Raw genomic sequence first — 70624 nt, 5'->3', positions numbered from 1 at the left:
AGCAGTGTCTCATGCTCTGGGGGCAGTGCATCATGCTCTGGGGGCATGGTCTCATGCTCTGGGGGCATTGTCTCATGCTCTGGGGGCAGTGTCTCATGCTCTGGGGGCAGTGTCTCATGCTCTGGGGGCAGTGTCAGATGCTGGGGGGGTGTCTCATGCTCTGGGGAGCAGTGTCTCATACTCTGGGGGCAGTGTATCATGCTATGGGGGCATTGTCTCATGCTCTGGGGGCAGTGTCAGATGCTGGGGGGGTGTGTCTCATGCTCTGGGGCAGTGTCTCAGGCTCTGTGGGCAGTGTCTCATGTCCTGGGGGCAGTGTCTCATGTCCTGGGGGCAGTGTCTCATGCTCTGGGGGCAGTGTCTCTTGCTCTGGGGGCAGTGTCCCAGGCTCTGGGGGCAGTGTCTCTTGCTCTGTGGGGCAGTGTCTCATGCTCTGGGGAGCAGTGTCTCATGCTCTGGGGGCAGTGTCTTAGGCTCTGTGGGGCAGTGTCTCATGTCCTGGGGGAAGTGTCTCATGCTCTGGGGAGCAGTGTCTCATGCTCTGGGGGCAGTTTATCATGCTCTGGGGGCATTGTCTCATGCTCTGGGGGCATCGTCTCATGCTCTGGGGGCAGTGTCTCATGCTCTGGGGGCATTGTCTCATGCTCTGGGGGCATTGTCTCATGCTCTGGGGGCAGTGTCTCATGCTCTGGGGGCAGTGTCTCATGCTCTTGGGGCAGTGTCAGATGCTGGGGGGGTGTCTCATGCTCTGGGGAGCAGTGTCTCAGGCTCTGTGGGGCAGTGTCTCTTGCTATGGGGGCAGTATCTCATGCTCTGGGGCAGTGTCTCATGTCCTGGGGGCAGTGTCTCGTGCTCTGGGGGCAGTGTCTCATGTTCTGGGGAGCAGTGTCTCATGCTCTGGGGGCAGTGTCTCATGCTCTGGGGGCAGTGTCTCATGCTCTGGGGGCAGTGTCTCAGGCTCTGTGGGGCAGTGTCTCATGTCCTGGGGGAAGTGTCTCATGCTCTGGGGGGCAGTGTCTCATGCTCTGGGGCAGTGTCAGATGCTGGGGGGTGCCTCATGCTCTGGGGGCAGTGTCTCAGGCTCTGTGGGGCAGTGTCTCATGCTCTGGGGGGCAGTGTCTCATGCTCTGGGGGCAGTGTCTCATGTCCTGGGGCAGTGTCTCGTGCTCTGGGGGGCAGTGTCTCATGCTCTGGGGGCAGTGTCTCAGGCTCTGGGGACAGTGTCTCATGCTCTGGGGGCATTGTCGCATGCTCTGGGGAGCAGTGTCTCATGCTCTGGGGGGCAGTGTCTCATGTCCTGGGGGGCAATGTCTCATGCTCTGGGGAGAAGTGTCTCATGCTCTGGGGGCAGTGTCTCATGTCCTGGGGCAGTGTCTCATGCTCTGTGGGGCAGTGTCTCATGCTCTGGGGGCATTGTCTCATGCCCTGGCGGGCAGTGTCTCATGCTCTGGGGGCATTGTTGCATGCTCTGGGGAGCAGTGTCTCATGCTCTGGGGGCAGCGTCTCATGCCCTGGCAGGCAGTGTCTCAGGCTCTGGGGGGCAGTGTCTCAGGCTCTGGGGCAGTGTCTCATGCTCTGGGGGCATTGTCTCATGCTCTGGGGGCAGTGTCTCTTGCTCTGGGGGCAATGTCTCAGGCTCTGTGGGGCAGTGTCTCCGGCTCTGGGGGGCAGTGTCTCATGCTCTAGGGGCAGTGTCTCATGCTCTGGGGGCAGTGTCTCATGCTCTGGGGGCAGTGTCTCAGGCTCTGGGGGCAGTGTCTCATGCTCTGGGGGCATTGTCTCATGCTCTGGGGAGCAGTGTCTCATGCTCTGGGGGCAGTGTATCATGCTCTGGGGGCATTGTCTCATGCTCTGGGGGCAGTGTCTCAGGCTCTGGGGGCAGTGTCTCAGGCTCTGGGGACATTGTCTCATGCTCTGGGGAGCAGTGTCTCATGCTCTGGGGGCATTGTCTCATGCTCTGGGGGCAGTGTCATATGCTGGGGGGGTGCCTCATGCTCTGGGGGCAGTGTCTCATGCTCTGGGGGCAGTGTCTCATGCTCTGGGGGGCAGTGTCTCATGCTCTGGGGGCAGTCTCTCAGGCTCTGTGGGGCAGTGTCTCATGTCCTGGGGCAGTGTCTCATGCTCTGGGGGGCAGTGTCTCATGCTCTGGGGGCAGTGTCTCACGTCCTGGGGGGAGTGTCTCGTGCTCTGGGGGCAGTGCCTCATGTTCTGGGGGCAGTGTCTCATGTTCTGGGGAGCAGTGTCTCATGCTCTGGGGGCATTGTCTCATGCTCCGGGGAGCACTGTCTCATGCTCTGGGGGCAGTGTATCATGCTCTGGGGGCATTGTCTCATGCTCTGGGGCAGTGTCAGATGCTGGGGGGTGCCTCATGCTCTGGGGGCAGTGTCTCAGGCTCTGTGGGGCAGTGTCTCATGCTCTGGGGGGCAGTGTCTCATGCTCTGGGGGCAGTGTCTCATGTCCTGGGGCAGTGTCTCGTGCTCTGGGGGCAGTGTCTCATGCTCTGGGGGCAGTGTCTCAGGCTCTGGGGACAGTGTCTCATGTTCTGGGGAGCAGTGTCTCATGCTCTGGCGGCATTGTCTCATGCTCTGGGGGCATTGTCTCATGCTCTGGGGAGCAGTGTCTCATGCTCTGGGGGCAGTGTCTCATGTTCTGGGGAGCAGTGTCTCATGCTCTGGGGACATTGTCTCATGCTCTGGGGGCAGTGTCTCTTGCTCTGGAGGCAGTGTCTCAGGCTCTGTGGGGCAGTGTCTCTTGCTCTGTGGGGCAGTGTCTCTTGCTTTGGGGCAGTGTCTCAGGCTCTGTGGGGCAGTGTCTCTTGCTCTGGGGGAGTGTCTCAGGCTCTGGGGAGCAGTGACTCATGCTCTAGGGGCAGTGTCTCATGCTCTGGGGGGCAGTGTCTCATGCTCTGGGGGCAGTGTCTCAGGCTCTGGGGGCAGTGTCTCATGTTCTGGGGGGCAGTGTCTCATGCTCTGGGGGCATTGTCGCATGCTCTGGGGAGCAGTGTCTCATGCTCTGGGGGGCAGTGTCTCATGTCCTGGGGGGCAATGTCTCATGCTCTGGGGAGAAGTGTCTCATGCTCTGGGGGCAGTGTCTCATGTCCTGGGGCAGTGTCTCATGCTCTGTGGGGCAGTGTCTCATGCTCTGGGGGCATTGTCTCATGCCCTGGCGGGCAGTGTCTCATGCTCTGGGGGCATTGTTGCATGCTCTGGGGAGCAGTGTCTCATGCTCTGGGGGCAGCGTCTCATGCCCTGGCAGGCAGTGTCTCAGGCTCTGGGGGGCAGTGTCTCAGGCTCTGGGGGCAGTGTCTCATGCTCTGGGGGCATTGTCTCATGCTCTGGGGGCAGTGTCTCTTGCTCTGGGGGCAATGTCTCAGGCTCTGTGGGGCAGTGTTTCTTGCTCTGGGGGCAGTGTCTCCGGCTCTGGGGGGCAGTGTCTCATGCTCTAGGGGCAGTGTCTCATGCTCTGGGGGCAGTGTCTCATGCTCTGGGGGCAGTGTCTCAGGCTCTGGGGGCAGTGTCTCATGTTCTGGGGGGCAGTGTCTCATGCTCTGGGGGCATTGTCTCATGCTCTGGGGAGCAGTGTTTCATGCTCTGGGGGCAGTGTATCATGCTCTGGGGGCATTGTCTCATGCTCTGGGGGCAGTGTCTCAGGCTCTGGGGGCAGTGTCTCAGGCTCTGGGGACATTGTCTCATGCTCTGGGGAGCAGTGTCTCATGCTCTGGGGGCATTGTCTCATGCTCTGGGGGCAGTGTCATATGCTGGGGGGGGTGCCTCATGCTCTGGGGGCAGTGTCTCATGCTCTGGGGGCAGTGTCTCATGCTCTGGGGGGCAGTGTCTCATGCTCTGGGGGCAGTGTCTCATGCTCTGTGAAGCAGTGTCTCATGTCCTGGGGGCAGTGTCTCATGCTCTGGGGGCAGTGTCTCATATCCTGGGGGGCAATGTCTCATGCTCTGGGGAGAAGTGTCTCATGCTCTGGGGGCAGTGTCTCATATTTTGGGGGAAGTGTCTCATGCTCTGGGGGCAGTGTCTCATGCTCTGGGGGCAGTGTCTCATGTCCTGGGGGCAGTGTCTCGTGCTCTGGGGCAGTGTCTCATGTTCTGGGGGGCAGTGTCTCATGCTCTGGGGGCAGTGTCTTATGCTCTGGGGGGCAGTGTCTCAGGCTCTGGGGGCATTGTCTCATGCTCTGGGGAGCAGTGTCTCATGCTCTGGGGGCAGTGTATCATGCTCTGGGGGCATTGTCTCATGCTCTGGGGGCATTGTCTCATGCTCTGGGGGCAGTGTATCATGCTCTGGGGGCATTGTCTCATGCTCTGGGGGCAGTGTCTCAGGCTCTGGGGGCAGTGTCTCAGGCTCTGGGGACATTGTCTCATGCTCTGGGGAGCAGTGTCTCATGCTCTGGGGGCATTGTCTCATGCTCTGGGGGCAGTGTCATATGCTGGGGGGGTGCCTCATGCTCTGGGGGCAGTGTCTCATGCTCTGGGGGCAGTGTCTCATGCTCTGGGGGGCAGTGTCCCATGCTCTGGGGGCAGTGTCTCATGCTCTGTGAAGCAGTGTCTCATGTCCTGGGGGCAGTGTCTCATGCTCTGGGGGCAGTGTCTCATATCCTGGGGGGCAATGTCTCATGCTCTGGGGAGAAGTGTCTCATGCTCTGGGGGCAGTGTCTCATGTCCTGGGGGCAGTGTCTCGTGCTCTGGGGGCAGTGTCTCATGTTCTGGGGGGCAGTGTCTCATGCTCTGGGGGCAGTGTCTTATGCTCTGGGGGGCAGTGTCTCAGGCTCTGGGGGCATTGTCTCATGCTCTGGGGAGCAGTGTCTCATGCTCTGGGGGCAGTGTATCATGCTCTGGGGGCATTGTCTCATGCTCTGGGGGCATTGTCTCATGCTCTGGGGGGCAGTGTCTCATGCTCTGGGGGCATAGTCTCATGCTCTGGGGAGCAGTGTCTCATGCTCTGGGGGCAGTGTATCATGCTCTGGGGGCATTGTCTCATGATCTGGGGACAGTGTCAGATGCTGGTGGGGTGTCTCATGCTCTGGGGGCAGTGTCTCAGGCTCTGTGGGGCAGTGTCTCATGTCCTGGGGGCAGTGTCTCATGCTCTGGGGGGGCAGTGTCTCATGTTCTGGGGGCAGTGTCTCATGTCCTGGGGGCAGTGTCTCATGCTCTGGGGGCAGTGTCTCAGACTCTGGGGGCAGTGTTCCATGCTCTGGGGGACAGTGTCTCATGCTCTGGGGGCATTGTCTCATGATCTGGGGGCAGTGTCTCATGCTCTGGGGGGCAATGTCTCATGCTCTGGGGGCAGTGTCTCATGTTCTGGGGGCATTGTCTCATGCTCTGGGGGCAGTGTCTCATGCTCTGGGGGCAGTGTCTCAGGCTCTGTGGGCAGTGTCTCATGTCCTGGGGGCAGTGTCTCATGCTCTGGGGGCAGTGTCTGTTGCTCTGGGGGCAGTGTCCCAGGCTCTGGGGGCAGTGTCTCTTGCTCTGTGGGGCAGTGTCTCTTGCTCTGGGGGCAGTGTCTCATGCACTGGGGAGCAGTGTCTCATGCTCTGGGGGCAGTGTCTCAGGCTCTGTGGGGCAGTGTCTCATGTCCTGGGGGAAGTGTCTCATGCTCTGGGGGGCAGTGTGTCATGCTCAGGGGGCAGTGTCTCATGTCCTGGGGGCAGTGTCTCATGCTCTGGGGGCATTGTCTCATGCTCTGGGGGCAGTGTCTCATGCTCTGGGGGCAGTGTCTCATGCTCTTGGGGCAGTGTCTCATGTTCTGGGGAGCAGTGTCTCATGCTCTGGGGGCAGTGTCTCATGTTCTGGGGAGCAGTGTCTCATGCTCTGGGGACATTGTCTCATGCTCTGGGGGCAGTGTCTCCTGCTCTGGGGGCAGTGTCTCAGGCTCTGTGGGGCAGTGTCTCATGTCCTGGGGCAGTGTCTCATGCTCTGGGGGGCAGTGTCTCATGCTCTGGGGGCAGTGTCTCATGTCCTGGGGGCAGTGTCTCGTGCTCTGGGGGGCAGTGTCTCATGCTCTGGGGGCAGTGTCTCTTGCTCTGGGGGCAGTGTCTCATGCTCTGGGGGCAGTGTCTCATGCTCTGGGGGCAGTGTCAGATGCTGGTGGGGTGTCTCATGCTCTGGGGGCAGTGTCTCAGGCTCTGTGGGGCAGTGTCTCATGCTCTGGGGGCAGTGTCTCAGGCTCTGTGGGGCAGTGTCTCATGTCCTGGGGGCAGTGTCTCATGCTCTGGGGGGCAGTGCCTCATGCTCTGGGGGCAGTGTCTCATGCTCTGGGGGGCAGTGTCTCATGCTCTGGGGGCAGTGTCTCATGCTCTGGGGGCATTGTCTCATGCTCAGGGGGGCAGTGTCTCATGGTCTGGGGGCATTGTTTCATGCTCTGGGGGCAGTGTCTCATGCTCTGGGGGCATTGTCTCATGCTCAGGGGGGCAGTCTCTCATGGTCTGGGGCATTGTTCCATGCTCTGGGGGCATTGTCGCATGCTCTGGGGAGCAGTGTCTCATGCTCTGGGGGCAGTGTCTCATGCTCTGGGGGCAGTGTCTCATGCTCTTGGGGCAGTGTCTCATGCTCTGGGGAGCAGTGTCTCATGCTCTGGGGGCAGTGTCTCATGTTCTGGGGAGCAGTGTCTCATGCTCTGGGGACATTGTCTCATGCTCTGGGGGCAGTGTCTCCTGCTCTGGGGGCAGTGTCTCAGGCTCTGTGGGGCAGTGTCTCATGTCCTGGGGCAGTGTCTCATGCTCTGGGGGGCAGTGTCTCATGCTCGGGGGCAGTTTCTCATGTCCTGGGGGCAGTGTCTCGTGCTCTGGGGGGCAGTGTCTCATGCTCTGGGGGCAGTGTCTCTTGCTCTGGGGGCAGTGTCTCATGCTCTGGGGGCAGTGTCTCATGCTCTGGGGGCAGTGTCAGATGCTGGTGGGGTGTCTCATGCTCTGGGGGCAGTGTCTCATGCTCAGGGGGGCAGTGTCTCATGCTCTGGGGGGGCAGTGTCTCATGCTCTGAGGCAGTGTCTCATGTCCTGGGGGCAGTGTCTCATGCTCTGGGGGCATTGTCTCATGCTCAGGGGGGCAGTGTCTCATGCTCTGGGGGGGCAGTGTCTCATGCTCTGAGGCAGTGTCTCATGTCCTGGGGGCAGTGTCTCGTGCTCTGGGGGCAGTGTCTCATGTTCTGGGGAGCAGTGTCTCATGCTCTGGGGGCAGTGTCTCATGCTCTGGGGCAGTATCTCAGGCTCTGGGGAGCAGTGTCTCATGCTCTGGGGCAGTGTCTCATGCTCTGGGGGCAGTGTCAGATGCTGGGGGGTGTCTCATGCTCTGTGGGGCAGTGTCTCAGGCTCTGTGGGGCAGTGTCTCATGTCCTGGGGGCAGTGTCTCATGCTCTGGGGGCATTGTCTCATGCTCTGGGGAGCAGTGTCTCATGCTCTGGGGGCAGTGTCTCATGCTCTGGGGGCAGTGTCAGATGCTGGGGGGTGTCTCATGCTCTGGGGAGCAGTGTCTCATGCTCTGGGGCATTGTCTCATGCTCTGGGGGGCAGTGTCTCATGCTCTGGGGGCAGTGTCTCATGCCCTGGCGGGCAGTGTCTCAGGCTCTGGGGGGGGCAGTGTCTCATGCTCTGGGTGGCAGTGTCTCATGCTCTGGGAGGATTGTCTCATGTTCTGGGGGGCAGTGTCTCATGCTCTGGGGGCATTGTCTCATGCTCTGGGGGCAGTGTCAGATGCTGGGGGGTGTCTCATGCTCTGTGGGGCAGTGTCTCAGGCTCTGTGGGGCAGTGTCGCATGTCCTGGGGGCAGTGTCTCATGCTCTGGGGGCATTGTCTCATGCTCTGGTGAGCAGTGTCTCATGCTCTGGGGCAGTGTCTCATGCTCTGGGGGCAGTGTCAGATGCTGGGGGGGGCGTCTCATGCTCTGGGGAGCAGTGTTTCATGCTCTGAGAGGATTGTCTCATGTTCTGGGGGGCAGTGTCTCATGCTCTGGGGGCATTGCCTCATGCTCTGGGGGCCGTGTCAGATGCTGGGGGGTGTCTCATGCTCTGTGGGGCACTGTCTCAGGCTCTGTGGGGCAGTGTTGCATGTCCTGGGGGCAGTGTCTCATGCTCTGGGGGCATTGTCTCATGCTCTGGGGGCAGTGTCTCATGCCCTGGCGGGCAGTGTCTCAGGCTCTGGGGGGGCAGTGTCTCATGCTCTGGGTGGCAGTGTCTCATGCTCTGGGAGGATTGTCTCATGTTCTGGGGGGCAGTGTCTCATGCTCTGGGGGCATTGTCTCATGCTCTGGGGGCAGTGGCAGATGCTGGGGGGTGTCTCATGCTCTGTGGGGCACTGTCTCAGGCTCTGTGGGGCAGTGTCGCATGTCCTGGGGGCAGTGTCTCATGCTCTGGGGGCATTGTCTCATGCTCTGGGGAGCAGTGTCTCATGCTCTGGGGGCAGTGTCTCATGCTCTGGGGGCAGTGTCAGATGCTGGGGGGGCGTCTCATGCTCTGGGGAGCAGTGTTTCATGCTCTGGGGCAGTGTATCATGCTCTGGGGCAGTGTCCCATGCTCTGGGGGCAGTGTCAGATGCTGGGGGGGTGTCTCATGCTCTGGGGGCAGTGTCTCAGGCTCTGTGGACAGTGTCTCTTACTCTGGGGCAGTGTCTCATGCTCTGGGGGCAGTGTCTCAGGCTCTGTGGGGCAGTGTCTCTTGCTCTGGGGGCAGTGTCTCATGCTCTGGGGGCAGTGTCTCAGGCTCTGTGGGGCAGTGTCTCATGTCCTGGGGGAAGTGTCTCATGCTCTGGGGGGCAGTGTCTCATGCTCTGGGGGCATTGTCTCATGCTCTGGGGGCATTGTCTCATGCTCTGGGGGGCAGTGTATCATGCTCTGGGGGCAGTGTCTCAGGCTCTGGGGGCAGTGTCCCATGCTCTGGGGGGCAGTGTCAGATTCTGGGGGCGTGTGTCTCATGCTCTGGGGGCAGTGTCTCAGGCTCGGTGGGTAGTGTCTCATGTCCTGGGGGCAGTGTCTCATGTCCTGGGGGCAGTGTCTCATTCTCTGGGGGCAGTGTCTCTTGCTCTGGGGGCAGTGTCCCAGGCTCTGGGGGCAGTGTCTCTTGCTCTGTGGGGCAGTGTCTCATGCTCTGGGGAGCAGTGTCTCATGCTCTGGGGGCAGTGTCTCAGGCTCTGTGGGGCAGTGTCTCATGTCCTGGGGGAAGTGTCTCATGCTCTGGGGGTAGTGTATCATGCTCTGGGGGAATTGTCTCATGCTCTGGGGAGCAGTGTCTCATGCTCTGGGGGCAGTGCATCATGCTCTGGGGGCATGGTCTCATGCTCTGGGGGCATTGTCTCATGCTCTGGGGGCACTGTCTCATGCTCTGGGGGCAGTGTCTCATGCTCTGGGGGCAGTGTCAGATGCTGGGGGGGTGTCTCATGCTCTGGGGAGCAGTGTCTCATGCTCTGGGGGCAGTGTATCATGCTCTGGGGGCATTGTCTCATGCTCTGGGGGCAGTGTCAGATGCTGGGGGGGGTGTCTCATGCTCTGGGGCAGTGTCTCAGGCTCTGTGGGCAGTGTCTCATGTCCTGGGGGCAGTGTCTCATGTCCTGGGGGCAGTGTCTCATGCTCTGGGGGCAGAGTCTCTTGCTCTGGGGGCAGTGTCCCAAGCTCTGGGGGCAGTGTCTCTTGCTCTGTGGGGCAGTGTCTCATGCTCTGGGGAGCAGTGTCCCATGCTCTGGGGGCAGTGTCTTAGGCTCTGTGGGGCAGTGTCTCATGTCCTGGGGGAAGTGTCTCATGCTCTGGGGAGCAGTGTCTCATGCTCTGGGGGCAGTTTATCATGCTCTGGGGGCATTGTCTCATGCTCTGGGGGCATCGTCTCATGCTCTGGGGGCAGTGTCTCATGCTCTGGGGGCATTGTCTCATGCTCTGGGGGCATTGTCTCATGCTCTGGGGGCAGTGTCTCATGCTCTGGGGGCAGTGTCTCATGCTCTTGGGGCAGTGTCAGATGCTGGGGGGGTGTCTCATGCTCTGGGGAGCAGTGTCTCAGGCTCTGTGGGGCAGTGTCTCTTGCTATGGGGGCAGTATCTCATGCTCTGGGGCAGTGTCTCATGTCCTGGGGGCAGTGTCTCGTGCTCTGGGGGCAGTGTCTCATGTTCTGGGGAGCAGTGTCTCATGCTCTGGGGGCAGTGTCTCATGCTCTGGGGGCAGTGTCTCATGCTCTGGGGGCAGTGTCTCAGGCTCTGTGGGGCAGTGTCTCATGTCCTGGGGGAAGTGTCTCATGCTCTGGGGGGCAGTGTCTCATGCTCTGGGGGCATTGTCTCATGCTCTGGGGGCATTGTCTCATGCTCTGGGGGGCAGTGTCTCATGCTCTGGGGGCATTGTCTCATGCTCTGGGGAGCAGTGTCTCATGCTCTGGGGGCAGTGTATCATGCTCTGGGGGCATTGTCTCATGCTCTGGGGGCAGTGTCTCATGCTCTGGGGGCAGTGTCTCAGGCTCTGGGGACAGTGTCCCATGCTCTGGGGGGCAGTGTCTCATGCTCTGGGGGCATTGTCTCATGCTCTGGGGGCAGTGTCCCAGGCTCTGGGGGGCAGTGTCTCATGCTCTGAGGCAGTGTATCATGCTCTGGGGGCATTGTCTCATGCTCTGGGGGCAGTGTCAGATGCTGGGGGGGGTGTGTCTCATGCTCTGGGCGCAGTGTCTCAGGCTCTGTGGGCAGTGTCTCATGTCCTGGGGGCAGTGTCTCATGTCCTGGGGGCAGTGTCTCATGCTCTGGTGGCAGTGTCTCTTGCTCTGGGGGCAGTGTCCCAGGCTCTGGGGGCAGTGTCTCTTGCTCTGTGGGGCAGTGTCTCATGCTCTGGGGAGCAGTGTCTCATGCTCTGGGGGCAGTGTCTCAGGCTCTGTGGGGCAGTGTCTCATGTCCTGGGGGAAGTGTCTCATGCTCTGGGGAGCAGTGTCTCATGCTCTGGGGGCAGTGTATCATGCTCTGGGGGCATTGTCTCATGCTCTGGGGGCATTGTCTCATGCTCTGGGGGGCAGTGTCTCATGCTATGGGGGCATTGTCTCATGCTCTGGGGAGCAGTGTCTCATGCTCTGGGGGCAGTGCATCATGCTCTGGGGGTAATGTCTCATGCTCTGGGGGCAGTGTCTCATGCTCTGGGGGCAGTGTCTCATGCTCTGGGGGCAGTGTCAGATGCTGGGGGGGTGTCTCATGCTCTGGGGAGCAGTGTCTCATGCTCTGGGGGCAGTGTATCATGCTCTGGGGGCACTGTCTCATGCTCTGGGGGCAGTGTCAGATGCTGGGGGGGTGTCTCATGCTCTGGGGGCAGTGTCTCAGGCTCTGTGGGCAGTGTCTCATGTCCTGGGGGCAGTGTCTCATGTCCTGGGGGCAGTGTCTCATGCTCTGGGGGCAGTGTCTCTTGCTCTGGGGCAGTGTCCCAGGCTCTGGGGGCAGTGCCTCTTGCTCTGTGGGGCAGTGCCTCATGCTCTGGGGAGCAGTGTCTCATGCTCTGGGGGCAGTGTCTCAGGCTCTGTGGGGCAGTGTCTCATGTCCTGGGGGAAGTGTCTCATGCTCTGGGGAGCAGTGTCTCATGCTCTGGGGGCAGTGTATCATGCTCTGGGGGCATTGTCTCATGCTCTGGGGGCATTGTCTCATGCTCTGGGGGGCAGTGTCTCATGCTCTGGGGGCATTGTCTCATGCTCTGGGGAGCAGTGTCTCATGCTCTGGGGGCAGTGCATCATGCTCTGGGGGCATTGTCTCATGCTCTGGGGGCATTGTCTCATGCTCTGGGGGCAGTGTCTCAGGCTCTGTGGGGCAGTGTCAGATGCTCGGGGGGTGTCTCATGCTCTGGGGAGCAGTGTCTCATGCTCTGGGGGCAGTGTATCATGCTCTGGGGGCATTGTCTCATGCTCTGGGGGCAGTGTCAGATGCTGGGGGGGTGTCTCATGCTCTGGGGACAGTGTCCCAGGCTCTGTGGGCAGTGTCTCTTGCTCTGGGGCAGTGTCTCATGCTCTGGGAGCAGTGTATCATGCTCTGGGGGCATTGTCTCATGCTCTGGGGGCAGTGTCTCATGCTCTGGGGGCAGTGTCTCATGCTCTGGGGGCAGTGTCTCATGCTCTGGGGGCAGTGTCAGATGCTGGGGGGTGTCTCATGCTCTGTGGGGCAGTGTCTCAGGCTCTGTGGGGCAGTGTCGCATGTCCTGGGGGCAGTGTCTCATGCTCTGGGGGCATTGTCTCATGCTCTGGTGAGCAGTGTCTCATGCTCTGGGGCAGTGTCTCATGCTCTGGGGGCAGTGTCAGATGCTGGGGGGGCGTCTCATGCTCTGGGGAGCAGTGTTTCATGCTCTGAGAGGATTGTCTCATGTTCTGGGGGGCAGTGTCTCATGCTCTGGGGGCATTGCCTCATGCTCTGGGGGCAGTGTCAGATGCTGGGGGGTGTCTCATGCTCTGTGGGGCACTGTCTCAGGCTCTGTGGGGCAGTGTCGCATGTCCTGGGGGCAGTGTCTCATGCTCTGGGGGCATTGTCTCATGCTCTGGGGGCAGTGTCTCATGCCCTGGCGGGCAGTGTCTCAGGCTCTGGGGGGGCAGTGTCTCATGCTCTGGGTGGCAGTGTCTCATGCTCTGGGAGGATTGTCTCATGTTCTGGGGGGCAGTGTCTCATGCTCTGGGGGCATTGTCTCATGCTCTGGGGGCAGTGGCAGATGCTGGGGGGTGTCTCATGCTCTGTGGGGCACTGTCTCAGGCTCTGTGGGGCAGTGTCGCATGTCCTGGGGGCAGTGTCTCATGCTCTGGGGGCATTGTCTAATGCTCTGGGGAGCAGTGTCTCATGCTCTGGGGGCAGTGTCTCATGCTCTGGGGGCAGTGTCAGATGCTGGGGGGGCGTCTCATGCTCTGGGGAGCAGTGTTTCATGCTCTGGGGCAGTGTATCATGCTCTGGGGCAGTGTCCCATGCTCTGGGGGCAGTGTCAGATGCTGGGGGGGTGTCTCATGCTCTGGGGGCAGTGTCTCAGGCTCTGTGGACAGTGTCTCTTGCTCTGGGGCAGTGTCTCATGCTCTGGGGGCAGTGTCTCAGGCTCTGTGGGGCAGTGTCTCTTGCTCTGGGGGCAGTGTCTCATGCTCTGGGGGCAGTGTCTCAGGCTCTGTGGGGCAGTGTCTCATGTCCTGGGGGAAGTGTCTCATGCTCTGGGGGGCAGTGTCTCATGCTCTGGGGGCATTGTCTCATGCTCTGGGGGCATTGTCTCATGCTCTGGGGGGCAGTGTCTCATGCTCTGGGGGCAGTGTCTCAGGCTCTGGGGGCAGTGTCCCATGCTCTTGGGGGCAGTGTCAGATTCTGGGGGGGTGTGTCTCATGCTCTGGGGGCAGTGTCTCAGGCTCGGTGGGCAGTGTCTCATGTCCTGGGGGCAGTGTCTCATGTCCTGGGGGCAGTGTCTCATTCTCTGGGGGCAGTGTCTCTTGCTCTGGGGGCAGTGTCCAAGGCTCTGGGGGCAGTGTCTCTTGCTCTGTGGGGCAGTGTCTCATGCTCTGGGGAGCAGTGTCTCATGCTCTGGGGGCAGTGTCTCAGGCTCTGTGGGGCAGTGTCTCATGTCCTGGGGGAAGTGTCTCATGCTCTGGGGGTAGTGTATCATGCTCTGGGGGAATTGTCTCATGCTCTGGGGAGCAGTGTCTCATGCTCTGGGGGCAGTGCATCATGCTCTGGGGGCATGGTCTCATGCTCTGGGGGCATTGTCTCATGCTCTGGGGGCAGTGTCTCATGCTCTGGGGGCAGTGTCTCATGCTCTGGGGGCAGTGTCAGATGCTGGGGGGGTGTCTCATGCTCTGGGGAGCAGTGTCTCATGCTCTGGGGGCAGTGTATCATGCTCTGGGGGCATTGTCTCATGCTCTGGGGGCAGTGTCAGATGCTGGGGGGGTGTGTCTCATGCTCTGGGGCAGTGTCTCAGGCTCTGTGGGCAGTGTCTCATGTCCTGGGGGCAGTGTCTCATGTCCTGGGGGCAGTGTCTCATGCTCTGGGGGCAGTGTCTCTTGCTCTGGGGGCAGTGTCCCAGGCTCTGGGGGCAGTGTCTCTTGCTCTGTGGGGCAGTGTCTCATGCTCTGGGGAGCAGTGTCCCATGCTCTGGGGGCAGTGTCTTAGGCTCTGTGGGGCAGTGTCTCATGTCCTGGGGGAAGTGTCTCATGCTCTGGGGAGCAGTGTCTCATGCTCTGGGGGCAGTTTATCATGCTCTGGGGGCATTGTCTCATGCTCTGGGGGCATCGTCTCATGCTCTGGGGGCAGTGTCTCATGCTCTGGGGGCATTGTCTCATGCTCTGGGGGCATTGTCTCATGCTCTGGGGGCAGTGTCTCATGCTCTGGGGGCAGTGTCTCATGCTCTTGGGGCAGTGTCAGATGCTGGGGGGGTGTCTCATGCTCTGGGGAGCAGTGTCTCAGGCTCTGTGGGGCAGTGTCTCTTGCTATGGGGGCAGTATCTCATGCTCTGGGGGCAGTGTCAGATGCTGGGGGGGCGTCTCATGCTCTGGGGAGCAGTGTTTCATGCTCTGGGGCAGTGTATCATGCTCTGGGGCAGTGTCCCATGCTCTGGGGGCAGTGTCAGATGCTGGGGGGGTGTCTCATGCTCTGGGGGCAGTGTCTCAGGCTCTGTGGACAGTGTCTCTTGCTCTGGGGCAGTGTCTCATGCTCTGGGGGCAGTGTCTCAGGCTCTGTGGGGCAGTGTCTCTTGCTCTGGGGGCAGTGTCTCATGCTCTGGGGGCAGTGTCTCAGGCTCTGTGGGGCAGTGTCTCATGTCCTGGGGGAAGTGTCACATGCTCTGGGGGGCAGTGTCTCATGCTCTGGGGGCATTGTCTCATGCTCTGGGGGCATTGTCTCATGCTCTGGGGGGCAGTGTCTCATGCTCTGGGGGCAGTGTCTCAGGCTCTGGGGGCAGTGTCCCATGCTCTGGGGGGCAGTGTCAGATTCTGGGGGGGTGTGTCTCATGCTCTGGGGGCAGTGTCTCAGGCTCGGTGGGCAGTGTCTCATGTCCTGGGGGCAGTGTCTCATGTCCTGGGGGCAGTGTCTCATTCTCTGGGGGCAGTGTCTCTTGCTCTGGGGGCAGTGTCCCAGGCTCTGGGGGCAGTGTCTCTTGCTCTGTGGGGCAGTGTCACATGCTCTGGGGAGCAGTGTCTCATGCTCTGGGGGCAGTGTCTCAGGCTCTGTGGGGCAGTGTCTCATGTCTTGGGGGAAGTGTCTCATGCTCTGGGGGTAGTGTATCATGCTCTGGGGGAATTGTCTCATGCTCTGGGGAGCAGTGTCTCATGCTCTGGGGCAGTGCATCATGCTCTGGGGGCATGGTCTCATGCTCTGGGGGCATTGTCTCATGCTCTGGGGGCAGTGTCTCATGCTCTGGGGGCAGTGTCAGATGCTGGGGGGGTGTCTCATGCTCTGGGGAGCAGTGTCTCATGCTCTGGGGGCAGTGTATCATGCTCTGGGGGCATTGTCTCATGCTCTGGGGGCAGTGTCAGATGCTGGGGGGGTGTGTCTCATGCTCTGGGGCAGTGTCTCAGGCTCTGTGGGCAGTGTCTCATGTCCTGGGGGCAGTGTCTCATGTCCTGGGGGCAGTGTCTCATGCTCTGGGGGCAGTGTCTCTTGCTCTGGGGGCAGTGTCCCAGGCTCTGGGGGCAGTGTCTCTTGCTCTGTGGGGCAGTGTCTCATGCTCTGGGGAGCAGTGTCCCATGCTCTGGGGGCAGTGTCTTAGGCTCTGTGGGGCAGTGTCTCATGTCCTGGGGGAAGTGTCTCATGCTCTGGGGAGCAGTGTCTCATGCTCTGGGGGCAGTTTATCATGCTCTGGGGGCATTGTCTCATGCTCTGGGGGCATCGTCTCATGCTCTGGGGGCAGTGTCTCATGCTCTGGGGGCATTGTCTCATGCTCTGGGGGCATTGTCTCATGCTCTGGGGGCAGTGTCTCATGCTCTGGGGGCAGTGTCTCATGCTCTTGGGGCAGTGTCAGATAAATAATAATAATAATAATAATTAGGCTTTTATATAGCGCTACAAACCCTCAGGTATCTGAGCGCTGCTTATTATTACCCACGGTGTGTGGTGCTCATTTATCGACCTCGGAAGGATGAAAGGCTGAGATTGGCCCCGCCGGGATTCGAACCTGCGTTAGCAGGCTCTGCACGGATGTCAAAGCGAGCGCTCTACTCGCTGTGCCACTTGACCGGCTTGCAAGTGGCACTCGCTGTGCCACTTGATGCTGGGGGGGTGTCTCATGCTCTGGGGAGCAGTGTCTCAGGCTCTGTGGGGCAGTGTCTCTTGCTATGGGGGCAGTATCTCATGCTCTGGGGCAGTGTCTCATGTCCTGGGGGCAGTGTCTCGTGCTCTGGGGGCAGTGTCTCATGTTCTGGGGAGCAGTGTCTCATGCTCTGGGGGTAGTGTCTCATGCTCTGGGGGCAGTGTCTCATGCTCTATGGGCAGTGTCTCAGGCTCTGTGGGGCAGTGTCTCATGTCCTGGGGGAAGTGTCTCATGCTCTGGGGGGCAGTGTCTCATGCTCTGGGGGCATTGTCTCATGCTCTGGGGGCATTGTCTCATGCTCTGGGGGGCAGTGTCTCATGCTCTGGGGGCATTGTCTCATGCTCTGGGGAGCAGTGTCTCATGCTCTGGGGGCAGTGTATCATGCTCTGGGGGCATTGTCTCATGCTCTGGGGGCAGTGTCTCATGCTCTGGGGGCAGTGTCTCAGGCTCTGGGGACAGTGTCCCATGCTCTGGGGGGCAGTGTCTCATGCTCTGGGGGCATTGTCTCATGCTCTGGGGGCAGTGTCCCAGGCTCTGGGGGGCAGTGTCTCATGCTCTGAGGCAGTGTATCATGCTCTGGGGGCATTGTCTCATGCTCTGGGGGCAGTGTCAGATGCTGGGGGGGGTGTGTCTCATGCTCTGGGCGCAGTGTCTCAGGCTCTGTGGGCAGTGTCTCATGTCCTGGGGGCAGTGTCTCATGTCCTGGGGGCAGTGTCTCATGCTCTGGTGGCAGTGTCTCTTGCTCTGGGGGCAGTGTCCCAGGCTCTGGGGGCAGTGTCTCTTGCTCTGTGGGGCAGTGTCTCATGCTCTGGGGAGCAGTGTCTCATGCTCTGGGGGCAGTGTCTCAGGCTCTGTGGGGCAGTGTCTCATGTCCTGGGGGAAGTGTCTCATGCTCTGGGGAGCAGTGTCTCATGCTCTGGGGGCAGTGTATCATGCTCTGGGGGCATTGTCTCATGCTCTGGGGGCATTGTCTCATGCTCTGGGGGGCAGTGTCTCATGCTATGGGGGCATTGTCTCATGCTCTGGGGAGCAGTGTCTCATGCTCTGGGGGCAGTGCATCATGCTCTGGGGGTAATGTCTCATGCTCTGGGGGCAGTGTCTCATGCTCTGGGGGCAGTGTCTCATGCTCTGGGGGCAGTGTCAGATGCTGGGGGGGTGTCTCATGCTCTGGGGAGCAGTGTCTCATGCTCTGGGGGCAGTGTATCATGCTCTGGGGGCACTGTCTCATGCTCTGGGGGCAGTGTCAGATGCTGGGGGGGTGTCTCATGCTCTGGGGGCAGTGTCTCAGGCTCTGTGGGCAGTGTCTCATGTCCTGGGGGCAGTGTCTCATGTCCTGGGGGCAGTGTCTCATGCTCTGGGGGCAGTGTCTCTTGCTCTGGGGCAGTGTCCCAGGCTCTGGGTGCAGTGTCTCTTGCTCTGTGGGGCAGTGCCTCATGCTCTGGGGAGCAGTGTCTCATGCTCTGGGGGCAGTGTCTCAGGCTCTGTGGGGCAGTGTCTCATGTCCTGGGGGAAGTGTCTCATGCTCTGGGGAGCAGTGTCTCATGCTCTGGGGGCAGTGTATCATGCTCTGGGGGCATTGTCTCATGCTCTGGGGGCATTGTCTCATGCTCTGGGGGCAGTGTCTCATGCTCTGGGGGCATTGTCTCATGCTCTGGGGAGCAGTGTCTCATGCTCTGGGGGCAGTGCATCATGCTCTGGGGGCATTGTCTCATGCTCTGGGGGCATTGTCTCATGCTCTGGGGGCAGTGTCTCAGGCTCTGTGGGGCAGTGTCAGATGCTCGGGGGGTGTCTCATGCTCTGGGGAGCAGTGTCTCATGCTCTGGGGGCAGTGTATCATGCTCTGGGGGCATTGTCTCATGCTCTGGGGGCAGTGTCAGATGCTGGGGGGGTGTCTCATGCTCTGGGGACAGTGTCCCAGGCTCTGTGGGCAGTGTCTCTTGCTCTGGGGCAGTGTCTCATGCTCTGGGAGCAGTGTATCATGCTCTGGGGGCATTGTCTCATGCTCTGGGGGCAGTGTCTCATGCTCTGGGGGCAGTGTCAGATGCTCGGGGGGTGTCTCATGCTCTGGGGAGCAGTGTCTCATGCTCTGGGGGCAGTGTATCATGCTCTGGGGGCATTGTCTCATGCTCTGGGGGCAGTGTCAGATGCTGGGGGGGTGTCTCATGCTCTGGGGACAGTGTCCCAGGCTCTGTGTGCAGTGTCTCTTGCTCTGGGGCAGTGTCTCATGCTCTGGGAGCAGTGTATCATGCTCTGGGGGCATTGTCTCATGCTCTGGGGGCATTGTCTCATGCTCTGGGGGGCAGTGTCTCATGCTCTGGGGGCATTGTCTCATGCTCTGGGGAGCAGTGTCTCATGCTCTGGGGGCAGTGTATCATGCTCTGGGAGCAGTGTATCATGCTCTGGGGGCATTGTCTCATGCTCTGGGGGCATTGTCTCATGCTCTGGGGGGCAGTGTCTCATGCTCTGGGGGCATTGTCTCATGCTCTGGGGAGCAGTGTCTCATGCTCTGGGGGCAGTGTATCATGCTCTGGGGGCATTGTCCCATGCTCTGGGGGCAGTGTCTCATGCTCTGGGGGCAGTGTCTCAGGCTCTGGGGGCAGTGTCCCATGCTCTGGGGGGCAGTGTCTCATGCTCTGGGGGCATTGTCTCATGCTCTGGGGGCAGTGTCTCATGCTCTGGGGGCAGTGTATCATGCTCTGGGGGCATTGTCTCATGCTCTGGGGGCAGTGTCAGATACTTGGGGGGTGTCTCATGCTCTGGGGGCAGTGTCACAGGCTCTGTGGGCAGTGTCTCATGTCCTGGGGGCAGTGTCTCATGCTCTGGGGGCAGTGTCTCATGCTCTGGGGGCAGTGTCAGATGCTAGGGGGGTGTCTCATGCTCTGGGGAGCAGTGTCTCAGGCTCTGTGGGGCAGTGTCTCTTGCTCTGGGGGCAGTATCTCATGCTCTGGGGCAGTGTCTCATGTCCTGGGGCCAGTGTCTCGTGCTCTGGGGGCAGTGTCTCATGTTCTGGGGAGCAGTGTCTCATGCTCTGGGGCAGTGTCTCATGCTCTGGGGAGCAGTGTCTCATGCTCTGGGGGCAGTGTCTCATGCTCTGGGGGGCAGTGTATCATGCTCTGGGGGCAGTGTATCATGCTCTGGTGGCAGTGTCTCATGCTCTGGGGGCAGTGTATCATGCTCTGGGGGCAGTGTCTCATGCTCTGGGGGCAGTGTCTCATGCTCTGGGGGCAGTGTCTCAGGCTCTGTGGGGCAGTGTCTCATGTCCTGGGGGAAGTGTCTCATGCTCTGGGGGGCAGTGTCTCATGCTCTGGGGGCATTGTCTCATGCTCTGGGGGCATTGTCTCATGCTCTGGGGGGCAGTGTCTCATGCTCTGGGGGCATTGTCTCATGCTCTGGGGAGCAGTGCCTCATGCTCTGGGGGCAGTGTATCATGCTCTGGGGGCATTGTCTCATGCTCTGGGGGCAGTGTCTCATGCTCTGGGGGCAGTGTCTCAGGCTCTGGGGACAGTGTCCCATGCTCTGGGGGGCAGTGTCTCATGCTCTGGGGGCATTGTCTCATGCTCTGGGGGCAGTGTCCCAGGCTCTGGGGGGCAGTGTCTCATGCTCTGAGGCAGTGTATCATGCTCTGGGGGCATTGTCTCATGCTCTGGGGGCAGTGTCAGATGCTGGGGGGGTGTGTCTCATGCTCTGGGGGCAGTGTCTCAGGCTCTGTGGGCAGTGTCTCATGTCCTGGGGGCAGTGTCTCATGTCCTGGGGGCAGTGTCTCATGTCCTGGGGGCAGTGTCTCATGCTCTGGGGGCAGTGTCTCTTGCTCTGGGGGCAGTGTCCCAGGCTCTGGGGGCAGTGTCTCTTGCTCTGTGGGGCAGTGTCTCATGCTCTGGGGAGCAGTGTCTCATGCTCTGGGGGCAGTGTCTCAGGCTCTGTGGGGCAGTGTCTCATGTCCTGGGGGAAGTGTCTCATGCTCTGGGGAGCAGTGTCTCATGCTCTGGGGGCAGTGTATCATGCTCTGGGGGCATTGTCTCATGCTCTGGGGGCATTGTCTCATGCTCTGGGGGGCAGTGTCTCATGCTCTGGGGGCATTGTCTCATGCTCTGGGGAGCAGTGTCTCATGCTCTGGGGGCAGTGCATCATGCTCTGGGGGTATTGTCTCATGCTCTGGGGGCAGTGTCTCATGCTCTGGGGGCAGTGTCTCATGCTCTGGGGGCAGTGTCAGATGCTGGGGGGGTGTCTCATGCTCTGGGGAGCACTGTCTCATGCTCTGGGGGCAGTGTATCATGCTCTGGGGGCACTGTCTCATGCTCTGGGGGCAGTGTCAGATGCTGGGGGGTGTGTCTCATGCTCTGGGGGCAGTGTCTCAGGCTCTGTGGGCAGTGTCTCATGTCCTGGGGGCAATGTCTCATGTCCTGGGGGCAGTGTCTCATGCTCTGGGGGCAGTGTCTCTTGCTCTGGGGCAGTGTCCCAGGCTCTGGGGGCAGTGTCTCTTGCTCTGGGGGCAGTGCCTCATGCTCTGGGGAGCAGTGTCTCATGCTCTGGGGGCAGTGTCTCAGGCTCTGTGGGGCAGTGTCTCATGTCCTGGGGGAAGTGTCTCATGCTCTGGGGAGCAGTGTCTCATGCTCTGGGGGCAGTGTATCATGCTCTGGGGGCATTGTCTCATGCTCTGGGGGCATTGTCTCATGCTCTGGGGGGCAGTGTCTCATGCTCTGGGGGCATTGTCTCATGCTCTGGGGGCAGTGTCTCATGCTCTGGGGGCAGTGACTCATGCTCTGGGGGCAGTGTCAGATGCTCGGGGGGTGTCTCATGCTCTGGGGAGCAGTGTCTCATGCTCTGGGGGCAGTGTATCATGCTCTGGGGGCATTGTTTCATGCTCTGGGGGCAGTGTCAGATGCTGGGGGGGTGTCTCATGCTCTGGGGACAGTGTCCCAGGCTCTGTGGGCAGTGTCTCTTGCTCTGGGGCAGTGTCTCATGCTCTGGGAGCAGTGTATCATGCTCTGGGGGCATTGTCTCATGCTCTGGGGGCAGTGTCTCATGCTCTGGGGGCAGTGTCTCATGCTCTGGGGGCAGTGTCAGATGCTCGGGGGTGTCTCATGCTCTGGGGAGCAGTGTCTCATGCTCTGGGGGCAGTGTATCATGCTCTGGGGGCATTGTCTCATGCTCTGGGGGCAGTGTCAGATGCTGGGGGGGTGTCTCATGCTCTGGGGACAGTGTCCCAGGCTCTGTGGGCAGTGTCTCTTGCTCTGGGGCAGTGTCTCATGCTCTGGGAGCAGTGTATCATGCTCTGGGGGCATTGTCTCATGCTCTGGGGGCATTGTCTCATGCTCTGGGGGGCAGTGTCTCATGCTCTGGGGGCATTGTCTCATACTCTGGGGGCAGTGTCAGATACTTAGGGGGTGTCTCATGCTCTGGGGGCAGTGTCACAGGCTCTGTGGGCAGTGTCTCATGTCCTGGGGGCAGTGTCTCATGCTCTGGGGGCAGTGTCTCATGCTCTGGGGGCAGTGTCAGATGCTAGGGGGGTGTCTCATGCTCTGGGGAGCAGTGTCTCAGGCTCTGTGGGGCAGTGTCTCTTGCTCTGGGGGCAGTATCTCATGCTCTGGGGCAGTGTCTCATGTCCTGGGGCCAGTGTCTCGTGCTCTGGGGGCAGTGTCTCATGTTCTGGGGAGCAGTGTCTCATGCTCTGGGGCAGTGTCTCATGCTCTGGGGAGCAGTGTCTCATGCTCTGGGGGGCAGTGTATCATGCTCTGGGGGCAGTGTCTCATGCTCTGGGGGCAGTGTATCATGCTCTGGGGAGCAGTGTCTCATGCTCTGGGGGCATTGTCTCATGCTCTGGGGGCAGTGTCCCAGGCTCTGGGGGGCAGTGTCTCATGCTCTGAGGCAGTGTATCATGCTCTGGGGGCATTGTCTCATGCTCTGGGGGCAGTGTCAGATGCTGGGGGGGTGTGTCTCATGCTCTGGGGGCAGTGTCTCAGGCTCTGTGGGCAGTGTCTCATGTCCTGGGGGCAGTGTCTCATGTCCTGGGGGCAGTGTCTCATGTCCTGGGGGCAGTGTCTCATGCTCTGGGAGCAGTGTCTCTTGCTCTGGGGGCAGTGTCCCAGGCTCTGGGGGCAGTGTCTCTTGCTCTGTGGGGCAGTGTCTCATGCTCTGGGGAGCAGTGTCTCATGCTCTGGGGGCAGTGTCTCAGGCTCTGTGGGGCAGTGTCTCATGTCCTGGGGGAAGTGTCTCATGCTCTGGGGAGCAGTGTCTCATGCTCTGGGGGCAGTGTATCATGCTCTGGGGGCATTGTCTCATGCTCTGGGGGCATTGTCTCATGCTCTGGGGGGCAGTGTCTCATGCTCTGGGGGCATTGTCTCATGCTCTGGGGAGCAGTGTCTCATGCTCTGGGGGCAGTGCATCATGCTCTGGGGGTATTGTCTCATGCTCTGGGGGCAGTGTCTCATGCTCTGGGGGCAGTGTCTCATGCTCTGGGGGCAGTGTCAGATGCTGGGGGGGTGTCTCATGCTCTGGGGAGCACTGTCTCATGCTCTGGGGGCAGTGTATCATGCTCTGGGGGCACTGTCTCATGCTCTGGGGGCAGTATCAGATGCTGGGGGGTGTGTCTCATGCTCTGGGGGCAGTGTCTCAGGCTCTGTGGGCAGTGTCTCATGTCCTGGGGGCAATGTCTCATGTCCTGGGGGCAGTGTCTCATGCTCTGGGGGCAGTGTCTCTTGCTCTGGGGCAGTGTCCCAGGCTCTGGGGGCAGTGTCTCTTGCTCTGGGGGCAGTGCCTCATGCTCTGGGGAGCAGTGTCTCATGCTCTGGGGGCAGTGTCTCAGGCTCTGTGGGGCAGTGTCTCATGTCCTGGGGGAAGTGTCTCATGCTCTGGGGAGCAGTGTCTCATGCTCTGGGGGCAGTGTATCATGCTCTGGGGGCATTGTCTCATGCTCTGGGGGCATTGTCTCATGCTCTGGGGGGCAGTGTCTCATGCTCTGGGGGCATTGTCTCATGCTCTGGGGGCAGTGTCTCATGCTCTGGGGGCAGTGTCTCATGCTCTGGGGGCAGTGTCAGATGCTCGGGGGTGTCTCATGCTCTAGGGAGCAGTGTCTCATGCTCTGGGGGCAGTGTATCATGCTCTGGGGGCATTGTCTCATGCTCTGGGGGCAGTGTCAGATGCTGGGGGGGGGTGTCTCATGCTCTGGGGGCAGTGTCACATGCTCTGGGGGCAGTGTCTCATGCTCTGGGGGCAGTGTATCATGCTCTGGGGGCATTGTCTCATGCTCTGGGGGCAGTGTCAGATGCTGGGGGGGTGTGTCTCATGCTCTGGGGGCAGTGTCTCAGGCTCTGTGGGCAGTGTCTCATGTCCTGGGGGCAGTGTCTCATGTCCTGGGGGCAGTGTCTCATGTCCTGGGGGCAGTGTCTCATGCTCTGGGAGCAGTGTCTCTTGCTCTGGGGGCAGTGTCCCAGGCTCTGGGGGCAGTGTCTCTTGCTCTGTGGGGCAGTGTCTCATGCTCTGGGGAGCAGTGTCTCATGCTCTGGGGGCAGTGTCTCAGGCTCTGTGGGGCAGTGTCTCATGTCCTGGGGGAAGTGTATCATGCTCTGGGGGCAGTGTCTCATGCTCTGGGGGCAGACCTAATGTCTGCACTTACCCTTGCACTTGCCACCAGCTGGCCGTACTTTTTACTTATTGTTTTATTTATTCTATTTATCCCATGTGATGGGTATCTAGGGGACCCTCATGTATGGAAACAAGGCACAATCACCACACATGAACTGATACACCAGACACAAGGTTGTATTCACAAATGCTCTGGGGCAGTGTCTCATGCTCTGGGGAGCAGTGTCTCATGCTCTGGGGGCAGTGTCTCATGCTCTGGGGGGCAGTGTATCATGCTCTGGGGGCAGTGTATCATGCTCTGGGGGCAGTGTCTCATGCTCTGGGGGCAGTGTATCATGCTCTGGGGGCAGTGTCTCATGCTCTGGGGGCAGTGTCTCATGCTCTGGGGGCATTGTCTCATGCTCTGGGGGCAGTGTCTCATGCTCTGGGGCAGTGTCTTAGGCTCTGGGGGCAGTGTCCCATGCCCTGGGGGCAGTGTCTCATGCTCTGGGGGCAGTGTCACATGCTCTGGGGGCAGTGTCTCATGCTCTGGGGGCAGTGTATCATGCTCTGGGGGCATTGTCTCATGCTCTGGGGGCAGTGTCAGATGCTGGGGGGGTGTCTCATACTCTGGGGGCAGTGTCTCAGGCTCTGTGGGCAGTGTCTCATGTCCTGGGGGCAGTGTCTCTTGCTCTGGGGGCAGTATCTCATGCTCTGGGGCAGTGTCTCATGTCCTGGGGCCAGTGCCTCGTGCTCTGGGGGCAGTGTCTCATGTTCTGGGGAGCAGTGTCTCATGCTCTGGGGCAGTGTCTCATGCTCTGGGGAGCAGTGTCTCATGCTCTGGGGGCAGTGTCTCATGCTCTGGGGGGCAGTGTATCATGCTCTGGGGGCAGTGTATCATGCTCTGGGGGCAGTGTCTCATGCTCTGGGGGCAGTGTATCATGCTCTGGGGGCAGTGTCTCATGCTCTGGGGGCAGTGTCTCATGCTCTGGGGGCAGTGTATCATGCTCTGGGGGCATTGTCTCATGCTCTGGGGGCAGTGTCTCATGCTCTGGGGCAGTGTCTTAGGCTCTGGGGGCAGTGTCCCATGCTCTGGGGGGCAGTGTCTCATGCTCTGGGGGCAGTGTCTCATGCTCTGGGGGCAGTGTATCATGCTCTGGGGGCATTGTCTCATGCTCTGGGGGCAGTGTCAGATGCTGGGGGGGTGTCTCATACTCTGGGGGCAGTGTCTCAGGCTCTGTGGGCAGTGTCTCATGTCCTGGGGGCAGTGTCTCATGCTCTGGGGGGCAGTGTCTCTTGCTCTGGGGGCAGTGTCTCATGTCCTGGGGGCAGTGTCTCGTGCTCTGGGGGCAGTGTCTCGTGCTCTGGGGGGCAGTGTCTCAGGCTCTGGGGGCAGTGTCTCATGCTCTGGGGGGCAGTGTTTCATGTCCTCGGGCAGTGTCTCATGCTCTGGGGCCAGTGTTTCATGTCCTGGGGGCAGTGTCTCATGCTCTGGGGGACAGTGTCTCATGCGCTGGGTTTTTGCTCCAAATATTGGGGCTCTGAGGCTGTGGTGCTGCCTCCGAGCGGGTCCTGGGGGGGCAGTGTTTCATGGTGTGGGCTTCTGCATTAGATTAAATATTGGGGCTCTGAGGCTGTGGTGCTGCCTCTGAGCGTGTCTTGGGGAGCAGTGTCTCGTGCTCTGGGCTTGTGCATTAGATTCATAATAAAGGGGTTCCGGGGTGTGGTGTTGTAACCGGGTGTATCCGTGGTGCAGCGTCTCATGCTCTGGGCTTGTGCAGTACATTAGATATGAATGCCTCTACCAGGCTCCCACCTTCTGATAGTTCCTGGGTGCAGCAATTTGTGTCGGGGGTCTGGTGACTGCACCCCTCCTTCTACTCAGCCCCAGAAACTCACCCTTCAGCTGCAGGAAATCCCAGCCGAGGGCCGAACGGATCAGCAGCTTCTGGTCAGGTGAGTGATGGGCTGTGCAGGGTGTGATATGTAATGGGCTTTGCAGGATTGTGCTACGTGATGGACTGTACAGGGTGTGCTGTGTGATAGGCTGTGCAGGGTGTGATGTGTGATGTGCAGGATTGTGCTGTGTGATGGATTCTGTACGGTGTGCTGTGTGATAGGCTGTGCAGGGTGTGCTGAGTGATAGGCTGTGCAGGGTGTGCTGTGTGATGGAGGATGTTGGGGTAATCACTAGAAGATGATGAGTGTGCACGGATTTCATCCCAGTATCACACATGCACATCTCTAGAGCACGGTGTGTGATCTCCCCATTGTAAAGCACGCACGCCACATGGCCTAAGGCTGGGAACTGTATTTGGTCCTCCAGCCCCCAGTCCGGAATGGGGAGGGGGAATTACCCCCCACAACTCGAGGGTATCTCAGGGGGCAAAGTTCCTTGCCGCAAATCCCAAGAAAGGGAGGAGAATGATAATGGGACATGGGGATGGTGATTTTGGGGGGTAGCTAGAGGCATAAGGAGGGGGGTATATTGCATTTACATATGTATTACTATAGTGCCTTTTCACAGGGTGTTAGATGCCAGCAGCTTGTTTAATATATATCTTGGTGCTATCATGCTGGGTGCTCTGTGAAGCAGCAGTCTGTCATCTCACAGCCATACGGTGGGGGCCTGAGGGAACACAGAAGCACACCACCCGCTCACCGTCAACTCCTGGCTGACGAGCTCTGCCAACCAACCAGCACCAAAGTAACACGCTGTTAATAGGGGAGACCAAGCTCCGGCTCTGGCCCCAGCACCTATAGCGCAACAAATGAGGGACTCTTTCCTCGTGCCCACGCTTTTCCCTTTCATCACAACCCGGTATCATCAAACCCACCATTGGCACAACTCTGTGGATCTCGCCGGTAGTGCCAGTTCCAAAGAAAGGCCCAGAGGAGCAGATTAGAATCTGCGTTGACATGCACGTCCGCAACCAGGCCCTACAGTCCCCCTACCAGCACTTGACACCTAATGTCTGCACTTACCCTTGCACTTGCCACCAGCTGGCCGTACTTTTTACTTATTGTTCTATTTATTCTATTTATCCCATGTGATGGGGCCCCTAGGGGACCCTCACGTATGGAAACAAGGCACAATCACCACACATGAACTGATACACCAGACACAAGGTTGTATTCACAAAGGCTAGGGTTTATTGCAAAGCAAATAGTCTCAGTTGGCCAACTGGGTCTCACGCCCCGCGATGTGTGTTTCCAGACCGTGAGGGACGCAAGCTTTGGGCGTAGCTTTTGGCGTTATCAATCGTGCTCTATGAAATATAGAGCAACCTACAGGTGTCATAATTATTTCCTCAAATTCATACTTGTTTGTACTATCTAATTGACCCGTTTCACTTTTATTCCATTTCCCATAATATAATGTACTCAGAGATGCACTGCATGCAGAACTCAATGTCAGTGGTTGCACATACCAACCTATTCCTTTACCACCATGCTGTGGCAAATGAGCACACACCCAACAATTATTCTTTCTCAAAATTGAATGTGTCATATTCATTATTTGCAGTAATGTATTATTACCATATCCTTCCCTGTGCCTCTCTTCCATTGGGGACAGGGTGTAAGTAATCACATGGACCGGGCTTTCAGTAGTGGAGATATTTCTTATCGGTAAGAACACTTCTAACGGGTGTATTGCTTCTACATACCATAATACCAATGCTGTCATTAGTGGTGCTAATATTTTCATAACACAGATAACTATTCTTACGATCAGCATACAATTTTTTCGGCAAATTTTCTTTTGTAACCTACCAGTCTCTATAGCTAACTCATTATCAGCAGTGGTGCAGGAGGAGGCAAAAGCTGGTTCCGGCATTTTTCTCTCTCGCAGTCCTTCTTCTTCAACGATATTTGTCGTGAATATCTCTCCTCTTTCCTCTTGTTCGAATGTCAATAAGTTCGGAAATGTCAACAGTTTGTTCTACCAGTTCTCAGCAGCCTGGATTACTATACGTTGGGTAAGATTTCTGTGTATCTGCACATAGCTCAAAGAACTCCAGAGCAGTTATCAATTGCCTTTGTACCATATGAGCCCCTCTTGTTCGCAAGGGGTGATCTGCATATGGATTTTTTTTTAGCACCGGGGAACCGCGCTCTTGAGCTGTCCGATTTGCACAACCCTCACGCCGCTCTTCCCTAGGCCTCCGGTTCCTATTTCATCCGTGATAGGAAACAGAGGCAACAAAGATCCAAAGAAATGAAGATTTGATCACTCCTTCTTCCGAGGCCGTAAATTATACTGCCTTGCTCCTGGTATCGTGTGATCAATGAATAGTGCGGGTGCACTTCCAGACTCAAGCTCGGAGTCAGCCTGCGGCACAATGACAGATGATGGGCGCCAGAGTGTTGATGCAGGCCTCGTGTCAGGCTGTGGCGCGATGAAAGATGGTGGGCGCCAAAGTGATCATGCAGGCTTCGTGTCAGCCTGCAGTGATGTAGATTCTGCTGGACAACGTTGGGGCACTCTTTGCCCTTTCTCCTTTATAGCAATTTTTTCAGGCTTCGTTTCAGGCTTTATTTCAGGATAAGACAGATTTTGTGGCAAAGAACTGGCAACAATTTCTTTCGTTTCTGGGGCCGCTGTCTCTTTCTGGTCGTCTCGATCAGGCAGTTTTTTCAGCGGCGATGGGATCTTTTTAGCGTGCGTTGCATGAATCCACGCCTTTCTCCCGTCTACGCGGATTGCAGTTTGTGTTGCCAAAAGTATCTGGTAAGGTCCGCGCCATCTGGGGGCAAGCAATGTCCTTCTCTCAAAATTCTTGATCAGAACCCACTCTCATATAGGGAGAGCCCAGTCCTTGCCTGCACAGATGTGCGCAGGCACAGTAACGCTAGTGGTAATGCATCTACCCAACTCAACTTGTGTCCTGCACAAATTTTATTTATTTTGGCCTTTAATATGCCGTTGTGACGTTCAATAAGACCGGCACTCATGGGGTGCCTGGAACAATGGAATCTCTTGTCAATCTGGAGACCTGCGCAAATCTGTAACACCACTGCGCCTACAAAGTCGCAAAGTACAAAAAACGCAATTTCTGCAGTGGTTGCCTAGGATGGTCTCTGTGTGTCTCTGAGTGTCAATGTCTAGCAGTCAGTGGTTTGCCTCGGATGGTCTGTGTGTCTCTGAGTGTGAATGTCGAGCAGTCAGTGGTTTGCCTCGGATGGTCTCTTTGTGTCTATGAGTGTCAATGTCCAGCAGTCAGTGGTTACCTCTGATGGTCTCTGTGTGTCTGTGAGTGTCAATGTCCAGCAGTCAGTAGTTGCCTCAGATGGTCTCTGTGCATCTCTGAGTGTGAATATCAAGCAATCAGAGATTGCCTCGGTTGGTCTCTGTGTGTCTTTGAGTGTCAATGTCCAGCAGTCAGTGGTTGCCTCGGATAGTCTCTGTGTGTCTATGAGTGTCAATGTCCAGCAGTAAGTGGTTGCTTTGGATGGTCTCTGTGTGTCTGTGAGTGTCAATGTCCAGCAGTCAGTGGTTTCCTTGGATGGTCTCTGTGGGTCTGTAAGTGTCAATGTCAAGCAGTCAGTGGTTGCCCTGGATGGTCTCTGTGTGTCTGTGAGTGTCAATGTCCAGCAGTCAGTGGTTTCCTTGGATGGTCTCTGTGGGTCTGTGAGTGTCAATGTCAAGCAGTCAGTGGTTGCTTTGGATGGTCTCTGTGTGTCTGTGAGTGTCAATGTCCAGCAGTCAGTGGTTTCCTTGGATGGTCTCTGTGGGTCTGTAAGTGTCAATGTCAAGCAGTCAGTGGTTGCCCTGGATGGTCTCTGTGTGTCTGTGAGTGTCAAAGTCCAGCAGTCAGTGGTTGCCTCAGATGGTCTCTGTGTATCTGTGAGTGTCAACGTCCAGCAGTCAGTGGTTGCCTTGGATGGTCTCTGTGTGTCTGTGAGTGTGAATGTCGAGCAGTCAGCGGTTGCCTCGATGTTTTCTGTTTGTCTGCGAGTGTGAATGTCCAGGAGTCAGTGGTTGCCTCAGATGGTCTCTGTGTGTCTGTGATTGTCAATGTCCAGCAGTCAGTGGTTGCCTCTGATGGTCCCTGTGTGTCTGTGAGTGTCAATGTCCAGCAGTCAGTAGTTGCCTCAGATGGTCTCTGTGCATCTCTGAGTGTGAATATCAAGCAATCAGAGATTGCCTCGGTTGGTCTCTGTGTGTCTTTGAGTGTCAATGTCCAGCAGTCAGTGGTTGCCTCGGATAGTCTCTGTGTGTCTATGAGTGTCAATGTCCAGCAGTAAGTGGTTGCTTTGGATGGTCTCTGTGTGTCTGTGAGTGTCAATGTCCAGCAGTCAGTGGTTTCCTTGGATGGTCTCTGTGGGTCTGTGAGTGTCAATGTCAAGCAGTCAGTGGTTGCTTTGGATGGTCTCTGTGTGTCTGTGAGTGTCAATGTCCAGCAGTCAGTGGTTTCCTTGGATGGTCTCTGTGGGTCTGTAAGTGTCAATGTCAAGCAGTCAGTGGTTGCCCTGGATGGTCTCTGTGTGTCTGTGAGTGTCAATGTCCAGCAGTCAGTGGTTTCTTTGGATGGTCTCTGTAGGTCTGTGAGTGTCAATGTCAAGCAGTCAGTGGTTGCTTTGGTTGGTCTCTGTGTGTCTGTGAGTGTCAATGTCCAGCAGTCAGTGGTTTCCTTGGATGGTCTCTGTGGGTCTGTAAGTGTCAATGTCAAGCAGTCAGTGGTTGCCCTGGATGGACTCTGTGTGTCTGTGAGTGTCAAAGTCCAGCAGTCAGTGGTTGCCTCAGATGGTCTCTGTGTATCTGTGAGTGTCAACGTCCAGCAGTCAGTGGTTGCCTTGGATGGTCTCTGTGTGTCTGTGAGTGTGAATGTCGAGCAGTCAGCGGTTGCCTCGATGTTTTCTGTTTGTCTGCGAGTGTGAATGTCCAGCAGTCAGTGGTTGCCTCAGATGGTCTCTGTGTGTCTGTGATTGTCAATGTCCAGCAGTCAGTGGTTGCCTCTGATGGTCTCTTTGTGTCTGTGAGTGTCAATGTCCAGCAGTCAGTAGTTGCCTCAGATGGTCTCTGTGCATCTCTGAGTGTGAATATCAAGCAATCAGAGATTGCCTCGGTTGGTCTCTGTGTGTCTTTGAGTGTCAATGTCCAGCAGTCAGTGGTTGCCTCGGATAGTCTCTGTGTGTCTATGAGTGTCAATGTCCAGCAGTAAGTGGTTGCTTTGGATGGTCTCTGTGTGTCTGTGAGTGTCAATGTCCAGCAGTCAGTGGTTTCCTTGGGTGGTCTCTGTGGGTCTGTGAGTGTCAATGTCAAGCAGTCAGTGATTGCTTTGGATGGTCTCTGTGTGTCTGTGAGTGTCAATGTCCAGCAGTCAGTGGTTTCCTTGGATGGTCTCTGTGGGTCTGTAAGTGTCAATGTCAAGCAGTCAGTGGTTGCCCTGGATGGTCTCTGTGTGTCTGTGAGTGTCAATGTCCAGCAGTCAGTGGTTTCCTTGGATGGTCTCTGTGGGTCTGTGAGTGTCAATGTCAAGCAGTCAGTGATTGCTTTGGATGGTCTCTGTGTGTCTGTGAGTGTCAATGTCCAGCAGTCAGTGGTTGCCCTGGATGGTCTCTGTGGGTCTGTAAGTGTCAATGTCAAGCAGTCAGTGGTTGCCCTGGATGGTCTCTGTGTGTCTGTGAGTGTCAAAGTCCAGCAGTCAGTGGTTGCCTTGGATGGTCTCTGTGTGTCTGTGAGTGTGAATGTCGAGCAGTCAGCGGTTGCCTCGATGTTTTCTGTTTGTCTGCGAATGTGAATGTCCAGCAGTCAGTGGTTGCCTCAGATGGTCTCTATGTGTCTGTGATTGTCAATGTCCAGCAGTCAGTGGTTGCCTCTGATGGTCTCTGTGGGTCTGTGAGTGTCAATGTCAATAGCCACTGCCCTGCATTTGTCAGAACGCTTTTTGACTTTTTCCATTTATTTTTTGCCACACTTTTGAGGGCATTTCCATCCTGTTTGGTACAATTGTTCTGTGGGGCTCTCATTTTGGTTTCCAATCACTCTAGTTTTTGAAACAGTGCCTTTTGAAATGTAATCAATTCAGCTGAGATGTTCAACAAAGGCAGATAGAATGTGGAGGGTCTATGTAGCCCCGTCAGATCCTTATCATTACATCCCTCGGTTCTGCAAAACATTGCTTAAGGCTGATCTTCCTGATCAGCTGGAAAAGTTCAATACTAGTCATAAATGTATCGTACGTGGCAGTTGGTACGAATGAAAGCCCTTTTTCTAGTACCGATATGTCATCACAATTTGGGAAATATTTTGACAGATTGGCCAAAAATGTTTTTGGTGTATACCTCCCATGCCCCCTGCTGCGGATGATCCGTGGTGAGGTGCTTTGCCATCTCCCTCTTTCCCGTGGCCTCTGTCGGGAAAAGGAGTGTTTCCCAGAGTGGCCGAGGTGCCTGCTTGTTCCTGAAAATGAACCACTCTGTTTCTGTTATTTTCGTTGTCTAGCATTTCAACACCAGAGAACTCAGCAGTACCGTCATCATGTGAACCTGTTGCTCTAGAAACACCAATTGTTGGTTCCTGCCTTGTTTCAACTGACTCTGTTCCTCTGTATCTGAGGGCCGTTTTCTTGATAATAACTTTCTTGAGTATAAGGAAATACCTTTTCATGAGAGAATGCTGCAATGTCCTTATTAGGTTTAACTATCTTTTTGTTTAGGTTAAAATCCTTATACTCCTTCAGTGCTATATCTAACTCCTCCAGTTTCTTCTTATAATTACCAAGAATCATCCCACTCTTGAGCACATCATGTTTCTCAAGAATTTCCCTCATCAGTTTCTCAGAGACTTGCTTTGCTGTGTTGATTATCAAGATTAGGCAGGCTCTCATGCAAAGTTTGATGGCATAATTTTTCCTCCTCTAAATAGCGTTTTTAGTTATTTCCTTTGCTGCTTCTCCCAGTAATATCATGGGAATCACTTGTATCAAGCAAAAGAAAAATGGTGACTTTTCATTTCTGAGAAGCCACTCAGCCTCTCTGTTGCATATATTCACTGAAAAAACATTGAAAAAGGACGCTATGGTTACAAGTAAAACCAAAAAACCATAAGTCGCACCACCTCTGTCCACAGCTAGGACTAACACCCAGGACATCAAAGATGACATCACAAATATCATTGATGACATCACTGATGACATCACATATCTGGGCCACTTGTTTTTGCTCTCTGACATATCTAGGACACGTGATTTTGTTCACTGACAGTCAGAATACTAAAATTCAAAAGGTACTATAAATCTAGACGTTAACCTTGTCGTTTGTTCTTAAAGTACTTTCCTTAGGGTTTGGGGTCAGCTCATGGTGCACATACATGGGGCAATAAGCAGGCCTCAAACACACAATTCATTTGTGTACATGAAGATGAATTGTAATGTTATTAACATTTTCTGGTGATGCTGTTTCTTTCTTCCTTACTTTAGTTTCCCTGTATGTGCCTCTGATTTGTATGCATTGTGGGCCTTCATATGTATTGTTTGTACTAGCACAAGCGTGTAGTAAGTGTTGAATTGTTAGCTAGTTATTATTTGTTTAACATTAATCAAAACTCTGATAAGGTAGCATTCATTATTTTACTATCCAAAATTACAAGATTATAAATATTGTACTTCTATGGTGCATGCTGCAGTTATTGCCTATGTTTATGTATGATTTAGTTTCCTGTATTACCAACAACACTCCAATATAATGTTTTGTTTAGATGAGTACATTCTTTAATAGATAAAGTATTTCATGATAGGTCTCCCGATCACCCCTTACATCTTGTTACCAACATTATAAACACAACCCCTTGTAGGGACTTTTCATCATAATTAATTTGATCATCAGTGATGTCAAAATAACGCGTTACGCTCAGCACTTAACATCTCCAAAGGAGACCATACCTCAGCAGCAAGAAAAAGGGTGCATTGGTTGGCTATCCAGGAAAACATCAACTTCAAAATACTCACCATCACCCACAAACACAGCACCTGAAAACGTATCCCAAAGAATTGTCAAAGTCAACTCCTCCAGACCGGTCAGAGCTGTCCACGGCCACCGAATCGTGCCACTGAAATTAAAACGCATCAGAGGAGGAGGGACGAGCTTCCCTGGCATAGCAGCATCTAAGTGGAACGCCCTTCCTCCCTCGCTAAGAGCAGAACATTCTCATGGGGCGTCCACGAAAACCCTAAAAACGTGACTCTTTGTCTAAACTCTGATACAACGGTCTATGGACTTTGAAGTGACAATGTATGTATGCTGAATGCTTCTTTCTGTTTCATTTTATTTCCCCCTAAATGTTAAGTGTTCACTTCCTCAAGTACATGTACCAAGTAGCTGGTTGCAACAGCGCCTTGATACCCTCGGGTTTAGGCACTTTATAAATGCAAATAAACTAATAAATGACAAGAGAAGGGCCTCACTTTCCCTAATCTGTGGATTTCCTTGCTGAACAAAACTAACTAGGGTCCCCGTCATCAGTGGTGAAGTCCAAAACAAGAGGTCTGTCCTCCGTCCAATGCTAAACTGCACTGCCCCTACCACTAAGATAAAACAACCAAAGTCCAGGAGAATGACTCTCTTCTCCTGGAATGACTTCCCCAACCTAAATAAATAATTCTTAGATAGTTCTTAGCTTTCTGTCATTCTGTTGTAGGAACTTGTTCAGTTCCTTTAGGGGACTTTTTCCCCTTTTTCTTGATGTTGTAAGATCCTCCTCTTCAGCCTTCCGGGCCATTGAGTTTCCCTTATTGTGTTTTTCTCAAATATCTCGGAAAGTCTCCCTTTCTCTATTATCACTGGGGAAAAAGAACATGTCTTTGTATTATTCTAGCTCTCCGCTTCATCTGGTTATTTAACTCCTCATAAGGATGAGTAAGATGTCCTATGTAAGAATTCTTCTTCTCCAGTTTACTTCGTATCGCACTGGGATGCTTACGATAGACCCAGTAGTTATTTGTACTCCCTTGGTCACTTCTTATATTACTGGAACGAATGTATGAGTCCCAAAATGATTCTCATTCTCTTGGTTATTTCTTGTATCACTGGGATGAGTAGGATGAGTCCCGTATTGATTCTCACTTTCTCTGTTATTTCTCATATCACTGGGATGAGTAGGATGAGTCCGTAATGATTTTCACTTTCTCAGTTATTTCTCATATCACTGGGATGAGTAGGATGAGTCCCGTATTGATTCTCACTTTCTCTGTTATTTCTCATATCACTGGGATGAGTAGGATGAGTCCGTAATGATTTTCACTTTCTCAGTTATTTCTCATATCACTGGGATGAGTAGGATGAGTCCCGTATTGATTCTCACTTTCTCTGTTATTTCTCATATCACTGGGATGAGTAGGATGAGTCCCGTAATGATTCTCACTTTCTCAGTTATTTCTCATATCACTGGGATGAGTAGGATGAGTCCCGTAATGATTTTCACTTTCTCAGTTATTTCTCATATCACTGGGATGAGTAGGATGAGTCCCGTATTGATTCTCACTTTCTCAGTTATTTCTCATATCACTGGGATGAGTAGTATGAGTCCTGTGATAAATCTGCCAATAATGCTCTGGGCTTGACTTTTTTACATCAAGGCAACTGCAACGACTATGATTCTGGTACTCATTATACTCATGTTCCCTTTCAGGTTTGCCGCCGTTCCCGTTACCTTTCCCTTCTTGGGTTGGAATCACCGGGCCTGCTTGCAGGATAGGGATTTCTCTTCCTGTGGTCAGGACGGCTTCTGTCTTCTCTCCGACTCTCCCTGCGTCTTGACCATGGGTCCGCAGTGGCAGCATCATAGTGGTCTTGGCATAGTTACAATACTGTACAGTCCACCACTCCGGGGTCATGCCACCACTCACAACTGGCTCTTGTCTTTGAGGTTTTCTTCCCCTGCTCTCTGCTGTCCTCAGCTCTCTTGGTGCTTCTCTCGCACGTCAGTTGGTTTCCTCCTCAACACGCAGGAACTCCCTGTTTCTGATGGCTTCCATGTCAACGCTGGCTTGAAACACTCGGGTTTCTCTCCTTGATAATGGTCCTTCTTACCTTTTTATGATTCCTTTCTGGGCCCTCGGAAGCGGAGGATTATAGTCCTTTTCTCTTTTCTAGTTTCTAACAAGTGAGGGAGCGGTATTACTCGCTCACTCTGCTTCATGGTATTTTTGAGTCTTGGATGTTATGGCACAATAGCAAACAGTGGCTTGATCTTCTGGGCCCTTCAGAAGCCTTGATGTTGCTGTTGGTCCAACAGTGAGTGATTTTGTGAGTTTGTCTGCGGAACGGGAGTCCTTGTCCCCAAGGGGAGAGTAACTCTCTGTGAGGTCCCGTTTGCTGCCACCCCTAGGGGGAATATTGCGTAGCAGGCTCACCCCGCTAGCCTCACAAGGAAAGGCTCAGAGAAGTGACTGAATCCCACGATTCGTCACAGGGGGCAAAGCTGTAGACGGGACAGGGCAGGTTAAGAACGTTTTTTGGGCAGCTTATAATTTTGGCACCGTCTGATGAATCTTCATGAATCTTCGCCAACACTATATAGACCTGACTTTGAATATTCTTGCAAAGTATGGTGTGGTTATGTCAAGCGTGAGAAAAGTTGTAGGAGGGCCCATAAATGTTTGAAATCTCAATAGACTTGAGTGGGGACAACATTTTGCTTGTGGCTAAAGCCCGAACCACACAATGGATTTGCACCAAACTTGTGTGATGATCTTTGGTCAGGTCCAGAAAGCATGCTTTTGCTCATTTGGTGTTAATCCGTTGTAAGGGTGCCAAAGAAGGACTCTGACACAAAGGTGGCATGTTTGGGGGTAAAGACTTTTATTTGGTAGTAAAGCACAAGAAAACCTATCTTTCCCTATTCCTAAGAGGGGTTCCCTGCCTCAGCGAAATATCTAAGGTGACTGTCAGGATGTCTGTTAACGTGTCCACCGTCCGGTGTCAAGAAAACCCTACTTCTGGCCCTTACACTATAACCTAAAGAATAAAGTAGTAGTGTTCTGATCCCTTCTACTGGATTATGGTCCATACCATGTATCCTTGGTGGGCCAGGAGAATGTCTTCCTTCTCCTCTCAAACAACCTGGGGGAATGGCTCACTTCGCCAGATCACAAAGTTCAAGAAAAATATTCACTTTGTAGGCAGTATTGGTCTGGTCCCAGGGGAATGCCTTCCTTCTCCTGGCGTTCAGTCTCAAAAAGCCCAGGGGGAATGACTCCCTTCCCAAGGTCACAAAGTTCCAAAACAATATCAAACAATGTTCACTTTCTCGGTGGGCCAGGAGATTGTCTCTCTTCTCCTGGCGTTTGGACTCAGTCTCAAAGAGACCCAGGGGAATGACTCCCTTCCCCAGGCCAGTTGGACTTTCCTTCTGGTCCAAGTTACCAGGAGAATGACTCCCTTCTCCTGGTATTTGCAAAAATAATCTCTTACAACAAAGGGTAATGTCTCTGTTCCCCTGCTCTTCTCATTAGGTTTCACACTTACAAAACCAAGTTATGAATGTTAGAGCGACGGTCTGGACACTGCCTTTTGCGTTTGTGTCACCGTTAGCCATCCTCGCGTTACCGTCTGGAAGCCGTTGGGGGAAGGAGTCCTGTTATACTTTTGACTCTGAAGCTGGCCGCTCTCGGCTCTGTCCTGGCCTTCTCTGCATCTCCTTTGTGCTTCCTGAGCTTCCTGGTCTCTCCTCCTGGTTGGCTGTGTCTCCCCGACTGGCAATCCTTCTTCAGTTTTGATGGCTCGAAACACTTGTGTATAGGCGTGTTATAAATGCCATATCATATCATGGCTGCAGTTCCTTCTTGGTATTGCTCTTCATTGTTCCTGTGTCCCACCTCGTCCTGGTACTTGGATTTCCTATGTTTCTGGTGCTCTATGTCGTCTCAGTACTTTTCAGGACCTTAAGGTAGTCTACTTTACAACAGTATATAGGTCTACTGTCTAAGAAGTGATTAGTATAAAGGGGAGAGAATAGAGTCTGTGCGGGTGTGATGTTGTCAGTAGGGCTGTACCCTAGATGCTTGTCCTTCTCACTGAGGGGGGAGTCCCTCCCCATGAGATCCTCCCGCTGTGCACCTCGCCCAGGGGGACCGTTGGGTAGCGGCCTCACCTCCCTGGCCTCATGAGAAAGGGTTCCACCCTTAGGAGGAGTGATGCCATCCAGTGATTCATCACATACCCTTCCACGAATGCCGCTGGCTTCCCCATCTGGTTTGGCAAGGGGCACCGGTCGCTGTGGGTGACTCGCTTGAGTACAAATAGCCCAATTCTACGCAGGTTCAGTTTTCTGAAATCCTTTTTTCTTCCCAAGTGTCTAAAGGGGACTTCCTATTTGGGGCCTGGTGAAGCTTGACTATTGGATCTCTAAAAGTGGAGTAATCAGCACCAAACACAGCCGAGTTTATTATCGTATGCCTACCCCTGAGGTTGACTGTGACTGGTCCTCTGGGACACAAGTGATCTTTACTGGTTTTCCTAGATGTACTTTGTAAGCGTATATCAGATCTGCTCTAACCACTGTTTGCTTGCGGCTAGAATATATTAATGCAGACACAGGGGTTTGTAAGGAAGGCATGGTATCAAGAATAACCAACACGGGTGAATACACTTGCACACCAACGTAAGTATACTTTAGTAGAAGATAAGAAAGAAAATTAACATTTGTTAAATTGTTTAAGGTGCGGGGGAGAAAAACACAGCCTTGGTATCTAGGCTGGATCTATACAAAGAACAAAAAGAAATCCAATGAGGATAACTGTGTCCCCTGCACACTTTCTGTAAGGCCAAATTAGCCTAATGGAGATAAAGGTAATGAAGTGAAAAACTATAGCGGTTATTCCCACTTCAAAGCCTATGTACAGGTAGTTTCAATAAAGAATTCAATAATACATTTGTGTTAGAAGAAACTATTTTTTCTTTTTATTTGTTTCTTGGTTGGCCCAACGTGTTTCGAGTTATGCACACTCTTCATCAGGGGCAGCATATTCAACAATTAAAGTCTAAAAAAAGAAAAATTACACGCAATATTATAGTTTCATATTTTTTGTACAAAATAGAGAGAGAACATGATATACAGTAATAAGAATATTTTCAAAATTCTTGAATTCCAGAATGACATCCTGTCATTTGATGAATATAGGTGTTTTGATGAATATAGGTGACAGGATGTCATTCTGGAATTTAAGAATTTTGAAAATATTCTTATTACTGTATATCATGTTCTCTCTATTTTGTACAAAAAATATGAAACTATAATATTGCATGTCATTTTTCTTTTTTTAGACTTTAATTGTTGAATATGCTGCCCCTGATGAAGAGTGTGCATAACTCGAAACGCGTTGGGCCAACCAAGAAACAAATAAAAAGCAAAAATAGTTTCTTCTAACACAAATGTATTATTGAATTCTTTATTGAAACTACCTGTACATAGGCTTTGAAGTGGGAATAACCGCTATAGTTTTTCACTTCATTACCTTTATCTCCAGTAGGCTAATTTGGCTTTACAGAAAGTGTGCAGGGGGCGCAGTTATCCTCATTGGATTTCTTTTTGTTCATGGTATCAAGAATAGACAGACACAAGTGATCACAGTTCATGGGTGTTTATTAAACTGTATAATGGGTGAGATAAACGTTTAATCTCAACCTAAATCTAAGATGGGAGCAAGCTACGACCATCAAATAATAAGGCAGTCCAAGTGGAGTCTAGTCATATAATAAAGGCATATACTAAAAAGAAATTAATCCTTACCGCTATGCTACAAAATAATGTGGGATTATGTTCACAAGAAAAGGAAGAAATGTTCACCAAATGATAAGTCAGAATGGTATAGCTGGTGTCTCCCTTCCCCATGTTTCTAGCACTGGACAAGGCGGGACTCCTGAGCACAGCACACTCCTGGACTTTGCCAGCACAAGCTCACAGTTCGTTCCGCAAATATCATGGCCTTCTGTGGCCAAGTCTCTTTCACACAAAGTCACTTGCCTCAGAGGACCTGATGTATCACAACCAACAAAACAAACGTTCCTTCAATAAATCTTCACCTTAAGATCCCCCTCTGCCAAGCTCCGAACCTTCGTGCAACGTGGGCCTCCCTCCTTCGGGTTCACTACGGCCTTTTACTCAAAACGTAACATTCAAGAGTCTCAATGTCTTTCCAAACAATCATTCACCGTGGAAATCCCTTAATCGGGTTCACTATTGTCGACACAATGTTCACGGGTGTATTATGCTTCACCCCAATTTGTAGGCATCCCTCAGCTGGGTTTACGTTTGCCAAATACACAGTTCACTTTGCTTTCTCACAATGCGGTATTCACTTCCCTTTACTTTCCTTCATGTCAGAGACTTTTGTTTGTACAAGGGGTTTTACTCAACCCTTGTATGAACCTTCTGAATCCTCACAACGGCCTCTCCTAGGTCCTCTTGGTACTTGTAGTTTCAACAAAGGGGACCAGCCAGAGTCCTTCGAATGAGATCCTGCGTGGCGCCTGACCACTCTGTAGCTGGTCCTTCACTGGACTTTCGTTCCAGCTCAAATATACACAAGTTCTTTGTTCACAAGTTCATACAATGTTGCCTTTCAAACCTTGGGCTCAACACAGTCCGGTTTGCTATCATCTCTCCCCGACACACCGACTGTGCTGTACCAGTTGGCTTGTCTTGCTTCGGTAGTCAAGAACGATACCACGGTAGCAAGCTTGCCTCCCTGTCTGGGTTATCAGCACGGGAGGCCCCCGTGCACCGTTGACATCTGTTACACCACACACCAGCTGTAAATCACGGTCTTATGATTCTTTTCACTGAGTCGTCGTGGGTTTGGGTTGAAAAGGGCAAGGGCACTTCTCTCCTCGTCATCCTCTCAGGTATTGCCGCCTTTCTTCTCCGTTTGAACTGCCGATCCGGTGTAGCTGCTTCCTCATACGTTTAGGCTTGCTCATAGTGTGCTCTTGTGCTGCACCTTTTATCCCCGTGGGGAGGGAAAGGGCTGTCAGGTGTGCATAGTTATTGTTAATTGCCTGACTCTGCCTGACCCTTGTATTGGGACATGTCAGGTAAACGGCTATGGTGTTAGTTCATTGTCTTTCACAATGTAAGAAAGTGTTTGTGTATGAAAAGGGGGTGGGGTAGAGCTTCTGGATATCCTACGTGGTAGGATGAGGAAAAGGGGTTACAAGGAAGGGGGTACCGTGTCTCACCACTCGGTGTCCCACTTCCACTTCCCAAAGACCCCCTATCCAGGTGATCCTCCCCCACTGGTTCACCCGCAAGAACTGGATCCAATAGCGATGGCCGTGTCCTCACCACCTGGATGACAGATCTCCAGGGAATAGCGGGTGAGACACCTTCAGGTTTCTCACATACCCATCCTCCATGCGATGTAGCCACATCTGCTTCACAGGAGAACCAGGAAAGGAAATCTACATTCCCCAGGTCTTTACCCTTCCGGTGTTCCACTGTGAAGCAGTAGGGCTGCAGGTCTAGAAACCATTGCATGACACGTGGGTTGGAGTCTTTGCATTGGCTAATCCAAACTAGGGGAGGATTATCAGTGACTAATGTGAACTTTCCTCCCAAAAGGTAGTATCTAAGGTGGATAATGGCCCACTTGATGGCCAGGACCTCTAATTCCAGCACAGAGTAATTTTGTTCACGTGGTAACAGTTTGTGGCTTGTAAATAGGATAGGGTGTTCTAATCCATCGCAAACTTGGGATAGGCCTGCTCCTAGCCCTGTAAGGGAGGCGTCCGTTTGCAATATGAAATCCTTAGAGAAATCTACTGCTTTCAGGATCGGGTTCTGGCACATGGTTTGCTTTAAGGTGTTATAACGGTTCCATGTAATAATGTCGCCACAAAAATATCGCCATACAAAAATATCGCCGAAAAATGGTTGTTTTGTGTGGCGACATTATTGCATGGAACATGCGGGGGACACCCGCGCAACCCCCAAATTTTTTTTTTTGCCCCTATCACCACATATATGGTCACCCAAATAATATCGCCACAACATTTTCCCGGCGATATTATTTACGGCGACCATATATGTGGCGATATTAATACCTGATACCGTTATAACATATATCATCCTCGTCAGACAAATGAAGTTTCTGTGGTTCAGCGTTCTTGAGTTTGTCTAGCTGTTTTGTCCAAAAAGTTTAGGATAAACCTACGATAATATCCTATTAACCATAGAAAGGCTCTAAGATCCCATTTTGTTTTGGGTGTGGATGTATATAGGACGTCTTTCACTTTTTCATGTTGGGGCTGTATGTTCCCATTCCCTACAAAGAAACTGATATATTTCACAGTGAACTGGGCCAGTCTGCATTTGGATGGACTTGCATAAGAGTATGAAGATGGAAAACGTAACCTTCCTCGGTTTTACTATAAATGATGATATCGTCAATATAACTCTGCAGAAATAGGAATAGGGGCGTAAGATCTTATCCATGGTGCGACATGTAAGCTGAAAGGGAGGACTTTGAATTGAAACATTCGTAGAGGCGTTGAAAACGCTGTCTTTTCCTTATCCTGCCCATATGCTGGGACCTGCCAGTATCCTTTTGTTAAGTCTGGGGTGGCTGCTCCGAGTTTATCAATGAAGTCATCGATGGGTGGCATGGGATAGGCATCGAAGTCCGAAATTGCATTAACTTGACAGAAATCTATGCAAAACATCCAGGAACGGTGAGGCTTAGTGACTAATACGATAGAGGAGGACCATGGACTCGAAGAAGGCTCGATAATATTTGCTTGCAACATTTTGTTTACTTCCTCAACCACTATCTGTTTATGGGCCTCCGGGAGTCTATATGGTTTTAAATGAACCACTTTTCCCTTCGGTGTTCTAATATAGTAGTAGGTGCCTTTGACTCTTCCTGGTTTTTCTGAAAATACATTGGGGAATGATGTAACTACATCTTTTAGATCTTGTTGTTGAATAGATAGTTCTGGAGCAATTAGTTGTCTATATCTTTTGGAACTAAACAAGATACTACTTTGGCATGTGTGGCTGACGGGTACTCTTTCCACTCTTTTAAGAGACTGATGTGATATAAATGTACCTTTTGTTTTCTTTCCGGTTGGGCTACTTTATAAGTGCAGGTTCCCATTCGTTCCAATACTTCATAGGGCTCATGCCACTTAGAACCAAGCTTGTTTTCTGAGGTGGGTAATAGAACCAATACTTTCTGTTTTGTGGAAAATGTTCTTAAACTTACTTTCTTGTCGAACTGGGATTTTTATTGGCTGTGAGCTTTTTCCATACGAGGACCGACTAGATCTCAAACGAGTCTCATATGTTCTCGAATTCGGGTAGCTGTTTGTGAGATGGGAATTGGATCCTCTTCTCTTTATTCCCAGGTTTCCCAGAGCATGTCCAGGACATCTCTGCGCTCTCTGCCATAAAGTAGTTCAAAGGGGGAGAATCCTGTAGAGGCCTGTGGGGTTTTCCTCACTGCAAATAGTGCCCACAGGATCATTAATTTCCAGTCTTTCTCGTCCTTATCTGCCAATTTTCTCAGAATGAATTTCAGGGGTTTTTTGAATCTTTCTACCAAGTCATCGGTTTGGGGATGGTACACAGAAGTTTGTAAGGTGGTAATATGGAGTAGCTCTTTGACTTCTGCCATAAGTTTACTCATAAAATTTGAACCATGATCGGATAGTATTTCCTTGGGAAAGCCGACCCTGGAGAAATATGGTAGGAGGTGTTTTAGGATTTACTGTGGGGTATTATTACACATTGAGAATGCTTTGGGTATCTAGTTGCATAATCAACTATAACGAGGACATATTTATTGCCTACTCTGGATGTTTCTAGAGGTCCAATAATGTCCATCCCGATTCTTGAAAAAGGGACTTCTATGATGGGTAGAGGATTCAGAGGGGCAGGTAGTGGGATGTGTGTGTTGTTTTTTTTTCATATTTCACACGTCTGGATAAAGGTCTTTATATCGGCATGGATACCTGGCCAGTACAAATTCCCACTAATATGTGCCTGTGTTTTGGATTGTCCTAAGTGGCACCCGGTAAAATGGGAATGTGCAATCTCCATTGCAACCTTTCAGGAACTGGGGGCAACTCTCCTATTAAGGGATTTCAGATAGGGGAACATTGTAACCCGCATTGCCAAAGAGAAGTGTTAAGAAAGCAGAGTGGACACAACTCTCCTAAGGAGGGGTTTCAAATAGGACGACATTGGGCCTCATTATAACATCGGCGGTAGCCGTGCCTGTAGTACAGGCACGGCTGCCGCAGGTGTAATTTTTTTTCCGTCTCCTGCAAATGGGCAATTACTGGGTCATTATGGCCCTGCAGGACCAGACAATTGCCGGTTTGCGGGCGCCGTAAAAAAGATGCTCCCCATTACCATTCGGCCCTATAGGGCTGAATGGAAATGGGGAGGTCGGATGCACCAGCACCGGTTATAACTGTGCTGGTGCATCCGACAGGCTGTGCTCGCAGGTGCCTTTCAGGTCTGCGGTTGGTTAGTGGTTATACTTCATCGTACCCCCTCAGTTTTGGCCACCTGTGGCACTTGTCCCGATTACGGAAAAATAGGCATTTGTATTACTCCTTTTTATTTACATAAAATGGCAACTTGTAAATAAACTATACCTGTGTGTCCGTCTCGCATTTATGACCCCTAACATGTTGCTATAAATAGTTTGAGCTCTCAGTATCAGATGCTTTTAGGTGTGTGATGTAGATTTCATCATTGATTATTCTCAGGAACTCACATATCCCTTTATCTGCTTCACATGAGGCCTAGATGTCGCAAGTTGGGGAGATTTCCTTAACTAATACTTTCTCTCACATTTGGGACATTGGACTTGCATCCCAGCATTCCCCCCCCCCTTTCGTTCCCTCCGGAACAAACTCATAAACTCCTTGCCCTTAATTATTGCTCTGTTTCCCAATTTCATATGCCGTAGGGAACCCATATCTTGCTTGTATTTTTAAATGTCGTCCCCCTTTGCATAATCCCATGGGCTACATCCTAGGAAGCTACCATCTCCATCCGCGGTGGGGTCAACATAGCATTCAGGCTAATTTTCTGTATCTGGGTGTGGTGACCAAAGGTTCCTAGTGGACCTATTAGTTGTTTGATACATACCATCATTGGCTATGCTTTTATTTCTACCTCGTCTGTCTGGGTGATTTCATCTTTACAAGGAGAAGTGGCAGCTCTGGTTCTAACTGAAAGTAGTTTTACCTTATTTCCTCGGGACACACAACAAACCATTATTAATTGGTACAGGCACTAGACCAGGATCAGTAAGACGAGAATGGGAAAGAGGATTCTGCACACGCTGTTATCCAGTTTGTAACCAAGCAAAACATTTCAGCCAACCAGTCTTGTTCTTTATGAATCCCTCCTTCCATCTACATACCTTTCTGCAGGTTGTGGAGAGCTTTGATTGCCATGCTCAGAGAGTGGTTGTCTTTATCTTTTACGGGCATGCAAGTACAACATGCTGCCCTGATTTTTCTGCAGACCCCTCCTTCCATGGCTGTGAGGAGGTCCAGTAACATACGATTGTGTACTGTCATTATTCTCAGGGCTCACAGCTTTTCCCACACGGCATTGATACCGGCCTCCGTAGCATTCGCCAGCTGGACCATGTTCCATCTGACAATCTGGAGCCATTTGGCATTCGTGGCTGTTCTCGAGGGGCTAATCAAGATTAGAAAAAGATTTGTCTTTGAGAATAGTCTATATTGTGTGGGTATCTTCTCTAAGGCATCATCTGCTTCTTTGCTGAAATAGTTCAATCTCCTCCTGCAAGATAATGTCTGTTGGTGGTTTTCATCTTGTTCTGCTAAGGACGTTGAAAGGGACTGGGGGTTCCACTAGGGATTGAGAGGCGCTTCTCTGGGATAAGTAACACTGGTGCATATGGTAACAAGGGAGAAAACTCAGTTCTAAAACGATGGTAGATGAAAATAAGCCTTGCTCCTGCATTGCCAGAAGACATCCATTAGAGTGGCAGTTCCATCACGTAATGCTGGCATAGGGAGTGTTCGGTTACAGTTCATATTCTGACCCACAGGTACATTTCCTTTACCCCTGAAACAGAATGAAGATTGAGTGAGTTTCTGTGCCTTAACAGGTTGATCATATTGCTGTAAGCTTGTCAATCTACTAACATGTGCAGCACATATACTTCAGCATTTTTTATTTGTGCTTTTTATGACATCTTATGTATACCCCTCCAGTCCCTCTGCTTTGAACACTGCTTGCCCCTTCACCTACTTCTTATTTCAGTAGGTTGCTCCTTCGATATACATTTGCGGTCTGATAGCACATTGTTAATAATCGTGTCCTTCTTTTCCTGCACATTCAGCTTTATTTATTTTTACAGTCTGGCCTGTTTTCTGTGTCCCTGGAATTGCCCTTGTATCTTGCAGAGTGCTAAGTGTTCCAAGCACTGTGCCTCTAATGTCGGCACTTCCTAGGTATGAACAGTCTGGAGGTGCCAACAGCATGCAGAATAAGCCCACATACATAACACAAGTCATTATATTGGGTCCGGCCTATCGTTTTCATTGTGTCATACCAAATATTGGTTCCTTCTGAATGATGTTTGTCTATGACATTGGCATTTATACTTTCTTCTATTTGAATTTCTCTTCTATGGGCCTCATCACAAGTTGGGCGGTAACACCGGCGCTAGTAGCGCCGGCGCTAATAGCCCTACCGCCAACCCCCCCGGCGCTATTAGCGGCGGATCACGGGTTTGGCGGAAGGGTTAGTGCCCATTCCCCATTGTGCCCATTTGGGAATTCCTCATTCCCCATTGGCCCAATGGGGAAAATTTGCGCTATTACCGCCGGCGGATTTCCCGCCAGCGGTAATAGCGTTGAAAATCAGCAAATTTGCTACGGATTTCCCCCAGCTCAGAGCTGGAGGGAAATCCGCCAAAGCCATGATCTGGCGGACCCTTAAATGCGGCGGTAATAGCACTACCGCCGCATTTCAGGGTTACCACCAGACTTGTGATGAGGCCCTATGTCTGGTCACGAGGTAACCTATAATTGCTGTTATATTCACTACTTTATTTTCATTATTTCTCCTACTTCTAACCCCTGAATTCATTATTTGCATCATGGAATTGGAAAAAAAGGAGACAGAAAAACAGATAACATATCCCGAGGTACAGTAACTGTATACTTCTACTATCTTCTGCTTGTTCCTCAAAAATCTGTGTTGGCTGCTCAGTTCCTGTTTGCCCAAATGGGCACACTGACTTTATACAGGCTTTCATAGTCTCTATTCTACTCGACTTTGGTTGATGATACTTTTTCATGTGTCTGCTTCTTGTTGAGGAATGTTGTGCTGGCGTCACTTGAAACGTCTGTAAGGTGGACCCAGGCACGTCTGTCTTTCAACTTCACTGCGGTAGGTGTAGCATAGGTGACCTCATGAGGACCCGTGAACTTTGGTTGCTTCCACGTCCTGTTCTGTCTTGCATAGACTATGTGTCCAGGGAGAAGCTGTATAGGCTGTGCTGTCCCGGATTTGGGTTGTAAGCCTGTAGCTGAAATGATGGAGGGAGAAAAAAACTAAAGTTATTTTTCCAAGCTTTCCGAATTTGCCCTTGCCCCCATCCCCCTACTTACCTGTGGGCGGCACACTTCCTGGTATGCCTCTTTCTCCAACATCCCTTTGCAATGCCGGTTCCCTTCACTTCCGTGCTTGGTAACCGGCGCTGCAGGGTCCTTTTCTTTTATTTTCTTTTACGTAGGGGTTGTCCTCTATGGGGGGGACTCCCCCGCAACCCTCGCTCCTCATGTTTGGTATTTTCCCATTCGTACCAATGGTACAGGCCTTTTTCTGTCTTTTGTACCATTGGTACGAATGGATACAGTCTTTTTGGATGATTCTGCTTTCCCTGTGTTGCTTGAGCTCGCTATGGCCCGTTGGTGTACTTTTGTGATTATCTGGTGAGATATGAACTTAGCACATGTTGACAGGTTCTTAAGATTTGCATTCAATTCTGCACCCAGGATATCTGCTCTACTGTGACCATCCATCTTTGTTCACGTTGGGCGTATGCATCCCACTACCCATCACCACCTTGTGCAGTGACAAGTGGTGGTCCTTATTTGGCTGATTGCGCAAACTGAACAATGTCAAAGGCAGGCTATATAGCAAGCTCCTCTTTAACGTATTGCACATTTTTGCTAACTAGTTCTTCAACAAATAGTTTAATCTTTTCACTATCCTGTTGGCTTGTGGGTGGTACGCTGTGCAGAGCTGATGTCTGATTCCCAAAAATGTGGTTATCTCAATGAAGATTTTGCTTGCAAAATGAGGACCGTTGTAGGACCTTAGGACATCACATATTCCCCATGTCCCTGATAAAATATGTGGCTGCAGATTTTGCATCATCATGTACACACGGACCAGCCTCAATCCATCAGGAAATTACTATCATGTAACAAAAATAACTGCACCTGTTTACCATGTCAATGAGTTCCTGGAAGGGCCCCGAAGGGTGGGCTAATGTCGCTTTTAATGTCTGGCCAGGATTAAACATGTGGCACATTACGCAATTGGCCACAAATATGTCCACATGCTTGACGAGGTTCGGAACGAACCAGTCCTCACTGACATCAGCAGTGATGTACTGCTTGGGTGCATGTGTTGGGTAGTGAAGCTGCTCCATAGCAATCTTTAACAGCTCGAAAGGCATCACTACTTTACCTGTAATGTCCTGTCTCCAAATCATATCAGTGGGAGAAAATGTACACCCTCACTTCACCCATAATGCTTTTGCTTGAGGATAAACTCTTTCCTGCAACTGTGCAATGTGCACATTGACATTGAGTTGTATGATTCTGGTAACTGTTCTTATTGCTCTGCTATGACAGGTGTTTTGCATTCTATTGGAAAGGGCATATAAGCTGCCTGTTTGGTCGTTTCTCGGCTCAGTTCCCTCTCCGTTCGTTTGCCTCTTTGACCAGATTTTGCTCCCCGTTTACAGGGGTCCTCCTTCCTGTTAGCCCCATGTTTGGTGAAGGTGTTTAATGCGTACTTAGAGGGGGAACGCCTCCCCCACACGATGATGTCAGCAATTATTGTTGCTTTCCCGAAGGAGGGGAAGGACCCTACCAGATGCTCGTCCTATAGGCCGATTTCCCTCCTTAATGGGGATGTGAAGATTTTTGCGAAAGTCTTAGGAACAAGCCTGGAGAGAGATATGCCAGTGCTAGTGCATGGGGAAGGCAAGGCTCAGACAACATTAGGAAGACTATCAACTTGATGCATGGGGCGCAAGTGAAAGGCCTGGACGCATGTTTAGTGACACTGGATTTGGAAAAGGCCTTTGACAGGGTCGAGTGGCCTTTCATGATGAAGGTGTTGGAGAGGATGAAGAGGATGGGGCTAGGAGCAAATTTCCTGAAATGGGTGTCAGCACTAAATAATAGGCCCAAGGCGAAGGTTCGGATAAATGGGGGACTAACGGAAGCTTTCGAACTCTCGAGAGGGACCAGGCCTGGGTGTCCCCTCTCCCCACTCTTGTACGCCCTTGCTATGGAACCACTGGCGATTGCATTCAGGGTGAATGAAAGGAATAAGGGTATAGTGGGGGAGAGCTTGAATGCAAAATCTCCCTGTTTGCCAATGACATACTGGCCTACCTAATGGCGGTCCCAGTCTCCCTCCCAGCACTAATGGCCCAAATTGTGGAGTATGGCCGCCTCTCGGGTCTCAAGATTAATGTGGGGGAAATCTGCAATCTTACCACTATTGCCGCAAAGCCCCCTCCTAGACACAGAAAACAGTTACCCGAGTATGAAGGTGAATAAGGGCAGCATTCGATACCTGGGCATATGGGTGACGAGGAATTTAGGTGAGATGGTGGCAGCAAACTAAAACCCCTTCCGTGCCCAACTCACGGTTGATCTAAAGAGGTGGCACCCGCTGATACTGACCTGGTATAGATGGATGACCTCCATAGAAATGAATGTCCGTCCCAGATTGCTATATTTGTTTACATCCATCCCGAGCCAGCTCCCGGAGAAGTTCTTCATAGAAGTTATAGGAGAGTGTTAGGCAGAAACCTGTGCAGTTCCCTTGGGGAACACTGCAAAAGCTTTAAGACTACAGGTATAGCAGTAAACCCACTTGGTAGCAGTCCGCACCACCCAGATTTACCTGGTAGCTGTGGCTGAGCAGTCAGACTTCCCTCAAGAAGAGTTAGGCAGTATGTAAAGTATACACAATATGTACTCAGACACAATAGCACAAGCAAACACTGACCAGAGCTTGGTTTCAAAAGTATATAGTTATTTATTTTCAAGAACACATAAGTTGAAAACACTCTAGCAAAATATAGTAAAACACTCTAAACACAGTTATATGGAAAGCAGTCCCAATCCTTATTCCTATCTAGACAACTCTAGGTTAACACCACATAATTCAAACAGAGGTGAGCGCTTAACGTTAGATGACACTCTAGTAGGTAAAAAGAAGGGAGAAGAAGCAGAATTAGGATAAACACACCACTCTAAGGTTAAGAACACTTTTTGTAAGCTCAAAGAAGCACAAAGTCACAGGTGAGCAAAAGTCACTAAGCAGGGCCCACTCTTAGAGCAGACAGAGCGAAAACGTGCCCAAGATCACACAGTTGGTAGGGATTCAGAGTCTTGCAAAAGAGTTCGGAAAAGAGTTAGAGAGGCTTAGAAAGTTTAGCCAAAGTGTCCCAGGCAATCCCAGGATCGAAAGCCGGGGGCTAAAACTACCCCGTACAGTCGGTGGCAAGGGAAGCCAGGCGGAACACGGTACCTTAACGGAAAGGATCCTCCAGCGGGGGCAGTTGTTCCAGGCAGTGGCAGCAAGGCTCGACGTCGGTCAGGGGAGAAGAAGATCTCGCTGAAGAGCAGAAGAAGAAGGTCGTTGCACTGCCCGGGAAGAAACCAGCCGCGGAGTCCTCCGGTTAAAGGGTTGTACCGACTTTCGCGGTTGGGGTAAAAGTGGTGGGTATTCCGGTTGCCGGGGTGCTTGGCACTGGCAAGGCGGCCACGAGATACCTCGAAGAGCGGAAAGAAGGTGGAAACTGGTTGTCCCCACCAGTCAAGGGAAGGAGCCACTCCGTTAAGAGTTCTCCTCGGTCGTCGGGAAAAGTGGTGAGATGGTTCAGCAGGGCTCCACCGGCGGTGTCGTCGTAGCAGATCAGCTCAGCTCGTCCCTCGTTGGATTCTTAGGTCCTGTGGCGACTTCTGAAGTTCCAGTCCCCAAAGCCCTGCTTTTATGCAGCAAACCCCCATTCACCCAGCCTAGCTGTCACTCAAACATGCTAAGTGGTGAGCCGGCCGGCTCACCACTTGGGCCAATCAGGACGGAGTGTGACTTGAGTTACCTAGGTAACTCAGTCCAGGGTGCCTAAATCCCCCTCCACCCCTCCTAAGTACCCCAGACAGAGTAGCACCACTTTGGAGGGCTTCTGTGGAGAAGCCCGCCAAAAGTGGGACAAAGGGCTCCACTTTGGATCAGAGTTACAGAGGCGAATGCCAAAGCCATTTTAGCATCAGGTTTTGGCAAAAAATCCCAACCGGAGTTATAATAATAAATATATAAACCGGCGGTATGTTTAAGGCTACCGTAAATAAATAATTAAATGTGTTAGCCTAAAACAATGGGAAATCCCATAGGAAAATATTTGCGGTCGAATATAAAACGTAGTTTCTACTGCCACCAGCCAAAACTCGATCAGGGGGGACGGAGACGTGCCCCCTCGACTAACAGACCCTGGGGCAATCGAATTGCCCCAGCCAGTACGTCCACAATATGATGGTTTGTACTGGTTCTGTTCAGGATTTAAGACTAGTAAAGTCTTTGGTGACTTTACATGCCCTGGGAGACAGTAGTCAGTCCCAGGGTATGGAGTCTATGTTGGGGAGTCCCTAGGACACCCCTGGGTTAAGGCACAGAGGGTGCTGTGTAACCCACATCACAAAAATATATGAGGACCTATGGAGTAAAAGATCCCATAGCCCATTCAACACAAGGTTTAACCAAGAAAACACACTTCAACATGCCCAAGAGTGAGGGTAAAAGAGTCTCACTCTTGGCAGGAGAAAAAAAATAAACCCCAGCAATCCAGCAAAGCTGCTGGGGGACTCACTAGGTAGGGAAATTCAGCCTAAACAGAGAATTCTCCCTAACACTCGCCCCCCCAGACTAAGGGACAGGAGGATTTAATCCACTCCTGGATGAACCTCATACCTCTAGTCGATGATATACATCCTAGAGAGTCCATCAGCATTTTGATGGTGACACCCTGACCTGTGCTCAATGGTGAAATCAAACCCTTGCAGGCAGATTGACCATCTCAATAGTTTTGGATTTTCCCCTTTCATTTGCATTAACCATCTCAAGGGTTGGTGGTCAGTCTGAATAACAAAAGTAGAACCATACAAGTATGGCCTAAACTTCTTCAGTGCCCACACAATAGCAAAGCATTCTCTTTCGATAGTTGCCCACCTTGTCTCAGGATCCTTCAGTTTCCTACTGATGAAGCAAATGGGGTGCTCCCTACCCTTCTCATCCAGTTGGCTTAGAACTGCACCTATACCTACATTGGAAGCATCAGTTTGTACAATGAAAGTTTGGTGGTAGTCAGGAGCTCTTAACACTGGAGCTTGGCAAAGAGCTCTCTTCAGTTTTTCAAAGGCCTGATTGCACTCCTCATTCCATTTTACCTTTTTAGGGAATTTGGGAGAGGAGATTACATTCAGTGGAGAAGCTATGGTCCCATAGTTCTCAATGAAATTCCTGTAATACCCAGTGAGGCCTAGGAAAGCTCTCACTTGGGTTTGAGTAGTTGGTGTTGTCCAATTTTGCACAGCTTCAATCTTGCTGAGCAAAGGCCTTATTTCTCCACCTCCTACCTCATGTCCAAGGTAGACCACCTTACTTTGACCGATCTGGCACTTACTGGCTTTGATTGTCAAATGGGCCTGTTCAAGGGCCTGCAACACATGTCCTAGGTGGTTCACATGCTCCTCCCAGGAGTGGCTGAAGACTGCAATGTCATCCAAGTATGCCATGCAGAAGTCTTCCATCCCAGCTAGAACTTGGTTCACCATCCTTTGGAATGTGGCAGGTGCATTTTTTAGTCCAAAAGGCATGACCTTAAACTGGTACAAGCCAACTGGGGTTGAAAATGCAGTTTTCTCCTTGGCATGGTCTGTCAGGGCTATTTGCCAATAGCCTGACGTCAGGTCAAATGTGCTGAGGTACTTGGCTGCACCAAGTTTATCCACCAACTCATCTGTCCTGGGCAAAGGGTGGGCATCAGTCTTGGTGACTGCATTTAGAGCTCTATAGTCCACACAGAATCTCAAGTCTTTGGATCCTGCCTTTGGTACTAACACAACTGGGCTAGACCATGGACTAGTAGAGGGCTCTATTACCCCGAGATCAAGCATCTTCTTGACCTCTCCTTTGATGTGGGTTCTGATATGTTCTGACATTCTGTATCCTCTGCTTTTGACTGGCAGACAGTCACCAGTGAGTATCTCATGCTGGCCCCAAGGGGTCAAGCCTGGTGACAGTGAGAACAGGGAGGCAAACTGATTTAACATAGATTTGCACTCCTCTTGTTGCTCAGGTGTCAGGTCTGAAGAGAGATTGACTCCTTCAACTTTTTTATCTAAAGGCACACCTCTGAGGAGATCAGGGAGAGATTCACTCTCTTCTTCCTCTGCAGCTGAAGCTAGAAGCAAGGCTCCTACATCAGGTCTGGAGATGTATGCTTTTAGTCGGTTGGTGTGGAAGACTCTAGGAGCTTCCCTGGGTCTGCCCAGATCCACCAGATAGTTGACCTCTCCAAGTTTTCCCACAATCTTGAAGGGTCCCATCCATTTGTCTTGCAAGGCCCTCTGCCTTGTTGGGAGCATAACTAGAACTAGCTGGTCTTGAGTAAACTCAACCATGTTAGCCTTCTGGTCGTGCCAATGTTTGACCAGAGCTTGACCAGCTTTCAAGTTGTCACTTGCTTCTGCCATCATGTGTGACATTCTCCTCCGGAGACCTATCACATAGTCAGTCACTCTGACTGGCTTGAGGGGAGGAGCACCTTCCAATCCCTCCTTAATCAGGGCCAATGGACCTCTGACTGGATGGCCATAGAGAAGCTCAAAGGGAGAATAACCTACTCCCTCCTGAGGGACTTCTCTATAAGCAAAGAGAAGGCATGGCAGTAGAAGGTCCCACTTTTTCTTAAGGGGTTCTTCTAAAGCACCTATCATGCTCTTCATGGTTCTGTTAAACCTTTCAACCAACCCGTTTGTCTGAGGGTGGTATGCGGTTGAGAACTTGTAGGTAACTCCACAGGTTTTCCACATGGCTTTCATGTAGTGGGACATAAAGTTTGACCCCCTGTCAGAGATTACCTCCTTAGGAAACCCAACCCTGGTAAAAATACCAAGGAGGGCCTTAGCCACAGCCGGAGCTGTAACAGTTCTCATAGGAATTGCCTCAGGGTACCTAGTAGCATGGTCTACTACAACAAGGATAAACCTGTTGCCTGAGGAGGTTGGGGGATCAAGGGGACCAACAATGTCAATCCCTACCCTCTCAAATGGGACTCCCACAACTGGGAGAGGCACTAAAGGTGCCACATTCTTGGAACCAACCTTACCAGAAGTCTGGCAGGTGTGGCAGCTCTTACAATATCTATCTACTTCAGCCCCCATCTTTGGCCAATAAAAGTAGAGAGAGAGCCTTTCCTTGGTCTTCTTGAAACTCAAGTGACCAGCCAAAGGTATCTCATGGGCTAGTTGTAAGAACTGTTGTCTGTTCTCTTGTGGGACTACAAGGCGTTTGTAGTCTCCAGGTTCAGACTCAGTCGGTTCACTGTAGAAGAGGCCATCTTCCCAGTGTAACCTATACTTCCCAGGCTCTTGCCCATCAGCCTGAGAAGCTGCCTGGTGGCGGAGACCTTCCAGAGTTGGACATTCTCTTTGCCCCTTACGAAAAGCTGCCCTGCTAGGCCCACCTTCTGCCAGTAAAGACTGCAGCTCAGGATGGTCCTCAGGGTACAAATCTCCAATAAGGTTGGGGCCTCCTTCTAGCTCTTCCTCAGAGTCTAGCTCAACCACACAGGGTTGTACCTCCCTCTCAGCCTCAGCTGGAGGTGGAGTTACAGGTGTAACTTTGGACAACCTAGGGGAAGTCCTTGTTGGAAGCACTGGAGTGCTTGCTGCTGGCTTTTTCCTAGGAGTCTTGGGTTGCCCCTTTGCTCCTGATCTGGTAGTTACTGCAGTAAGTTGCTCCAGTGGGAGAGGAGTGATTTCTGTCATCATCTCCTGAGATAACCCTCGCAGGGTTTTCTCTCTTGCAGGTTTTGTGAGCTCCTGTAACCTTTTGCTAGGTGGTCTGGGGGTATGTGACACAACTCCAAGAGCTTTGAGGTCATTACCCAACAGAACCCTACCTGGCACTTCACATTGTACACTGACAGGTATTTTTACAGCCATATCATTACATTGGATGAGAACTGGTAACTGGGGACACATCTGCACAGGCCCACCAGCTAACTTGGTGAGGCATTTGGGTGCCTTAGCAACATCCTCTGCCTTGAAAAATGATTCATCCACCACAGTTATGCTGGCTCCAGTGTCCCTAATGGCAGGAGTCTCCTGACCATTCACCTGGACACTGTCCTTATAATACTCTTTAGTATTATCTGGGATAGAGTTATAGACATCTAAATTCTGTTGTTCCCACAACCCCAGAGAGACTAAAGAAACACTAGCTGAGACTCCAGTGGGTTCATCAGCTAGTAATAGAAAGTTTCCACTTGCCATATGTACTTCCTCTTCTGGAGCGAAGGCTAAGGAGGCAAGCTGGACCCCTGAAGGTTTACCCTTACATCTGGGATCTCCTTTCACATGGTCAGTAGCCTTACAAACAAAGCATGAGCCAAAGGCTCGCTGGAATGGAGGCTTGTTCTGACCTCCTTCTGGTCTGGGACCAGAAGGTACACTAGCCTGATTTGGTTTCCCTTGTGGCTTACCCTTATAGTTTTGTTTGGGGCCCTCTTTGGAATTGGTAGTATTAGAATTCTCTTTGGAGTCCTTTTTAGGCTGTTTCTCCCCATCCTTCTTCTGATTTACCCCAGAATCCTTGTGAGTGGCCCTGTTGGCAACCCACAAGTCAGCAGCCTTAGCTAGTTTCCGGGAATCTAATTCCCTGGAATCAGCCAAGTGTTGTCTGAGCTCAGGAGAGCAGGCATCATAAATAGTCTCCAACATAAACAAATTCTTCATACCTTCATAAGTGTTCACCTTGTAACCCTTAATCCATCCCTCTAAGTTTTTCAACCCTTCACTCACCCAGGTAGCCCAAGGGGTACCATCATGCTTTTTGAGGCTCCTAAACCTCTTAAGATACTGGGAAGGGGTCTTCCCAAACCTAGCTATTAAAGCTAGCTTCACACATTCATAGTCCTTCTTATCCTCCTCCCCCATCTCCATTACCACATCAGTTGCAACAGGGGGAAGCCTAGAGAACAACCAGGGGAGTAAGTCATTTCCTGTGATGTTCTGGAGCCCATGATTATATTCAAACAGAGACAACCAATCCAACACATCCAACTTAGGCTCATACATACCAACCAATTCTTTAGGCATCGGGGGTCTTTTAGGACTGGAACTTCTAGAGGAGCCAGAGAGAGAAGCATTCTCAACAGATAATTTCTTCATTTCTAAGTCATACTTGAGCTCCATTTCCCTTAGCCTTAGTTCTTTGTCAGTTTGAGCATTAAGTTTCTTATACTCCAATTCTAGTTTCATTTTCTCCAGTTCAAAGTACTGAGGACTAAATGTGGGACCTGGTAAAGGTCCAGTAGGTACAGCAGGTAGAGCAGGCAGAGGCCTAGGGGGGACAGTCACAACAGCCTCACCCTCCTCTTCTGACTCTTCCTCAGAATCATCAACATTTTGCTCCATGTTAACTTCAATACTGTCATCTACAGTTGCTGGAGTGGTAGGTTCCTCTGAACCATCACCCAGACTTTGGTTAGCTAACAATCTTTCAATCAGCTCCATTTTCTTGCCCTTAGTTATGTTTACAGAGCACTCTTAAACAATCAGCAGTTTTGGCTGCAAGGGACTCTTGACTATAGCTTTCTATAACTGACATGTTAGAGGATTACTTTTACAGTGCTAAGCTTTGTGGTTAGTTGCACTAAGGTATCTAAAGCACAATAAAATGTATACTTAATACAAATCCCACCGCTGTACACCAGTGTTAGGCAGAAACCTGTGCAGTTCCCTTGGGGAACACTGCAAAAAATTTAAGACTACAGGTATAGCAGTAAACCCACTTGGTAGCAGTCCGCACCACCCAGATTTACCTGGTAGCTGTGGCTGAGCAGTCAGACTTCCCTCAAGAAGAGTTAGGCAGTATGTAAAGTATACACAATATGTACTCAGACACAATAGCACAAGCAAACACTGACCAGAGCTTGGTTTCAAAAGTATATAGTTATTTATTTTCAAGAACACATAAGTTGAAAACACTCTAGCAAAATATAGTAAAACACTCTAAACACAGTTATATGGAAAGCAGTCCCAATCCTTATTCCTATCTAGACAACTCTAGGTTAACACCACATAATTCAAACAGAGGTGAGCGCTTAACGTTAGATGACACTCTAGTAGGTAAAAAGAAGGGAGAAGGAGCAGAATTAGGATAAACACACCACTCTAAGGTTAAGAACACTTTTTGTAAGCTCAAAGAAGCACAAAGTCACAGGTGAGCAAAAGTCACTAAGCAGGGCCCACTCTTAGAGCAGACAGAGCGAAAACGTGCCCAAGATCACACAGTTGGTAGGGATTCAGAGTCTTGCAAAAGAGTTCGGAAAAGAGTTAGAGAGGCTTAGAAAGTTTAGCCAAAGTGTCCCAGGCAATCCCAGGATCGAAAGCCGGGGGCTAAAACTACCCCGTACAGTCGGTGGCAAGGGAAGCCAGGCGGAACACGGTACCTTAACGGAAAGGATCCTCCAGCGGGGGCAGTTGTTCCAGGCAGTGGCAGCAAGGCTCGACGTCGGTCAGGGGAGAAGAAGATCTCGCTGAAGAGCAGAAGAAGAAGGTCGTTGCACTGCCCGGGAAGAAACCAGCCGCGGAGTCCTCCGGTTAAAGGGTTGTACCGACTTTCGCGGTTGGGGTAAAAGTGGTGGGTATTCCGGTTGCCGGGGTGCTTGGCACTGGCAAGGCGGCCACGAGATACCTCGAAGAGCGGAAAGAAGGTGGAAACTGGTTGTCCCCACCAGTCAAGGGAAGGAGCCACTCCGTTAAGAGTTCTCCTCGGTCGTCGGGAAAAGTGGTGAGATGGTTCAGCAGGGCTCCACCGGCGGTGTCGTCGTAGCAGATCAGCTCAGCTCGTCCCTCGTTGGATTCTTAGGTCCTGTGGCGACTTCTGAAGTTCCAGTCCCCAAAGCCCTGCTTTTATGCAGCAAACCCCCATTCACCCAGCCTAGCTGTCACTCAAACATGCTAAGTGGTGAGCCGGCCGGCTCACCACTTGGGCCAATCAGGACGGAGTGCGACTTGAGTTACCTAGGTAACTCAGTCCAGGGTGCCTAAATCCCCCTCCACCCCTCCTAAGTACCCCAGACAGAGTGGCACCACTTTGGAGGGCTTCTGTGGAGAAGCCCGCCAAAAGTGGGACAAAGGGCTCCACTTTGGGTCAGAGTTACAGAGGCGAATGCCAACGCCATTTTAGCATCAAGTTTTGGCAAAAAATCCCAACCGGAGTTATAATAATAAATATATAAACCGGCGGTATGTTTAAGGCTACCGTAAATAAATAATTAAATGTGTTAGCCTAAAACAATGGGAAATCCCATAGGAAAATATTCGCGGTCGAATATAAAACGTAGTTTCTACTGCCACCAGCCAAAACTCGATCAGGGGGGACGGAGACGTGCCCCCTCGACTAACAGACCCTGGGGCAATCGAATTGCCCCAGCCAGTACGTCCACAATATGATGGTTTGTACTGGTTCTGTTCAGGATTTAAGACTAGTAAAGTCTTTGGTGACTTTACATGCCCTGGGAGACAGTAGTCAGTCCCAGGGTATGGAGTCTATGTTGGGGAGTCCCTAGGACACCCCTGGGTTACGGCACAGAGGGTGCTGTGTAACCCACATCACAAAAATATATGAGGCCCTATGGAGTAAAAGATCCCATAGCCCATTCAACACAAGGTTTAACCAAGAAAACACACTTCAACATGCCCAAGAGTGAGGGTAAAAGAGTCTCACTCTTGGCAGGAGAAAAAAAATAAACCCCAGCAATCCAGCAAAGCTGCTGGGGGACTCACTAGGTAGGGAAATTCAGCCTAAACAGAGAATTCTCCCTAACAGAGAGCTTTGTAGATTTATATGGGAAAATAAGATTCCAAGGGTGAAGATGACCACCCTGACTCTCCCGAAGATAGGGGAGGGTTTGGGTTCCCGGATATCCGCTTCTACTATAGGGTGGCAAAATTCAGGGGGATGCTGGACCACCTGAAGGAAGATCTTAGGACCTATTGGACCTACCTGGAGGACATTATAGCTCGTCCCTTGAAGGTCAGAGACTACTTCTGGTCCCCCACCAGATCAATACCGGACCGCCTGTGGTCACACCCCACACTAGGAGTTTTTTGGTTGGTCTGGCGGGACGCGGGGGATGCACAGAGTTATACCTCATGGCCTTCCTCTATGTCTTCCATATGGGGGCCACTGTTTGATATGGGGCGCAAGGGATTTACAAATTCACAGAAGTGGTTAGACGCAGGGCTCGAGAGAGAGTGGGACAGTTATTTGAGGATGGGGACAAGGTGCGTGATATAGTGGGAGGGGATTCATTCTCTATGTTTGATTTTCTTCGCTTTAAGGGTGTCCTGATGGATCCAAGGTAGGGGGCAGGGCGGCTAGAGAACTAACCCCAGTGGAAAAAGTCCTAGACCAAACTGTGACAAGGAAAAGTATACTGTCCAAACTATATAAAGCAATGAACGAAACAAGCCTAAAGGGGAGGCAAACCATCCAGAGATATTGGGTGGAGTTAGTAGGAGAAGAGATTTCAGAGGAGGATTGGGCTGCATATACAAGGTGGTCTTTCAGGGAGGATTGTTCACCTCCACAATAGAGCACAACTTTAAAGTGTTAATGGAATGGCACAGGGATCCGGTTAGACTGTCAAAGATGTTTCCGGGAACATCGCTGCTGTGCCCTATGGGGTGCCGAGGCCAGGGGACACTGGCCCACATGTGGTGGCATTGCCCCAAGGTTCAAATGTTTTGGAAGGAGGTGTTGAGTTGGATGGAAGAGGTGACGTGGACAGGGCTAGACCTTAACCCGCTGCAGCTGCTGGTGGGGCTCCCGCAAAAAGATCGGGAAGAAAATAGACTTCCGAAGATGTGGGAAGCCATGTTGAGGGCGGGGAGACTGGTCATTGCCCAATGTTGGAAAAACTAAACGCTCCTCACAAAAGCAGTATGGGAAGGAAAAGTGCAAAGCATGATGGTAATGGAAAAACTAACTGCAGTGGTGAATGATAAAATGGAGGGTTTCCATACCGAATGGTCTGCCCGGCTGCTTAAATGGGGGCTGCAGGAGGACAACCAGTAGACTAAGCCAGTGGTGCGTGAAATGTAATGGGGGAAGAGTGGAAAGGGGAGGTTGAGGGAGGGCCTCCAAGAGGTCCCGACAAGGGAAATTTACAGACAATGTGAGTACTTCTTATCGGCAACAACAACAGAAGATATGCACAATGTTGATGGGGACAAAGGGGTGGGGGAGAGGGTTAGGGGGCACAGGGCAGCGGGAAGAAGAGATCCAGATAATTCGGGCTAATGTGGGTTGCACAGTTTTACTGTCATATTGAAAATGTCTGTTTCTCAGTATAAATGCCAATAAAATCAAGTTTAAAAAAAAGGTTTCAAAGTCGAGACACACATGTTAGTTTTGCCCTTGAAACTTAAATATTAATGGACTATTTGTTCCTCAGAGGTATTAAGGTGCAGTTTCAAAGAGAAGGTCTATCCACTTTCTCTGCCTCTTCACGTGCCCCACTCAAAGAAATCTTTAACTCTGTCTTCCACTTTGTGTTCTCCACTGGTAAGATAGCTCATCAAGTTAATTGCTCATCTCAGACATCAGACATTGTCCAACTATAGCCAACCAGGTTCAAATCTCTGCAGGCCTCATTTAGAATTTCATTTTACATATGTCTGAGTGCCACTTAATTGGGCAATAATAAAACACCTGCTTTTACAGTGCTCAAAAGTAAGAGGAATGCTGTATGAAGCTCTATTAGAAAAGTGATGAGTCGATTATTACTGGTCTTGAAGATCTCTGCCCACACAGCGCCACAATTCCTCTCACAAAAGCAACCCCTACTCTGATTTCCTGCATCACTTTTCAAAACATTACAATTCCCACTGAAATAGAGTATGAATATAATTGCTGTGCACTGTTTTACAGGAATAGACATAATCTGTTGTTTTAACTCCACAGATGGCTAAAGTATGAAGAGAGAAGGCAACACTGCAATTCAGGGAAATTACCGGAAAAATGAAGACCCTGGAAAGGAAGAAAACTGGTTTTCCCAGAGCTCAGCGTGTGAAAGTTGTTTCATTCCATTAAACATCACCGTGTGTAAGGGTTATCAGTGGAATCAATGCACACAGGACCTTTGCAAGTACTATCTATAACAGAACAATCCCTTAAAGAGGACAGCGTGTTTCCTGCAAGAAAATACATATAGGACAATCACATATGAACTCAATGCAAATGTGAACATTTTTAGTTTTATGTTTGTTCTGATGCTTTATCAGAGAAGACACGCGTGGAATGAGTTGTGTTCCAATCATTGCATATAGGTGAAACCTACTAAACTCTGATACATTCGCCTGTCAGTGTGGCGGCACCTACTAGAAAACCTTTGCTCATAAAATCAGTCTGATTCATCACAAGAGAAAGCATGTGGTAGAAGTTGTGAGAATTGTGAACTGAGGTGTTCAAGAAAAAGGTGCAGCACAATGTTGATTGTCCATAGGGGTGCACGTGCATAAACCCATAGAAAGAAGCTGTTATAGGTAAAATCAAGTGCCCAATGGGAGGTTTATAGTGAACATTTTCCAAATGTATTGGCATTGAAATTATGTGAATTCTTGCCATGGAATATTTGCTCAACAAAACCCAATCTAGAGACTCTCTCCTCCAAGAACAATTGTATCAGTGCCCTGAATGTGATAAACAATTCAGTAACAAAAGACATCTAACTCTACATCAAACAACACACAACAGAGAAAAACCTTATCAGTGTCCTGAATGTCAAAAGAGATTCCTACAGAAAGCATATCTTAGGAAACATAAGAAACTACACACTGGAGAAAAACCTCATCAGTGCTCAGAATGTCCGAAAAGATTCATTCGGAAATACCATCTGACTATACATGAGAGAAACCACACTGGAGAAAAACCTTATAAATGCTCAGAATGTCAGAAAGGATTCAGTCAAAAAAGCAGTCTGACTGAGCATGAGAGAAAACACGCTGAAGAAAAACCTCAGTGCTCAGAATGTCAAAAGAAATTCAGTAATGAAAGTGATCTAACTAAACATAAAAGAAAACATACCGGAGAAAAACCTCATCAGTGCTCAGAATGTCCGAAAAGATTCATTTGGAAAAGGGATCTGACTGTACATGAGAGAAACCACACTGGAGAAAAACCTTATCAGTGTTCAGAATGTCAGAAAAGATTCAGCCGAAAAACCAGTCTAACTCTACATGAGAGAAAACACACTGGAGAGAAACCTTATCAGTGCTCAGTTTGTCAGAAAAGATTCATTTGGAAAAGCCATCTCACTGTACATGAGAGAAACCACACTGGAGAAAAACCTTATCAGTGTTCAGAATGTCAGAAAAGATTCCGTCAGAAAAGCAATCTCAGTCTACACGAAAGAAAACACACTGGTGAAAAACCATATCAGTGCTCAGAATGTCAAAAAACATTCAGTCAAAAAAGCAATCTTACTCAACATGAGAAACAGCACACTGGTGAAAAACCTTATCAGTTTTCAGAATGTCAAAATAGATTCAGTCCAAAAAAGCATTCTAACTCAACGTGAGAAACAACAGACTGGGGAAAAACCCTTATCAGTGTTAAGAATGTCAGAAAAGATTCCGTCAAAAAAACAGTCTTTCTGTACATGAACGAAAGCATATTGTAGAAAAACCTTCTCAGTGCTCAGAATGTCAGAAAAGATTTAGTCGGAAAGTCGACCCGACATGAGAAGACACACACCCGATAAAACACTTACTATGCTCTAAATGTTGAACAGTATCAGTATTGAAGAGAATCGCACTAAATATAAGGGAAACACCCGGTAGAAAACGCTTCTAGATGTTCTGAATGTCAGAACAGCTTCAGTGTGAAGGGGTTCTGACTAAACATGAAACATGAGACTAAACACATTGGAGAAGAACTTTATCAGTCCACCACAAAATGTCCACACACATTCAAGTGGAAGGTCAACAGTGGTGGACACGCATTGTCATACAACCTTTTCATGGTTCTATGTCATTTCAATGAATAACAAAATAACAATTGTAGTAATCTACTTTGTGGGTGTTTTTTCAAGATTTTACTTTGAATATTTCTTTTTTGGGGGGGCAAAGCCCACACCTCCCTTCTTCTTCAATACCACCCCTGCCCTAAACCCCTCCCCACCTCCTTTTGCCCCTTACCCCACCAATGCATATACATATTCAAAGCATTTTAAAAAATGAAGTAATTTCCTTTGTTGAAACCACGGCATAACCTTTTCAGTGCTCTGAATGTCAAACAAGGTTCAGTCAGAAAACCAGTCTGAATTACCATGACTCAGCAGAATTATAGAAAACAGATCACAATACCGATAAGCAAAGTCACCACACCTGATAAAAGTACTGGAGCAAGTCATGTAATGGACAATTACACACATGGCTGCTGTTGTAAAGGCTTCATTCTCCACTGCCACGCAAATATAAAGACAAAATATGATTAAACATCTAATGAACAGCAAAACCTTGAGCAACCGAGCAACAATAGCCCCAGTTGGCGTATGTGCAGTATGAGTTCTTTTTTTTTGTAGTGTTTTGTTATTTACCCCATTCAAGCATAGCTGTGTCAGAGCGCTCTGAACCGGGCAGAGATGTGATGGTTTATGAGATCATCCAAAAGTAGAAATCAATAAATATTTGACTTGTGCCAGTCTATATAGTGCCAATGTTGTCCATGAGACCCCAAAAGGGTTAATGAGTCTTTTGATGCCAATTGCCATTCTATACAGTGGCACCCCGAGAATGCCTCTAGTATTTTCAAATAGGTAGTAACTGGCCAATATAACTTTATACTAAAACTTTTAAGTGATGTATTTTTAACATCCAGAGGTCAACAGACATTTTATACGGAGCTTTAAGACTTCCCTGGCAGGTCAATTTGAGGCTGTAAGACAAATAGAGTGGTTAAAAAAAAGGCTGGTTTGACTCTAATTGTAGCTTAGCAAGGCAACACGTACTGATTACCCTAAAAACCAAACCAGTAGACAGTAAATAGCTTAGAAAGAGACAATCAATGTATACAAATGCCATTCAGAATAGGAAAAAGAAAGGCGCTGGTGGATAATTCTTGGAACCTGCTCCTGGAAGCCTCACATGTCAAAGAGACTAGGAGATTCTGGGAGCTAGGAATACGGACCTCTTCTCATTCATGAGAGGGCGGGAAGTAATAAGTGCAGGATCTACAGACGTCTGAGTAGCCCATTGTTCTGATCTTTACTCTGATAGACATTTAAATACTCCAAATAATGCCAGAGAAATGTGATTCTTAGACTGAGAGAATGTCAACCCCGCTCTCATGTCAGTAGAGGAGCCCATCCGGCATGTGTTGAGATTCTCTTGGGAGTACCTGCTGAAGTCTTTTCAAGCTCAGAGAACTGGAAAAGCAGCAGCCTCTGTACCATCAGACATTTTTAAATATGACCCTTGTTTTTGCTCTGTTCTTTTATTTATTATTTTTAATAGAATGTTAGAAATGAAAGTTTATTATGTCTAATATATAGAAAAGGCAATTGCACTCTCCCATCTTCATGTGGCTTTGTGCTGCGGGTAATGGACTCGGCTGCCTTGCAAGGGGACTAGTACCCAATTCTAAATTGTACAGGCCTTAGTGGCCAATTAGAAGGTTGGTGGATGGGATGGAGGGTGGAGGGAGCGGGGAAAGCTGGAAGAGCGGGTCAGGTGGAGGCACTGGAGAGCACATCTCCTTTGGGTTTCTTTTTTTCTTTTTTTTATAAATGGGAGCTGGAGGGAGCGTGTGAGCCTTACCTGTGGCTTTGTGCTGCGGGTACCTCTGTGGGTACCTCTGTGGGTAATTATAACACAGAATCCAAACATTTATCATCACCAATATTGCTCCGATGAACTTGGATTATACTCGCCATCCAATCAGGAATCCATGAAAACAGGTATGACAACCATTCGTCATCTCCAATAATCTATGTCTCTTCCTCCATTTTCGTGTGCAGTTCTGTCAGCATAGTTATAGCATCCGTCAGAGTCCCGTTCTCACTGTCATGAGGTGGTATAAATGTAGAGCAAGAAGGCCCAACCTTGGCGCAAACACCTCCTTCCATTGCTGTAATCATGTCAAGGACATACGTGTTCTGGAGTGTCATTAACCTTATGGCCCTCAATTCTTCTTTTATGGCGTAAAATCCTTTTATAGTGGCGTTGATTGTCTGTAACAGCTCCCATCTGGTAATCTATACCCATTTGGCATTCACTACTGTTTGGAGTTGAGGCATGAATATAGATGTCATTACCATAGCAGTCTTGCTAAACAACATGTGTTCATCAGGAATGGCTTCATAAGCCTTTATCAATTTTGATGAGAAATAATTCTCTTTTCATCCGCCGTAGTGCGAGTGACCTTTTTTTTTCTCAAGTGCTCACCCACTTGTGGAAATCCCTTGATTTTCAGGTCGCTCTGAGGAATCACCAAGGCTTGAACATGGATAAGTACTATGGAACAGACTCCTCCCCAGTTCCTGGGCAACTTGTAATTGTAATGGATTATTTATAACGCGCTTAATACCCAGGGGTTTCTGAGCACGGACCCGAGGATCAAACCTGTGTTGCTCTGCCTCGTCTTGCGTTGAAGATGAGCACGTTGCCCCTGAACTATCCTCTCGAGACTTCATATGTGTTCTGGATCCACAGGCCCAATATCGATCCATTAGGACAGCAGTTACATTCCTCATTCCTGGGACAACAATTATGTTCTTGCACCCCTTATTTTCTCCAACTCGATTTTACCTGTTCTTTGAAAGCACATCGGGGGGTCATTACCTGGTTGCCGGTCTGGAAACAATGGTACTGGTAAGCTTGCTAGTGCCATTGTTTCCAGACCGGCAAACTATGAGTTCTGCAAGCGGGTGCCTTTCAGCCCGCCAGGTCTGACCTGGCGGGCTGAAAGGCACCCGCTCGTAGACCTTGACGGATACAACAGCACCATCACTCCTGACTCCAGATGGGGGTGTAAGAGGCGTCCTCATGCGGCGCCTTGTTACTAGTTCATGTGATGTAAGGTGATGATCCGAACCTGGCTGATTTCGAAGGGCATACAAGGCATGGGGTAGGCAATATAGCCATCACTTTTTCAAAGTTAGTCTGATCTTTGCTATCCTTTCCTTGAGGAGGCTGTTTGCTTGTGGGCGATAAGCAGAAGAAAACATATGCTTTATGCTCAATTGATGCCATATTTGTTCAAACAGCTCATTGACAAAGTATGGCCCGTTATCTGACCTCAATGCTTCACAAACACCCCATCTTGGAAATACTAAGCAGTAGAAACTTTGCTGCGCAGGTGGCATCAGGATGTGTACAAGGACCTGCCTCGATCCATCGAGAAAAGGGACACACCACCACTAATAGATTCATTGCATGTCTGCAGCATATCAACGTAGTCCATATGCAAATGCTGAAATGGGCCATTCGTACGGGTTATTACTCCTCTGATTGTTCTTAGTGTATGCCCAGCTGTAAACATCTGACACACGAGGCAATTCACAATGAACTGTGCAACATGTTGCAATACATACGGAACAAACCAATCCTTTTCAATAGTGACGGCAAGACTTTTTCGGGTAATATGCGTGCGGTAATGCAGCTGCTCAAGGGCGACTTTCAGTAATGCCGCTGGCATCACTGGCTTTCTGGTGCTTTCCTGTCTCCATAGTACTCCCGTGTGGGATAATGAACACCCCCTACGTCTCCATAGCTCCTGCTCTTCCTGCGGGGCACTGCCCTGTATCTCTATTAATTGCATAATTGACAGTATATTAAATCCCCCTCGTACCAGCATGCTTCTATTCGATACTTCTTTAACATTTTCAGTTTCGAAACTCGAAATTTTGGAGGAATATGCAACCCTTTCGGCTTCTAAGTCTGTGGCTTTGTTCCCGCGAGAGATAAAGTCTGTTCGTTTAGTATGCGCTGCACATTTTTTACGCCCGCTATGGCTACTGGGAGTTGTAGTGCCTTAATGAGCGTGTCCATTAAAGATGGGTGTTGCACTGGAGTGGCGTCTGCGCGGGGATAACCCCTCTTTTTCCAGCGTGACAGCCCTGCATGTACGGTTAACGTCACATAGGCGGAGTCGCTGTACACCGTCACTTCCTGATCTTTGTGTTTCTCGAGCGCAACTATAAGCGCTACCAATTCTGCTGCCTGTGCTGGAAAATGGGATGGTAGTCTTGTGCTTGCCCCTACCTCAAATTCACCATTTAATTGGTTGTGGTAGGTGGCAGCCCCCATGTATCTCCACTTAATGGTTGTGACATAAATGATGGACAGAGAATATTGTTAAGTGTAGGGGCTCTGCTAAAAATAATTGCAGGATTAGGTTCTAACCATTTGGCTAAATCTCGGTCTAGGTGTAGTAAATGTCAGTGACGTTTCAAAATTGTGTAGATACCGCTGCTGTCAGTATTACAACAAGTAATCAGTCTTATTTTGTTCATTTGCTCACGTCTTTGTCTGGTTTTAGGTATCAACAAATCAGCTCTCCCCATACTTACACTTCCCGTTCTGCATTAGTGAGTAAATATGTCTTATAAACCCGTGTTCTAAATTGACCATGAATCAACACCTTTTCCACCTCAAAATCAGCATTAGTGCTGTAGTACCTATTGTGTAAACCCTGAATACTGCTCATCTCCCTCTTGAGATAAGTCTGACTGCTTAGCCACAGCTACCAACTAAATCTTTGTGGTACAGATGGATACCAAAGGGGATTTATTGCTCTCACCTGTAGTCCTAATCCTGGGTAGTGGTCCCTGAGGGAACTGCATGGGATTCTGCCTAACAAGTGTGTGGAGCCGACTGGAGTGCGTGGAGCCGACTGGAGTGCGTGGAGCTGACTGGAGTGCGTGGAGCGGACTGAGTGCATGGGGTGGACTGGAGTGCATGGGGTGGACTGGAGTGCGTGGGGTGGACTAGAGTGCATAGAATTGCATGACTTACATGGAATGTTTTGGAGAGCATGGAACGTTTGAAAAGGCATGTAACCCTTCATATCACATCACCACGCTTACTCTCTTCTTTACACCATCATTCAACTAGAACACAGAGATACTATGACACCATTCGGTATAACTGTTCTCATACTAACATCTGCCGCATACTCCCCATCACTCTAAGTAAACACTGCTGGTCACACACCCCCAGCCAGGCGTTCTCCTCAGGCCTAACGCAGCCATAATCGGTCTGGATAAATCCTGCCAGAATGAACACATACTCCTGATCTCTCAACCACCACACCTACCGCTAAGAAGCAGCTATTACACGAATGCCACACCAGCTGCACACATATCCGGTGCTCACACGCACCTTTGACTCTCTCTACTCTCTCTACTGACCTGAACTTCGGTTCCCAAGGGCGTTCAACCTACCAGCACCTTCAGACCATACCAATGGTACATAAGGCGCTAGATAAATGCAAAGTAACATAACATAACATTAAGCAAACAGTTTCTCTTAGCTCTAATATACTCCCCTTTGGGAATGTTGTTAATAACAGAGTTTTTATGACAACTTGATGAATGTAACACATCATTAACAGACGTTGCTTTGCCAAACGTTTTTACTCTTAAAGCCATCTTTAGACACTGAAATGTTTAAATCAAGGAAGTCAATTGAACAGTCACTATATTGGTGTGTGAATTGTAAGCCCCAATCATTATCATTGAGAAAATCTACAAATTGGGATAGGAGTTCAACTGTACCAGTCCAAATCATAATCACATCATCGATATACCTTTTCCAAATGTTTATCGATGAAAAAAACTCAGTATTGTTGAACACATATTGCTGCTCAAAATGATGCATAAATATATTTGCCACAGAGGGTGCGAAACTTGCCCCCATGGCAATGCCAATCAATTGTTTATAGTATGTATTATTGAACAAAAACACATTATTTTGCAAAGCACATAAGAGTAATACTTTGATCATTTCAATATGCAAATGATATGATGCTGACTGTTGGCAAAAGATGTAGTTGATACTATCAATTGCTTTCTGATGATCAATCGATGTGTATAGCGCCTTGACATCGAGTGTGACCAATAGGACATTGGCTCGAAATGGTAAGTTCTCTAATATATGTAAAATGTGCATTGTATCTCGTACTTGTGTCGGTGTGGTACAGACTAATGGAGCAATGCATTCATTCACATAAATCGAGATTGGTTCCATAATGCCACCCTGCCCACTGATAATCGGTCTCACTTCAGGTATATTCACATATAACTTGTGGATCTTCGGGAAGAAATAAGCAGTTGGCATGGTCGGTTGCTCAGGGATCAGATATACTTTCTCCACATCTGTAATGATACCTTGATTATACCATTTATCAATGATCATGTGCACTTGTTTCCGTATACTCAAAATCGGATTACTTTTCAAAATTTCATAACAACCCGGCGAGTTCAAATGGGATAGTGCCATACTTATATAATCTTCCTTGTCCATAATTACAACATTACCTCCCTTGTCGGCTTTTTTAATGATAAGAGAGTTGTTGGAAGCTAACTTTTGTAATGCTAATATTTGTGATTTGGTTAAATTTGAAGATTTCTGATATGGATGATTATGACTCCGGTCACTTAGTGCATGGATATCATTGGTCACAGCTCGCTGGAAGGTGTCAATAATGTTATCTTCAGGAAAAACAGGCGTGAACTTGGATTTTTTTGTAAATTATTTTATTTTAAGATTCTGTTGCTGAATATCCAAATCTTTCAATGTATCCAAGATACACAATTCCCTGTCTGTTTTAGCATCATCCAGGGACATCAGTATATGAGTGTTCATCATTATTTGTAAAGAAAGTTCCGATGGCTCAATTTCCGCAGGTTTTGGAGAATATTTTTTAACTTGTGTAGCAAAGAATTTTTTTAATTTAAATTTTCTGATAAATTTAAATAAGTCAATCTGAATTTGTACAAAATCATTAACACCGGATGGTGCAAAAGAAAGGCCCTTGTTAAGAACCATTGTGTTCTTCTGGAGAGAGCTGATATTCACTTAAGTTATAGACTAGATCTATCTGTTCTGATTCTGCATATGCTGATTCTGCAAGGACTTCTGATAAGACGCTCTGGTTAGACGCTGCCCGGGTGGAACGGCGCTGCGGGCGTCCATGTTGTCCACACCTTGTACCCCTATGTTTGGACCTGGCATTGAAGTATTGGCGGCGGGGGGAGATGAAACCTGACCTGTTTTCTTATTGCTTCTTGTCTGTTGCCCTTTTTGAAACACCTTATTTGTTCCAA

The 70624-nt window shown here is 50.6% G+C and overlaps 1 protein-coding gene across 1 annotated transcript; it reads left to right on the top strand.

Annotated features, from left to right (window-relative positions):
• The first annotated feature begins 25469 nt into the window (after nucleotides 1-25469).
• On the top strand, nucleotides 25470-63995 carry LOC138525631 (zinc finger protein 436-like). The gene is made up of 2 exons (XM_069635684.1): nucleotides 25470-25706; nucleotides 61261-63995. Exon 2 carries the CDS (start codon nucleotides 61922-61924, stop codon nucleotides 62873-62875), a length of 954 nt encoding a protein of 317 aa, XP_069491785.1. The 5' UTR covers nucleotides 25470-25706; nucleotides 61261-61921; the 3' UTR covers nucleotides 62876-63995.
• The last annotated feature ends 6629 nt before the right edge of the window (nucleotides 63996-70624 follow it).

Source organism: Ambystoma mexicanum, chromosome 7p (genome assembly GCF_040938575.1).
Source record: "Ambystoma mexicanum isolate Mex_15411 chromosome 7p, UKY_AmexF1_1, whole genome shotgun sequence".
NCBI lineage: Eukaryota > Metazoa > Chordata > Amphibia > Caudata > Ambystomatidae > Ambystoma > Ambystoma mexicanum.
The sequence above is the reverse complement of the archived record's forward strand: the minus strand, read 5'-3'. Positions and strand labels throughout refer to the sequence as shown.

What these genes read in the sequence shown, in the direction of transcription:
- LOC138525631 (XM_069635684.1), top strand. Translation starts at nt 61,922, where the DNA reads ATGGAATATTTGCTCAACAAAACCCAATCTAGAGACTCTCTCCTCCAA.